Consider the following 70739-nt stretch of genomic DNA (forward strand, 5'->3'; position numbering starts at 1 on the left):
AGGATTTGTGTTGTAGTGAGAGGGATATCAGTTATTGTAGCTCAAGATTGTGCGCGTCATGGTTGCTCGCAGCTCGGCGACCTGCCGACGCGCACAGCCAAAACGCTGTTGATGCGTGGAGATTTCGTCTTTTCCAAAACTTTGAATTCGCCTGTGGATCATCTCTTTTACAGTGAAAGTTCAAAGTGTTCGTGGTGTCACATCTGTGTGTTTATTCCCCCACTGATTGCGAGCACATCCATCATTAGAGGAGGGTTATTTTTCAGTGGGTTGTAAGTAGGCTGCTGGCCAGGTGACGTGGGTGAAGGCAGGATGAATTGACAGTGCAACCCCTTGCTACAAGAAAAACCCCAAGAGGGATGCATGTTGCATGCAGTAAGAAGATCCTGCTCACACACACACACACACACACACACACACACACACACACACACACACACATTGTCGGACACATTCAGGCAGACAGACGCACAAACAGACACACACTTGCACACATGCACAGTGTCGTGAGAGGAGGTGGGGGATTTTAGGGCGTTTACCGGCAGGGCTGGTGTGAGGCTTTCAGAACCATGGACAGCTCACATGAAGATCATCCAGTGTGGTCTACTCTATCTGTCTGCACCGGCTGTTACATCTTTATTTACCAATAGCATTTCATTAAACAGTCTAGATGACTCTGTCTTCCAGTGTCAAAATCTTATTTTCCAGAACCATCATGCCGATATTTTACCTTATGATCAATGATAGGCCCTACACATGGCATATTTTACCTTTCCCTACAGCCATCAAGTTTTTACTCTGTGGAACCTGTGTGAAATTATATCCGCTGTCCACTTTTTGGGTGTATTGGAAAAAAATATTGGTATAATATTCAGTTAGATAAATAATCTTGTCATGCACCATCTCGCCTTTACACCAACATGTGGATCCACATTTAACATGTGACCACCAGAAACCCACATTTTCCTGGCTTTGTTGCGAATTATAATATCATACACCGTTCCACATTAAATCTTCTCATACGCTCAACTTTTACATGTTTTTCTCCTCTTTTCTTCTTCAGAAACACTACGTCATTCTATTGCAAACTCACAAAGTGCTCCAGCATGCTCTGGGTCATTTCAGTGTTATTCACACATGCTCCAGTTTCATTGAATTCCCCTTGTTCCTAGTGGAGTAAAATATGTCAATCTCAAATGCTTTTTTTTTTTTTTTTTTTTTTTTACTTTATATCGTGCCAATTGACATTACACCCCACTGTCAGTTACTGGCTTTGTTAGGTGTAAGGTGTGATGAAGGCAAATTACAAAGTGGAATTCAGAAAGCTGCGTAGAAACCAGTATTTTCTAAATTTTGCATTCATTCATTCATTGACCATCAATACTGATAGAATATACACTGATTAGTAACTGATTCATGAATGTTACCACTATGATCGTACATCACATCATCTTCTCTACTTAAACCCAAAATCAAGCTGAAATCAGACTATTAAATTTTTTGTGTCATTTCAAATGTGGAATTCAGTTTTCATTTGTTAATTCCATCAATTTTAGCCCAATAAAATCTATTTCTAAACAAATATAGTTATGACTATAATAGCAGGAAGGAACAAAACAAACATTAGTTGAACAAACGTTTACATGACGTCAGAATATATACGTATAAGCTGGTGCTGGCCACTTGTTAAAAAGGCGATTTATAGTGTTATTAGTGCAATCACTTTCAAATTGACTTTAAAATATTCACAGAAAAACCTCTGTATGTTATCACCCTTTTTACACTTTTATTATGATCCTTTAGGGACATGTACAACTGATGTTACAGACATTGACTTTTACGAGATTGAGGCCTACTGGACTAGGTCAAAATGAAAATATCTACACTATGTACACATGTATGTAGTTATTTTTCTGCTTAAGTAATTTTTTTAATATATATTTTTAGTCAATTTTATGCTTATAAGCTAAACTGGCCGTTGATGAACGCCATTGCGATCCTTTTTCCAAGCTGGATGTATGGGTCAAAGATACACTCTATCTGAGACGTTTTAGTCCAACAAGAGTCATAGAAAAAATACATGGAATGAGCATTGTGACTCAGTTTATTCACAGTTTACATTTAGTCTCATGGATCTGTAACTGTGTGTTTCAGATGCTGGACGTTGGCCATGATGTCAGCTGAGCAGTCTTGTTCTTTTCAGGTCTTTTTGCGGTCTGGGCTTGCTGTCAAATGACTATCCAGGAAGCCCTTACCCCAAAAAGCATCTGCAAGGAACGCTTGCATCAAGGAAGATTTGCATAGAATTCCCTTGTGACACTTGAGCTTGGTTTATACATTATAAAGCCCTGTCTTCTTTATTTGTGCATCAATTAAGTGTGTGTGTGCCAAATTGGGAAATAGTGTATTTGACCTTCTAATTTGATACAAAAAAACTGTTAGCAGTTTTTAAAAAATCCCACCTGCCATTAAGTGGTTAGAACTTTTATCTGAGATGCAAATAATTCCCTGAATTAGTTGGTTTCAATGAAAATCAGCAGGTTTATGTTTCTTAAGGACAAGAATTGAAACCCATTACTCCGATTCTAAATGTATCTTAAGCACCACATAAGTCCTCCAGAGGGTGGCAGCATTGCTCAGGTTGTGTTTGATTATAAGGAAATCTGACTTAAATTCACACTTAACAACTCCACGGACACACAAACAGTGAAGATGATGGTAGCATATACAGTATAATGCTATATATAAGTAATTCTCTATATCTATTTGTGATGATGATATTTAAATGTAACACAGTTGTAACATTTGTTAACTTACATTGGTTTGGCTGTACGGATGTGAAATCCATTCATTGGAAATCTTGAGGCATAAATGTATTCATAATGTTAATGAGAAGGTGCTGTGTCTGCTAGTACACAGCAGCAGCCTACACAGCATTGCATTAGAAAAGGAAGTGAATTATGAGCTTCCACGAACAAGTCTCAACTCAATAAACCGTATCTGCAAAACATTTGTCATATCCTATTTGTCACTCATTTCTGCAACAACCAACATTTCCTGTGCCAAGAAGTTTTTTGGTTAACAGGATAGACGTACAATCAGGTGCGAGCCAATTGATTCACCGTTTCTGCAGAGCAGTGATGTAATTTTGCTTCCAGTTAAAACCATGCAGACATATTATGAAACTATTCATCATCAATAGACTTTAAAGTAAGAAAGAAAGACATCTAATTTTCCAGTGTGGAAACACGTATTACCTTTGAAGAGAAAACATCTGGTTTCCTTATCGTAATGACCTGCTTCTGCCAGTGAAAGTAGTTTCTCTGAGCTCACCAAGTGTGTCCAGACAACAAAGGCCTCATCAACTAAAGCAAAATCGCACAGCAAAATCTGAAAAAGTCAGAAATAATCTTTTGTTATTCATTTATTGGTGAAGTCTTTTGAACTTTATTTTTTTTTAATACTTTATTGCAAGGCTTCTTACTTTCACAAATATAATCAGTCATTTAGTTTTCTTTACAATATTGTACTTTGCATTTTTTCCCCCTTTTTTTTCAAGGTATATATTCACAAAGTAAATAACAAAACATAGGGTAAACAGACAAACATATATACAAGGCAAACTGGTATTCCCCAAATGAGGATCTCCAAGAAAAGGAATAAATAAACTAAGGACACAAAAAAAAATTGAAATTGAAATTAAAAAATACTAAGATATACTAAAATAGACTAATGAGAAAATAAGGGGTGGTGCATGTATGCGTGTTCATGAATCTGTGTGTGTGTGTGTGTGTGTGTGTGTGTGTGTGTGTGTATGCATGTGAGTGTTAGTGTTGGGGTCGGGACCATTTAGTTCATCTCCTTAATTTGATTAAATATTTCCACTGTTTTTACCAGCCTTTCTTTACAGTATAACTTATTCCAAATATGTATTTGTTCCCTATTTCTAAAAGTTAGTCTTTCCATCTCTAAACTTTGTTCTGCTGTCTTTTGAACTTTAAAGTTTCCTCTGCAGTCAGTAAAAAAAAGTGTTTTTGTGTTGTTTGCGTCATAAGTTGTGCTTAATTATTCATTCTATGAAGGTTGACGCTCAGCAGCTGTGTCTTCGATAATTTCACTTGTACCCCTTTTTCCACCAAATGAGCTCTGGTTCTTGAACCGGTTCTGTCCGGATTCTTGGAACCCAATCTTGTTAACCAGGGCATGTTTTCACAGGTTTTGAGGAGAAACAATATAATCAAGGACCCTGTTTGGACTTGGTTTTAAAATGCATCTTGGGTGATTGGATCAAAAGTGGACAGATAAGACTCATCACCGTTTAAACCTGTGTGAGTCATGAGTCTCCAAGGGTGTCCAACTGACCACTTGTGTTCAGATTTCATTACTACTTACACAACTTCTTTTGGGTCAAATTGCCCCGTGCACATTTATTATGTCAGTAAACAGCAACTCGAGTCTCTCGATTTAGACAGTGTTAAACTGTGCAATTGCAATTGATTACATTAAAGGGAGAAAATAGTTTGAGACTAGCAAATCATTGTGTTGACTGTTCGCACTCTGTCATCTAAAAAACAAAACACAACCTGCATTGATTACGTATTTACCTGTTACGGACGCATTAGCGTTTACGCTACAAAGAATATGTGGTCAAATGCATTTTAGACCACCTTGGCAAGTGGTTAGAGTGATCCGATCACAATGCGTCTTGGATCATGTTTACACTTGTATTTAACGCTTGTGATCTGATCGCCCAAGACGCATTTTCAACTAAGTGTAAATGGGGTCAAGGATGTGTAAGCAATGGAGGGCGTTGCACAATGTAAACATGTAGTAGCAAGATGACGGAGCACATTGGTTATCTGCAATCATTTGGGGGGGTAATATGTATACAAACATGGACCAAGCATTAATGAAGAAGATTTCGAAGACTATTACGTCCAAGACTCCATCCTCTCTTTCCAGAGGATGGAAATACTTATTTTTAGTCTAAATGCTCTCAAAATTAGGTGCACGAACCAAAACAGAATCAGTTCCATGTTGGTGGAAAAGAGGTTTCTAAGGAATGAACCCCAGAAACCTGTTCAAAGAGATTAAATGTGGGTTTCTTTTTAAACCTGTTGTAGTGTGACCATCTCAGTGGCAGTTATCTGTAGCTCACCTTTCCCCTTGACCACATAAAACTGCACCCACATCTTTGTTACCTTGATACTGGAACTGAACAGAAATGAGGCTGTATCTTTTCTATATCTGACAGAAGCTATTGGTTTCACAAGGCCACTGAAAAAACTTGTTGCTTTTATGACATCATTTTCTTTAATACTAAATCTTTGCTGGGTTTTACACTGCTTTTTCAGCCACAGCAACTTGTTCATTTAAAAAGTGTAAGAGGACGTTCACTTCATGGTCCATGTTAAAATTAACATATCATTCAGGGAACAAATGAGAGTGAAGACAGCCCTCTGGAAGCTGTGCTCCTTCATTGTGAAGGAAGGCGAGACTTTTGTCCTGAAAACACAGATGAAGACATACTCACAATTAAATTCTGTCCCTGTTTTATCTTAAGTTGCTGGCAAAGTTATTGCTTTCTTTATCTGTTGTTCAAACATTTTTCCATTGAAGGATTCATCAGCCAGTCAAAGATGCCCAGAAAACCAAATTAAAACTGCTCTTATTTCTTAGGAAGACATAAAAAAGTGATCGATTACGTGAAAATGGAGAAAGTCACATAGCAATAGCAGATCAGAGATAGAAAACTATGTAAACAAAGCCTCAAGCCAGTTCCCATCTGTTTTTAGCGGACCGTGAAGCAAGAAAGGAATGTTTTTTCCTGAATACATTCCAATCACACAAACTCCAGCGTGAGTCCATGCGGGAAAAGCACAATTGCACTCATTCAAGTCCATGACACGGATAGCTGTCCAAAGTCATTGCAGAGGATCCATTGTTTAGGTCAGATCCTTTTTCCATGGACTCTACCAGGGCTCATTTGTAGTAGCTCATTCATAAGATATGGTCTTGGATGAATAAAATATCTGGCATTTTACCAACCAAAACTGTGCCCACTGTACCCAACAATATGTATATTTATAATGTAAATACTTATGACTTGTATTGTTAGTGATATAACTCAAAAAATGAATGTACCAGATCTCATTTAAGTCCTCTAGACCGATGAACTTAACTCACTCGTTAACAAGTAAGCAAACAAGTTAGGACAACTAATTTGTCTGCTGACCTTCAAGTTTGAAATCAAAAACATATAATGAAGATATCAGAGAAGTTTATTGATCTTCAATTTACTTTGTCATCATTTGTACTGTTTAATGACCATGTTGGTCAACCTGTGAAGTTAAAAATGAACTCATCAACTATTAGACTCTCTGTACTGTTTTAAGATAATATTTTATCAACTAAATTAATTTTGTATTGTTTTTAGAATCAGGTTGGCCAGTTTATGTGAAGTTTTAAAATATCTTGTATGCATTTGAAGGGCTTTGTATACAGAATTTACAAATAAAAATACATTACAGTAAGCTGTCAGGAAACAATTTACAATAACAGGCTGACATCCATGCTGCCAGCACTTTATTGTAAATGTTTCTTTTTTTTTCTCCTTACAGTATAGCAAAGTCCTTATTGCACTTTACTTCTACACTTCTGGACCAGGTCTGATGATTTTAGCTAACAACTACTTCATACTCTAATAATATTTCCTCTGAAATGAACATCTCTCTCATTAAAATCACATCATACTTCCGACATGTTTTATTTCATTTCATGACACACTATAAAACACAAGTGTGACATAAAATAAGTCTATAATATAGTGTGGTGTGCTCTGACTACATGCAGAAGAGCCCATATCTATTACATAGGGTTTGATTCCGTTCTTACCCGGAATCATGAACAAAATATCTGGTAAAATATACATATATACATATTTATATCAGGCCATGCCACTTGCAGCCTTTTTTCTCTTTATAAAAATGATAAATTGTCTATAGAAATACAAATACATCAACAACAATATGATAGAAACCAGACGAGAGACAGATACCAGCTCTCTGCCACAAGTACTGCAAGTCCAAGTCTATGTTTTATTACACATGTTCCAGGTATAAGTAAACAACAGATAATAAAAAAACTGATATATATATTTACAGGAAAGCCATTAAACGAGCTGGCTGCATGGATTGAGCATGTTGCATAATAACTAAACACTAGATTTTAAAGTACTGCCAGATGAAAAATGCTGTTTGCCAAGTATGGGATAACCCCAAATATTAGTATGTTTTATATAACTAGAGGTCTTGGTCCAGTATACACAGAGGCAAAGTGTCGCAGAACTATTTACATCACATCGAACTCCGTTGGTTCGCCGTTACAAAAGTACCTGTATTGGAACAGAGGCCGAGAGGAACTAACTAGTGGGCGTAGCCAAAACACTCAGCTGCTTTCCAAAAAGTACTCGGTGGAAACACGCCTTTACGTGATTATCAAGCGACTATTTATATATATTCATATATATCATTTATATACCGCTGACAACAGACCAACGCAGCAAGTCCAAATAGTCGAGACATCACCATGGAAGGAGAGGAGACAGTTTCTGTGTTACTGTTTGTTTTGTTTGTATGGCTGGTCTTGGAGACCGTGCACCAGACAAGGATACAAGCCATTGATGTTGTGGTTGTGTCGAGTTCTACTCACATCATTTCCCGCCTCAACCGTATCCAATCAGCGTCGACTGGTCTGGAGCGGCTCAGTCCTGAGCCGCTAACCAGTGAAGTTGGGCGGATCTTGGGGTGGATCCTCTCTCCCAAGCCACAACCATAGCGGCCCACTAGAGGGAAATGTACCTAATGGAAACATGCCAAGACTGGTAAAAAAAAAAGTGATAATACACTTCCTGATTCGAATAATATTTTCCAAACTGAAAAACCTGATTTTAGAAACAGTAGACAGCATTCTCTTTAATCAAATAAATACATTAAAAATTATGTGAAAATAAAGTTTGGTGAAGTGTGAAAAACAACAAAACACATGACTTACATATGTTTCTTATTCATCTTCCTACAAAGCTCAGACTACAGTTCAGCACTGAATACTGAAAGATTTTTAAAATGACCAAAGTCAAAGCTGCTGCACATCACAAATCAACTACTCATCAGTACCACAACAGCTTAAGTGTTCAGGCAGATCTTAATGTGACTTCCATAACATCAACCACCTAACAGCGAGGGGTTAAATTCAGGTGAGCGTCACACTGTGAGTCCTAAATATTTATCAGAAGAATCAGCAGTCAGGACCAATATTATGTTGCATAATGCACGATTTAAAGGTGACGGTGCCTAAAGCTGAGACTGTAGACCAGGGGTGGGCAATTAATTTGGGGCCGGACCAAAACTCTGAACTAAATTCTGCTCAATATTAATTTAATCGCTTTATAAAATACAGTAAATTATCTGGTTTTGGGCTGCTACTGATAAGAATACATGTTATGATAAGACTGTTTATAATGTGGAGTAAATGACCTTTAGCAAGGTTCCTATTGGTGTTTTTGTGTTTGTATATTTTATAGGTGTTTTACAATGTTGTGATGTTTTTATTTTGAAAAGGTGCCGTCAAGTGAGTGGAAGGTAGTAACGAGTCATTCATATAAAGTTGATATAAAGTATCAAAAATGCTTCTATAGTGGCTGGCTGACAGGACACAAGGTTTGGTAAAGTTTATTTTCTTCTGTCATATATATTAGTGGCTATATTAGTTGTCTTAACTATAGTAAAAGTGCTTGTTTGCTCAATTGCTAATGCTAATGGTTGTTATTGCTCTTACGGTGGATAAGGTGACCAAGGAATGTCTTATTTTTATTTTCATGGAGCTACAATTTAAAATAAATAAATTAATGCTACTAAGCATACATTCAAACCACAAAAACAATATAGAGCATGTATGTTATGCAGTAAACCAGTAATTTATTAACTTTATGCAAAAAGCAATACGTGTTTTTGACAAGGTACCGAGGTAACTCGGGTAACTCAGATACGTAAATCGCCTTCAAAATAAAAGCACTGCGGTTGTATTGATTTCTAATTTCTGGGTAACCATGTGGGCCGGACCAGAACAGCCAACGGGCCGGATGTGGCCCGCGGGCCGCCCAATGCCCAGGTCTGCTGTAGACAAAACGTAGTAATCAATCACAAAAAACTCACCATCTTCCCACTGTGTGTCTGCAGCGTCCTGCGTCACAGCCATATGGTCACTGCTGCACGTAAGCATAATGGAGGTCACAAGATGACCTTTCACCTGCTACAAGTCATCATGTGACGCAGACGCAGCCCGGTCATTTTATTAATATCTGTAATGTTAATTTGTCTACAATGTTAATTTGTCTGCTATTATATATATTATATATATAATTATTAATAGCTGAATAAATAAACTTTTGTCTTGTCAATAGGCCAATGACAAATAACCTCTCTGACATTTTCTGGAAAATTCGCAATCAGTGCTTGAAGGAGTACCTGCACAGAGCTACTACAGCACGACCAAAATGAAAGTTTAATGTATTCTGAAAAAGGAGAGAATATCACTTAGGTAATTTTTATGAATTCGTGAATTGTAATTTTATATGCGCATTCAGCATACAGCCGTGGAGTCACAGCCATGGCGGGACACAGAGCTTCAGAGGGTTGGGGATGAGAGCAGACACACCAACAGCACAAGATTCACTCTCAGTGGTTTCCGTCACACAAGAAACACTTAAAAATAGAAATGTTTGAATTACAAATATATACAGAGCAACATATAAGACCGTAGCCCCACCTATTGGAAAAGTTGTGGCGTGCCACTGTTGTAGGAGATATCAATAGTCTTGCTGAAGTTGGCAAAATAAATCATACCTCATGAATGAGCATATGTTACACTAGAACATAATTGACTTGTGGTGTATTTTACCCTTTCAGTCTTGCAAAAGTTGTAGATATTGCGTCCAAGTGAAAATAAACAAGTGTCAGCTGGTTTGCCTCTTCCTGTCAAGGACTTAGTGTTTGAATTGTTTTTTTACATCTCCACAGATGGTACAGAATGATTAATCAACTCCTTCTGTAGAATAAAAATCTGGACAAATTTACTGTAACTCTATTTCCAAGACTTGGCTCAAACTTTAACACAGCAGGGACCTGACTGGCTGGAACAGGGATTACTGTAAGCAAGTTCCAAATATATTATTCAACATCCAGAGAAATGGTGGGAAGGTCCATCAGCCAGATGAACCTTGAACATCATGGACATTGCATAACATGTCACAAGTTATATTCTTTGTGAATTCACTCAGGTGTTTTAACACTTTTACTTGATTTATCCTTTGAAACAGGTCACTTGCTGTTGTCTTTAAAGAATAAAAACAGGCAGTGTTGCTTTAAATGTTAAATGTTAAATGAGTTAAATGTTTTTTTAAAGATATTGCTTGCTGTGTCTAGACTTTTACAGAGTTCTGACTCGTTGTGAACCCCCCCCAATGAAAAGCTGATTCAGGTCTTTTCAGTTCAGTTTTATGGTGTTAACGTCACTCAAATGTCTGGGGATGAAAACAACACATCGTCCTGAATGGCAGCACATGCAGGAGCACTAAATCTGAATTCCCGTCATTCCTGTGACTCATCCAAGCAGGTTTTGCTGAGTGGAATTCCTGGTTTCCATGCTGCATCTGGACAAGTAATCTGATACTGTGTAAGGCCCTTTACCATGGCTAAGCCAGTGCTAATAAAGGAGCCGGTCCCTTACACTTTGTTAACCTTTTGTCCCTTATATTACTCTACGTCATTAAAGTAATTACTGCTCTTAGCCTTAAAGGGGTTTATGGACACTGTACATGCAGTATCACTGCGTGTCCAAGTATGTATAGTTTGATAAAAGAGGGGCACACACTTCTTCTGAGGGTGTGACTCATAAGCTCCCATAAGTCATGTGACACAAAGTCCTCATGAATTATTAATGAAGCCTTCCAGTGTCCTTCTGTCAAACTCCAGGAGGTGGCTTTCTGTCCTGCAGGGACGCAGTCTGATTGATCCTCCATGATCTCAGGGACAAGGGACATCCACATAAAATTTTCTGGACCCACAAAGCTGTTTGTTGCAGTTGTGGTTTGTAATGTAGCCACCAAAGTACAAATGTGTATCTTTGCTGTTTGGAAGTAATTAAAGCAAGCTGAGAAATGTGGGCTAAGTAAACCGATTCATGAAGGAACAACTCTGTCTGGGAAAGAGTAAGTACCTTTGACTCACCTTTTTATGAGCAGTTTTTTTCTGAATCAACGGATTAAAAAGGGCATTAACATTTTTGATTAACCTTTGAGGTCAAATCAGTAACAACACAGATCCGTCTTAAAGGTCACCAATATGTGATTAATGTGTATTCCACTGTGGGGTAAAATGAATAACATCACAAAATGGTAGTCATAATCGAGTCAAGAATGACATCTACATTATGTTAAATGTTTCCTGTAAACTGACACATATCAGCGTGCAAAATCCTGGTTAAAAATAGTTTTAGTGACAGGCAGCTTTTATTCATTCCAGATGTCAGGGAAATGTTTTTTACGTGTGACAAAACCTGTTCTGTTGCTGGCATCAGTGCTCCTTAAACTACCAGAGGACAGCTACAAAGAAACTTTTTTCAAAGAAATTGGAAACTGTCCATCCAATTATATCATTCTCCTCATTCCTTTGTGTTTTTCTTTCATGAATAATACATTATTCCTGTTGAAAACACAAGGGATACTGTCACCCATTTACTTTCCTTCCCAGAAATATGTCCTTTTGTGTGTCTTTTTCCCAAAAATTTTCAGATCCTATCACAGTTCTGTTTATTCAGCTCAAAGTGTAGTAATGACCATGTGTTAATAGTTTTATGAGACCTCTGTGTGTGTGATTATGCACTACATGAGGTATTTAACAGTTTGCAGGATTTACTGTAAGTTACCTTGAGAGAAAACTGAGATTACCATTATGGCTTTGTACCCAGTGGATGCAGGCCTCTTTCTTTCTTTGGCCTCGCTGACCTCTTTTCTGTTTCAGAGAAACAGAAACTTGCTCAGCACAGCCACTCCCATCTTCTCCACAGAGCAACAAAAGACATCTGCTTCCAAAAATATCCACTCTGTTTGAAAAATACATAGATTTCGTAACAAGACGAGCATTGCATATGAGCAAATTTAGCAGAAAGGAATCAAATAGGAGCGAAACGTGTGCTTTACATGTGGCTGAGACATCTGGAAAAGTCAGGGAACCTACATTAGAAACATCTGGCATCAATATCGATTAGACAACAATGCTATTGATGTTCTCTGGAAGACTTTCTCAATTCAACAGAACTTCATTCAGTACATTTGAATAACATTTTGATATGCTATTTGCTGTAGCCCAAATAAAAGACAAACATTAAAGTCAGATCATTCTTTCGTGAACACCAAGACTGGCCTTGTGTTGGATAAATGACCACTGAAATTAAGTGGATTAACAGTTTTTTATTGTAAGAAACCTTGGTAGAGTGCATACATACTGCATATGTGCAACTACTACTATGTGTGTCTCGGTAAAAGGATAAACCAATCATTGGTAGGGTATTGCCACCCACATGAGGTCACATTATCAAAATTTATTTAACTATCGATCATAATGATTTTGTGAAAATATATCACTTTCAGTGCAAAGTACTGTTTACATTTGTATATTTTACTATTTTGCTATTTCTGCTTAAAACATCACACTTCTAATGTGTCAAACTGAACTGGAAAACATCATAAATTGGGTTAAATATGCAAATGCACAAACAAATATAAATGTATGTCTATCCTGTATGTACAATGAAGCGTTAGACTGCATGCACATTTTTCAAAATTCTAATTTGTTTTGTAAATACCCAGTGATATAATCATATTGAATTCTGTGTTTACATGAAGTAAGAGATTGAACAAAAAATGTTGTTTTTTTCCTGTATAATGATTTTTAAAAATCTGGGTTAGTGAAAATACAATGATAAGAAGAAGGCATGAATGAAATGCTTGTACAGTGTATATTCAGTAACAAATAAAAAGACCTGATTTGGCAAGAAATCTCCAGGTATGACATGCACCAAATTTATATATTCCAACAATAAACACAAGATCAGTCATTAGAAGAGAGAGTGAGTTTTTATAGTTTCGTTTTTTTATTTACCGCTACTGTACATGGATGCTTGGACACACTGTGTGATGGCACATCGTAAGTAAATACTGATGTAACTGGCAGAATTGGGCAATGTTTAGAGAGCAGTGAGGATGAGTGGGTGTTAGTTCAGGATATTACATATATGGCATATTGATCAGTCCAGCTGCAAATGTTTTCCTTGCAGTTAGCAACATTAAAAATGTTGTAATAATTATCTGTAAACTGTGAGATATCAATAAAATACAGTTTAATAAAGTTTATATGAGGGGGTGTTTGTTGCGCATTTCTTAATGATGAAATAGCTTGTGTGCGTTTTTGCACAGTGACTCAAATATGTCACAGGGTAGTCACAAAAATCATACTTACATATTCAAACTTGCCTCCCGTCTCCTGCAGTACCACCAGGGGAGGACAGGGTATGAGATGGGAAGAGGTGTAAGTGAGGGGGTGGATGAGGGGGGAACAGGAGGTCGGAGAGAGGTGAGTAAGAGATGAGTCAACAGTCCTCCAATATAAGATGTCCTGATGGAGCCTAACAGTGGCATATGCACAGACATCCAGCCAAGGTAAGGTCAACTCTTCTCTCCATCTCGTTCACCATTTTTAACTCTTTCACTTTTGTTTCGATCTGTGTTCAGTCACACATGGTTATTTACCAGCACATCTGTTTGTTTAACAGCTTTTTTTTAAAAGCATGTTTGAATGCTGGATTTATTCATAAAAGATGCCTACTTGCATTAGTGCGACAGCTGAGGTGTTTTTATAGGTTGTGTCTCATTGCTGAAGTTTTTATGAGCTTATCCCCTTCCATCTATTCTTATCAGAGCATGTAGTGGAGATTTGGGAAATAGGTATTTTAGAATAATAGTGTCAGCCAAAGTCTGTGATCTTTGTACCTGTTACACATTCAGGAATTCACAGGTGTCCCGATGACAAATATTTGCTGCCATTATCAAACATATTGAGTGCATTTCTGGGAGGAAGTATGTGTTCATGTATAAATGGTGATATGCTGTCTTAGTTAGATAACAAAATGATAAAAAAGGAAAGATGGATTAACGTTAAAAGACTAACTTGTATAATCCTTCTTCTTACAGGAATACTAGTGCTATTCTGAAGAGAAAGACTACAAATATGGACTACACTTTGGCCCTCCTGTTTTCTCTGCTGCACATTTTTAGTGTGGGTACAGCTGCTCCTCTTCCAGTGGAAGTAGTGAAGATGAAATCAAAAGTGAAATGGATGGCCGAACAGCTTGTGGCCAGGCTGAACAAGGACTTTGAGGTAATAATTACAGTTCTCTTTGTGGTGACAGCGAATCTGAGATGTTTACAAAAGTTAGTGTATATTTATGACCGCATTGTTCTCTCTTGCTGCAGGTCCCTGATGGTCTGGCACTCAGTGCATCTGCTGATGAACTGAATGGACCTTCCTCAATAGTGGTGGTCTTGGAGGGTTATAACAGCCTGATCTCTGACACCCTCAGTGGGGTCTCCCAGGTCAAATTTGACATCTCTTCACTGACGGGTTACATCAATCAGTGGAGGCAAAGCCACTGCAGTGAGCAGCGGCCAAAGCCTTCAGTGTCTGGGCCGCTGCAAGAGCTACAGAGCCGAAAGGAGTTCATTCACACCGTGAGCATCGAGGCTCTCATGAGACTGAAGGAGTTCCTCAATCTGCTGCTGAAAAATCTGGATCATCTTGAGACTTGCTAAAAGACAGACATTGGGACTAATATTTGTGAGTGGCTTGCCTTCGTTTTGAAAAATCCCATCCCAAAAAAACAGTAAGTCTGCATCAGTGATGTTGACTTCCCAACTTGCCATGTCAAAATTTTGTTTTGAAGGAAATGTATTCTTGAACATGCACTTATTTATATACATATGTATTTATATACTTTGTAAAAATATTTTGTAACATTGTCTCCTTATCCGGCTACACGGTGGTGTAGTGGTTAGCACTCTCGCCTCACAGTAAGAGGCTCCTTATCAGGATAATTGCAGAAAAAGTGTAGTTTCTGCAGGATTGTTTTTATGCAAACCGATCTTGGCACACAAGAGATAAATCATAGGTAGGTTTGAGCTATGACACCACTGTTGTATCAACAAAGAGCTTGAAGTTAAAAATATGGATTATATATTAATTCAGTCATGAAGCTGAATCAGCTGTGTAAGGGCTGGCTGCAGACAGAGAAAATGTCATGATGAGTAGTGATATCATCATTGGAAATTCCTGAAAACAGGATGAAAGTTTCCAAGAATAACAAGTGTGTTTGTATAATGTCAAGGGCAGGAAGGGCAAAGGACAACTCTCAAAATTCTTATTTATATCTGTGGCGATAATTTGTATGTTTTTCTACATTATTTTTTAACTATTGCATTAAAAGTGAATAAATATTTTTTAAATATATTTATTGTGTTATGAAAGTCTGTCAGTGTTGCGCAATAAATGAACAGAACGTCATGAAGTGAAAACAGCACGTAGACCAGGTTAATCTAAAATGTCATTTGTGGTGGTTCATCTCTTGCTACACTTCAAGGTTCATGTGTGGGAAGTGTTTATCCAGAGCTATCGGCTTATGATTAACTTTAAAAAGTGTTTAAAAAAACTGATATTTAAATCAGAGCATGTTACAAAACCTTTTATATCAGTGAATCGAACTAAACAGACTTAAAATTAACGAGAAAACACAAATTCAAAGGTTTTAATGTTTTCATAAAAACATTCAGTTTGTTTTAGTAGTAAAAAAGAACATGAATATGGATTATATAAATGCAGAAAAGTAGATGAATTAGTTAAGTGTAAAGTTTCATACATCATGGGCATCACATACTGTACAATTTGACACAAAACTAATTTATGAGACCCATTGAACTTATTTTATAACTTTATATGTCAAATGTAGAGGACCACTGTTCCACTGGTCAGATTCCAACTCTTTTTCTCTCTCTCTCTCTCTCTCACACACACAAAACAGATACAAACATACACAAATTTTATTTTATTTTTAAAATTAACTATTAAACCACTTGTTTCTTCTGACATTAATGTTCTTGTCAGTGTTACCCATCAGTTTCTTCTTGTACTGCTCCACCAGACTGTCAAAACGGTCCCCGTCCCTTCTCTTGAAATTTTTCTTTGCCGTTTGAACCTTTTGGAAACAACAAATTAAAAACAGTCATTAATTACACAATGCCGTTAGTGCCAACAAACTCGCTAAGTTTCTTCTATCCATTGTTTAAAAAAAACAAGTGACTTCAATAGTACTGCTGGCAAAAGGTTACTGTCCAAAGTAAGATGTATGATTGTGATGTCAACGCTTATTTTTTTATCCGATTCACCTCATGACTTCAAAGCACAGAATGCTACATTCCAACATGTGTTGTTTCATTTAAGACCAGAAACTTGCATTCTTTATTGCCTTTTACTTAACTGGGACACATTTCAATGATTTGTGGGGATTGCTCTTTGAATAGGATCAATCAGAGATTCATTGAAAAAAAATCACTGTTCTTCGGCAAAGCACTTATTTGATCTATTCCCTCACTTTCAAGTGATAATATTTTCAACTACTACTTCACTTCATAGATTGAAGCTTTATTGCAGATGAAATTCTTCTTGAGGTTGCTCAAATGCCAAAGCTTTAGGAGTTTAAAAATAAATAAATGAGGTGTTATCAGTAGCAACTACTCTTCATCAGAGGCTGATCCAAGATTCCAAATAAGCAAATACAACAGAATATGTACGAACCTGGTTTCTGGGCTGTGTGGGTTTTTCCATGTTTTGTCTTTGACGGTCTTGCCTTCTGGATCCAGGCCTTGCTTTCTTGGGGGGCGGGGCCTGTTGCTTTCCCTTGTCACGCATTCTGCAAAGGATAACAGTTCACAAATTCTAAACACTGCTAAAAATAGATTCAATGTTTTTGTATCTTGTTTTTTGATGAAAGTTTTTTGTTTTTGCTCTTAAAAACATGCTCAAAATGTTAAGCGTTACACATTTTTCTAACAACATTATCTTAGGCACTGAGTGACACACAGCTCAATGTAAACAGGAGACTGGTAAAGGTAATAAGAACTGTACCTGATCTTGGGCCCCCGATGGGAAGGAAAGGGAAGAACCTTCCTTCGTTTTTTCCCGTTCTCTAAATCTACATGCTCGACCTCAGGCTTGGTCTGGAAGCCCAAAAAGCGGTTGCCTTGCTTCTGGCTTTGAGGAGGAGCTGATTAACACAGAATAGTAGACGGAGAGAATAAAAAAAAAAAAAAAAAAAAAACTTAGTATGTAATCTCAACTGGGAAGAAGATGAAAAGACCTACAGAAATCATATTTTCATACCTTTCTCCTTTCCTGTGCGCTCTGATGAGGACTGTGCTTTATTTCCACCTTTCCATGATCCTTTTACATCTCCGCCTGCCTGGGACTGAGGTTTCGCTCCTCCTTTAAAAGGCCTATTTTGGACAAATTCCTGCAAAGATACCCAGAGATAGTCATCTTCAATTTTGGGGGGAAAAATCTTGTCAGTTTGAAAGAAAATTCTAAGGTGTAACTATCACCCGAACCGATACAAACGCACCTTGTTTTTCTGTTTTCGCATTTCTTTTATTTTCAGTTTCTTTGAATCCTCCAAAGAGAACTCAATGATAGGTCTCTGCAGGATGACATGAAAATATAATACACCATGCCACATAAAATCAAATCACCACAATAGAGCTTTAAATCACACTGATAATGATTTCAGCACTTCAGTACCTTGTGTGAGCCAAAGATGTCTGGGTTGTTGTTAAGGTAACGAAGTGTGCTGAGAGCATGTTCGTGGTCGTGGAACTGGACAAATCCGTAACCTAATGACTGTCCCATCACCTGACCCTTCTCTGGCTTTTTGTCATACATTATCCGGCACTAAAAAGAGATAGACACGCAGCATGAATAAAAAAAAGACAACAACACCCCCTACTGGGCACACAGATACATTGTTTTTAATTCAATGACAGCCAACATTGATAAAAACCACTTGCGAAACTCTTCCCAGGACCGTTTTTGAATGATAACTGCTATAATAATACTTTTATATTTCATGAAACGTCTACCTGTATGCCATGTTGCTTCTTACCTCGGTGATGCGGACTCCCTTGCTGCCTTTTACTGCTTGGAGGCAGAGCGATTTAAGCTTTTTATTGTCCACCGACTTGGGAAGGTTATGGACACAGAGACGAGTCTTTGACACAAACACATTTATGTCCCGCAGCTTGGCCTTCTTTATTTCTTCAAACTAAGGGAAATAGACAACGCCAAATAAAGCATTAACTTATGAGTTATCTGAGAGATGATAGGCGTAAGACAAACTGCATTACAATCACTCTGCAAGTAGAAATGACTTGGATGTTTAATGAAAAATGAACTCACTCTGGTTCGTTTCATCATATCTGCTTCAGGCACACCCTCTGCAGCCTTGGTTCCAGCACGGATCACTGTGTGTGACAGTCACAAGACAATGCCATGCGGTATAAAGACTGATTTATAAACAATTCAGTAAAGAAAAATCACAACTAAATCTATATTTCAATAAAGACCTCACAAGACAAAGTTGTTGTTAATCTTGGTTCCATCTCCATGTGTAACATTAGAAGTCCCTCTCCAGACAATTTTAAAGTATGTAAAAAACATATTGTTTTACATGGTTTTCCCGCATTAAAAGTAAAAAGAAGGCGGCTATACGGTGGTGTGGTTAGCACTTTCATCTCACAGGAAGAGGTCCCTGGGTCCCTGTGTCTATGTGTCTGTCCTGTCACCCAATATCAGGTGGGATCGACTGCAGCCCTCCCTGCGACCCGAGTTTCGAGTAAGTGGTTATGGAATAAATTCTCAATACCGTCTGCGGAGCACAGAAATAGTGGTCCATTTTCTCCGTAAGAGGAAACATCAAAGAGTGTCGGCCATACATTAGAACTCTAGACTCCAACGAGGAGTCTGTTGGACAAAACGGGCAGTGGCTGACACGGCACTTAGGGTTGTGAAATACACTATAATGCCTTAGCAGATATTATTGTATGTTTTTATTCTCTGTACAGAGCTGGATGTTTCAAGTTTCTCTCACAGCTTGTGATTGGCTTTCGAAGTTACCTAACCTAGCTTGCCCATAAGTGGATGTTAAAACACAACTATAGTGACAAAGCTTTCACCGATAAAAATCAGCATAGTCAAGGTCAAACATTTACGGGGACAAAAAAAAAGAGAAAACAACACATTTTTGAGTGAAGGGGAACTTTAAGTGCAATCTGGAAATACTTGAAATATTGACGGTGAAGCTGTAGCAGAGTTTCCATCAACGAATTTCGATGTGCATTTTGAACTTTTGCATGAGAAATGCTTGATGAAAACCCCTTTCGAAAATGCAGATAACAGTTTTTGGGCTTGCTTGAGGTTTTTGAGGCTTTTTGTCTTTTTTTGAAAAATAGTTAAAGTGCTAAGCAGGAGATGGAAATTATTTTTGTGAATAAGTTCTGACTTTTCTTTCAGTTGTCCAATTAACAACCTCTTTTCTCTCTTGTTCAATCTCTTCTTCTGCCGTTTACTGATGGATTAGCCTACAGCAAAACATCACACTGCCATCTACTGATGAAAGTACGTTTATGCAGTTGTTTATTCGCTCTTAACCCTTTTTCAGGCAAAGAACCATATTTGGTAACTTGAGCCTCAGTAAATCATACAAGATTCAAGCTTTCCTTTATTGTCATTGTATTAAAAAAGTATACAACTAAATTTACATGTGCTTCTCATATTTAAGGTGCTTTAAAAAAAGACATTCAGATAAAAAGATAATAAATCAGTTTAAAGGTAAAAGATAAAGTGATGGATGCAAATTATGTGTTATTGTCTATTTAGGGTTGCTGTGGGAAAGAGACTATAATAAATATGATTATAATAATGACTCAATTGACCTCAATTTGCAATATAAAAATGAAACATTTTGCAAAAAGTCTTGTAATATCCTCCAAAAACACTTCAGGGTTGACATTTTCAATTTCCAGGAGTGCCCTATAAAGGGTTAAACAGTTGATGGAGATGTCACTAAATCACATTTTCTTTAATGTGACATTTAAAAAAAAAAAGCTAAAAAATCGACTCAACTTTGATGGAAACACGGCTTGTGTAAGGTGAAAGCAAATGACAGGTGGCAAAGAAGGAAAAGGAAGAGCATGAAATGGGTTGACTCACCTCCCTCTCTGGCCAGGTACAGGTTCCTGGTCCCTGATTCTACTTTCACTTTGTCCACTTTCAGCTTGGAAGCATCCTCTCTGCTTACCGCAGCCACAATCAGCAGCTTTCTGCCATCGACACGGATACCACCGTTCTGCATCAATAACCCAATGTTACAGCGAGTCAGAAATATCAAGGCATTGTACAAAACAGGACAACAGATGCAATGTCACAAAAAGGCAAATACAGGGATGGTTTAATTTAATTGTCCAGCATGTATCACCTCTGCCTCGTCCTGTGCTGCAGCCATGCAATTGTCTGCAGCCTCTTTAGTCTTAAACTGAGCAAACGCACAACCTGGTAAAACAACAAACACAAAATAAGTCAAGCAACCTGTTTTCTTAATCAACAACGACAAGAGGCTTTCATTCAAGCACTGCTTACTGACCTTTTGAATGTCCTGTGTCTGGGTGGAGAACAACCTTTATGTAGTTCATCTCTCCATACTTTAAGAGAACTTCCTCAAGACCCTCTTCCTCCGTGTCAAAGGACAGGTTCCTAAATCCGCCAGGAGTAAGACAGACAAAGATGGTTATAAGATGGTCAGCTGATGATAAAAGTTTGAGTAAGATAAACAAAAGCAGGTTAAAGACAAAGTAGAGAGAAGAAAGGAAAACCTGATAAAAACTGTTCTGCCTTCTTTCACGTCTGAAGGGAGGAGTCTCTTTCTTTCTTTCTTCTTTGCTAGAGAAAAAAAGTAGCAGACAGTGTCAAAAAGTATTTACGGCCCTTTTTACGGCATTTTTTTTTCTTCATCTAGCTATGTAATCTAAGTAAAGTTATTTATAGGTTTAAGAGGGAGGGTCGCTTATCAGCTCATTTTTTTACTGTTTTCTTGTACTGTTCTTTCTTTATGATTGTATGTTTGTAAGTGCAAACAACAATAAATAAGTAAATAAATACATTTACATTACATGAAAAACATAAGCAGTGTGAATTGTGAATTGTTACCCAATTTATCTTCATCATCATCATCATCATCATCCTCACTCTCATCTTCATCATTGTTTGAATCAAGGCTACTTTGATCGTCATCATCATCATCATCATCTCCCTCCTGGGACACATCATCATCCTCTTTCTCTTCATCATCATCATCATCATCATCATCCTCCCCCTCCTCCTCTTCTTCTTCTTCTTCTTCCTCCTCCTCCTCCTCTTCGCTGTCTTGTTCCTCGCTATCATCATCTGACTGGGATTCTTCCACCTGCTGCACAGCTTGTTTTGAAGTGGCTCTGGAAAAATTAAAAACGAAATTAACGGGTCAAGTTAAACTTTATTCTAATACCTAGTGGCAATTTAACACAAGTACATATATATATATTTGAGATTCACACTTTTTCCTCTCAGGTGCTGCTTGTGGCTTTTCTTCTTCATCCTCATCTTCAGTATCACTCTCTGTGTCTGGCTGTTTTGCAGTTGCCTTCTCTGCATTCTTATTTCCTATTTGTTTTGTAGTTTCCTTCTCTGCATTCTTATTTCCTATTAGGTAAACAGAACAGTGTAACAGTGTAATGCAACATGTCTTTTCATCTTTAATGTGTAGTGGATACTAAAATACTGTTGCAGATGAAAAATACAGCTTATTACCTGCACTTGAGGACTGCTGTGTGGCAATAAACTTGTCCTTAGGCACAGCCCAGTCGATTGCTACCTGCCGACCTGCAAGCAAAACAATAACATTTTACACATCACAGTCACATGATACAAAATAAAAGTATGGTCATTATAATTTGACTCACTAACTGTCTCACTCACTAACCTTTTATCTCCTTCAGGTTCATCGCATTAAGCGCTCTCCCTGCTTCCGCCACATTTTTAAAAAGGACAAAGGCAAAGCCTCGCATCTTCCCATCTATAGACAGAGCAAAAACAAGAAAAATGTAAGAAAATAACCAATCAATGGAATCAAGAGTCACACATTAAGAATTAAAGTAGGAACCAAAACCATTTTTACCAGGTTTCAGGGGAATATTGGCCTCAAGAACTGTTCCAAATGTGGAAAAAACTTGCTTCAGATCATCTTGTGAGCACTGCAACACAACACATGAAGTGTAACAGGTTAGGTAAGAACTTTAACACGTCAACTGCAGAGGTGTAGCTGTAGGTCAGATAACAGATCAAAGTGTGCTCTTCAGTTGCTGCATTTTATAGCCACTGTACCTTAAAACTAAGGTTCCTTATGATGAGTCTGGATTTCAGATTTTTTTTCCTTAAGCCTTGGAATTTCTGCTCATTTCCCTTTGGTGCTGCAGCTGGTTCTTTAAGGGCCGTGGCTGGCTCTTTTGGTGCCACAGGTGGTCCTTTTGGTTCTGCAGCTGGCTCTTTAGGGGCTAATATAAAAAAAACATGAACAGGGTTTTCCTATAGTCATGTCAAGATAGCTTTCCTAGTTGTTCATTTCTGGACATGCCTTAATACACACCTCTTTTCCTTTTGTCTTTTATTTTCTTCTTCGCCACAGATATGGAAAGCCTTTGTCCGTCATATTCTTTTATTTCTTTCAAGGCTCGCTGGGCATCTTCCTCCATGGAATATGTGACATAGCCAAATCCCCGACATTTGTCTGTGCCTGGTACACAAATAGAATAAAAAATAATAATCTTTACATTAAAGTTTTAGTTGTAATGTCTACTACAGTCTCTTTACACATTATCGAGGGTCAATATTTCCAGGGTCCTATGATCCCAGGTTAATATCCTCTTAATATGACACATTGAAAAGACATTTCCAGAGGTTTTATGTTCTCAGCAATGTATATTAACCTGGGTCAACATGCTGAAACCACTCACAAATACAGTCATTGAAAAAATGATCAGACCCCCCTTGTTTTCTCCTTGCTTTCTTGTTAATTTAATGCCTGGTACAACTAAATGTACATTTGATTGGATAAATATATTGATAACAACAAAAATAGCTCATAAAACTTTAAATTAAGAGCTGATATCTAGACATTTCCTTGGTTTTCTTGATAATTATTTTGGTTATTATCAAGAAAACCATGGGAAATGGCTAGATATCAGCTCTTAAATTAAAGTCTTATGAACTATTTGTTGTTATCATTATATTTATCCAAACAAATGTACTTTTAGTTGTATCAGGCATTAAAATGAACAAGAAATTGAATAAATGGAAAGGAAAGAACTGTTTCCATGACTGGAGCTGTGCATTTCAGACGATAAATTATGTAAAAGCCCCTGAATAAAAGACAGTGACAACATCACCTCTTTCTCTGACCACGAAGCATTGCTTCACTGGACCAATTTCGGAGAATATTTCCTCCAGACGTTGGTTTGAAGCTGAAGCTGGTAGAGGACGGACGAATATGGTCTGCGCTGGCATGGCTCTCCGCTGCCGAGCTAACTAACGTTAGCTGTTAGCACGCTAATGTTAGCTTTTCTGACTCGGTAATGACTCACAAACGTATTTATAATGTATTAACAATCTCGCCTTGGGTGTTGATGTCAAGCAATTTAATATCACACGACTCGGCTGGATGAATACATCCTGCAGAAGTGTTAAACTAGAACACGACAAGCTTCCAGATCACATCGCATGTTTACAAATGTGGGCTGCCATCTTGGAAATTTAAGGGAAATGAAAATCGAGCCCCGACTTCTCACATTTACTGCAGATAGACGGTCAGTGCTGCCACCTGCCGCCCGGAGGTTTACATGGTGCGATTACGAAATATTGTATTTTCGTGTTTAAAAAAGTTTTTTAAAAATGTAGTTTTGATAACAGGCTGTGTTAGAATAAATTGATTATTCTCTATTTTGTTAAATGATTCGATTGCTTGATTTCTGCTTCTCTGTTGTGTGAGTCCCTGGTGTCTGTCTCTGTGCCTGACGCAGGTCACTATCAAAGGTCAGCCTTGGAACTATCACTCTCTATGCATTTATATTAATCAGGCAATATGATTTTAATACAATGATTATGTTTGTGTGTTAATGTTAATTTAGAAAACTGTGATTACTTTGATTACATATATTTAATTTGCTTAAACTGATTAAGATTCTTTAATCACAAAGAATATATTGCGTTTCATATTTTTTAGACTTTAGAATACATTTAGACATTGAAAACTGAAGGGCTCCAAATTATATCTGTAAGTCATAACAAGGCAGAATGTTTGTCCTAACAGGTTTTGATAGCAGGTCAGAACACTGTGAAGGGCAGAAATGATTATTGCCCGGTGACATGATGTGTCCCTGTATTGATTAAAACTGACGAATCAACAGATGAAGAAGGCGGAACTTCCTGGAAGACATATACTTTCATGATTAGTAAACATTGTTAGTATTTAATGGGTCCAGGGAAATTAGACGGGGTTCAGACTTCACGAACTGAACCCGTCTGTGTGTATCAGGGACATGTATATTTGGACCCAGAGCTCTGTAACTGCACGTTTTTTAACGTATTGTAATAAAATTATGTTAAACTGAGATCTTTGGACGTCCTCCTGCTCATCATTTAGCCCATCGACGACTGCACAGAGAAAAAAGGTGAAGATTTTCTGCTGGTGTCAGAGTATTCAATTTTCAAGGTTTCCTCATGCAATTTTTCTAACAGCTGCCATGTTCATATCTTTTTTGATATGTGTAGCCTACATCATGAATTGTTATCTGGTTTCCAAATGTATGTCAAATGTTTTAAAATCAGAAGTACATAATGAATGCACAGCTGACATGATAAGGAATCAGGCACTATTATTTAACTATATATTTTGACACATTTTTTTTCCAGACTATGGTTGTGCTTGCAGATCTGCATATCAGGACTGGTCCCAAATCCGGGGTCCAAAGCTTCACAAGGAAAATAACAAAAAAAAAGAGAATACAATTGTATTTTTCGAACACTATAAGTACGAATCTATAAATGAGCATTCTAAGAAAAAGAAAAGAAAAATATAGTAGCCCTATATATCCACATTTCATTCATTTCTGTGAGGAAAACTAGAAGGATTTTTTTATTTGACTTTATTTTTTGTATATTTTACATAGTATTACTGTAAAACATAAATTTACTGCAGGATAAGGGCGCAGTGAGGACTTGCACATGAACAAGAGCCTGTCTTGGTGCTAAACAGCCTCATCCTGCATTAGAAAAACACCATTAAACAGCCAAAGAGCTAACACAACAGTGGTCAGGCTTCAGGGAGAATAATTTATTTTAATCCCAATCCCAAAGATTGCCATGTGACAGCAGATTCTTCACATCAGCGACCCAAAAAGTACAAAAGGAGAGATTATATACAATAACTGAAATATAATTAAAGAAATGGTGACAAAAAATGTTATTTTATTTCACAAATTCAGAAATATATAAAGATTTCAAGTTATGACACACACAATTTTACAATATTAGAGGCACTTCAATAATGACCTTCAACAGACACTTTTCATTTTAGAAGGTTAAAAACAATTCACACTCGGATTTGCTGCTTTGGTGGTTTGTGGATGCACCGTAACTCATACAGGTAAAGAACCAACATGGCATTGTTTTTATGAAAGAATAAATGTCCCTTAAGCAGACCTTTAAGTTTTTTGTGTAAACATATGTTGTTTGTGTTTTGGCTTAGAGAGAGCACAAAAAACAGTACAAGCACAAACAATTTTTCCCTCAGGCCCTAGATGCTGGTTATCAACAAAAAAAAGTTAACAAAGCCGCACAGCTATACAAAGGAGTGGAACAGAAGAGCATGTTAAAGAGAACTAAAGAACAAACTAGAAGAACTACATTAAATATATGGAAGTTTAATCTACTGTGCAGACTATTATTTCCATTTTATATCACCATCCCATCTAGGGCTTTTCAAGAGATTTGATTGGTCAGTAAAACATGCTTTTGTCTGCATCGATGTCTTATTTGGAACATAAGCTGCTCTGGAGCAGAATAGGTGTTTAAGAAGAAAGCGAAACAGAGTTTTCCCTGAAAAAAACACACCCACACAAACAGCAAATTTAAATCGTCTATACAAAAAATACATAATTGCCGTAGAGTGCTTGTTTTTTTCTCTCCTCGTTTTATATTTATACTATTTATTTATAATAGCACTTATTTTAATGTCACACTGCCAGTAAGGCACTCAATTCCAATGTATTGCGACAATGACAATAAAGATCTGATTCTGAGGTAAGAGTCTGTGTTTCTGAGCTCAGCCAGACTGATTATCAAGATTACCAGGACCTCCAGTTTGAATTGTTTCTGTACATCCATGGAGTCATACAACTCAGAAAAAAAATTGTCACTCAACATAATATTTCCCAAAAGCTACATGTTCGTATGTAAATAGCATTACCTTCTCTTGCCTTAGTTTATGATACTTAGAATAATTGTGCCTATCTCTTTTCATATCCTTCCATTGACTTTGGTTGCATTCATTTCACCATCTTTGAATTGGAAAATGTAAATTAATAACAGCATTCAACATATTTGCTTTGGAAATTTGAGTCTGGGACCAACTAAGTTGCTTACGAGTCTGCCTAGTTCAGACATAATGTTCTTTTTCTCTATAAGGGCATTCTTATGCAGCAGTTTTTATCATTTAGTTTGGTGTTATGAAAGTAAGTTAACAGAGTCTACATTATTTACACGTACAAAGCACTTGTCATTTAAGAGAAAATTGCGTTCTTAAACGTGAAGGTTACATTTTTTTTGGTGATACATGATGGATCACGAAATATCTTTTGATTGTTCTGGAGATGTGAGAAAACTGACATTTTTTTCACTATTTCCTGGCATTTTATGGCAGGAACGTAATGCATTCATTAATTGCACAATATGTACTGCATTTCTTCATACACATGAGCTTCACAAAACTTAATTTGAACTTCATCAACAAACTATATTAAATGTATCCTAAGTATGCTGCACTGTAATGGCAACACAGAAGGCTCATAGACCAACATATATTTTAGGTTAAACACAGAAAACAAGGAAAGTCAAACTAATATAGTTGTGTTGTTTGTGGTCAAATTAAATCATCTTACATCTTGGCTGTTAATGGGGTGTAGCCGAGTGAGTGGAGGAACATGTTTAGGGTGGTCAGGTACCCTTGTGGGTGCCTCTTTAGGTGACCTGCATGTGTTGAATCTTCCCACTTTTTTGCTGTGACGTCTACCCCGCGTTTTCGCCAGAATTCAATCAACTCCTCCGTGGCTTGGCAGTTGCTTAACGGATCATTCTCGCAAAAGAAGAACAGTGCAGGAGCGGTGATTGGAGAGTTCCAAAAAACATCAATACTTCTGTTAAAATAATCCACTGTCTGGCGTTGGAAAAGGCCAAAGTATAACAGGCTTAGTTGTTTTACCAGAGTCTCCCAACGTGGAAAAACAGTCTTACCTAGACCTGGGCAAAGAGCAGAAAAACACACTGTATTAATTCACACAAAAAAACATTGACCTTGGACCTATCCAATGTGACTGTGAAAAATGGATACTAATTAAAAAATAAAAATTCATTAACATGTTGAATCCTGTCACCATTGAACTGACCTACGGCCATCTGGTCCACAGATCCCACCACCAGGCTATCATAGACTTGGCCTTTGATCCTCTGCGTGAGCGCTTGATATTTCTGTGTGTCCTCAGACACATGTATCAGTAGCTGACAAAATGTGTAGCCACCAATGGAGAAGGCATGGACAAGCAGTGGGCGGGACACAAAGCGCTCACTGTGAAGCAACTCCAGCAACCTTTTCCCATGATCCAAACCCCAGCGAGGCCACAGGAACTCTTGTACCTTGTGCAAAAAAAGAAGAAAAACAGGAAGAAAAAAAGAAATCATCAGTTGGATTATGAAAGCAGGCTTTTGCAAGCTGTTCATAGGGTTGAATGCCCTTTCTTCTCAATAAAACATTGGCAGGAACTCTTGTACCTTGTGCAAAAAAAAGAAGAAAACAGGAAGAAAAAAGAAATCATCAGTTGGATTATGAAAGCAGGTTTTTGCAATCTGTTCATAGGGTTGAATGCCTTTTCTTTTCAATAAAACATTGGCAAAGACATTTCTTCTTTAAAATATTGCTATGTATTTTGCTACGTTATGCACCTGTACATGCATACAGTCCTGAATGCACTGCACCCACTGCACTGCATGGCCCCATCAATGACACTACAATCTCTCCAACCCAGAATCAATAAAATAAACCTCTAGTTGTGGTTGTAAATGTGTTCTTGCACATGGGGACTTTTCAGGTCAGAAGTCTGTTTGCACTGAGTGTGAACAGTCACAACAGATAAGTCAGATCCAAGAAGAAAAAAAACAAACATCTGTGCTGAGTATGTGCATGTAGCTTTTGAGGTTCAAGGTGCATTCTATATACAATGACCTAACTTGACCTATTATGTCTGAAGTTAACATTTAAGTCTTTATCTTGTGTAAACACAGGCTTTTGCCTGACAATTGGAAAGGCAAAAGTCAATCCTCCAAATGCATGGATGATGAATATTGCTATTCTAATATATTCTATATTACTCCTTATTGTGTAAATATTTTATAAAAGCACCAAGTCAACCCTACAATATTGTGGCACAATTGATAAAGAGGTATTAATATTGTGATATTTGATTTTTTTCCCTCCATATCAGCAAGCCCTATAGCAAAAATATGTACTCATAAAATGGACTTTCAAAACAACAGTGCCCTAGATCTTAGAATAAAGCTTACTTAGTGAAAGAGCATCCACATGTTTAGTGTTAACATTTCATTATCAATCATAATAATATAACTAAGTCAGTCATCATGAAGTTACCTTAATTTGGATTATGTGGTTGTTATACAGAGGACTACATATGTTCAATATTAACTTAACTGTAGTGTTAAACTCTATTTAGTGTTAATTAGATCTATATTGTCCCATAACTTACCTCACTTTCAACTACAAGCACGTCAAAGCCAGTGCGGAAGTAGATTTCGCAATATTTGTCAACAGCTTGAGGACGGGACCCCAACCAAGGCAAGATCAGCATGAGGGGTTTATGGTCTACAGGGTTTTTTTCCTGACACCCTGTATCTGGAGCCGCTAATTCATTCATGTAGAAAGTTACATTTTTACTGAGGCGTTGGGCAGTGATGCCTCTACTCAGGACCATCCTACCAATCATAGCAGTAGCTGCAGATAGGTTTGCCATTGCTTTAAATCTGAGTAGTGTCTGCAAATATAAAAAGAGGAAACAGGAAGACAATAAGACATGAACATTACAATAAGAAATATATTACATTGTGTGTCAGAACCCCCAAAATCCCAATAAACATTGTTTATATTTCATTATTAATTCCATTACTAACATTTCAATCAATGTTTGGTGCAATGGGGTTCTTTAACTCTCACAGATCACTGCGTTCACGCCATCTGCACTTTAAATTTTAATGAGCATTTTTTACGGTATAGTGGGGTGGATTAGCTGAACAATCGTTCACTTTGTGATAAAAGCATGAAATTTGGTAGATGTGTTGGTGAATATGTTTCAAACAAATCTGGATATTGGGCCACCTCAAAAGCGCCCCCTAGTGGCCGTGGCAGGCATTTGTTATACAAATAAATCAATGATGAATAAAAACTGCCCTTTTAATAATACCAACTGGTGATGAATTGTATATTGTTGGAAAGCCTGATTAGTCACCTTTACAACGAGGTACAGCTTGCAAGGATCGTGCATTCATGGAATGAGCAACGGGGCTAAACGTGTGGGTAGCACCCCCCAAAAATGTGCATCCCCTGTGTAGTGGGGCGGATTAGCTCAATAAATCACAAGAATTGTTTATTTTGTGATAGAAGCACACAATTTGGTGGATGTGTTGGTGGATATGTTTCAAACAAATCTGCATATTAGGCCATCGCAAATTCGCCCCCTAGTGGCCATAGCAGTTATTTTCTTCGTTGAAATTACAAAAAATATTTAAATGATTTCTTAAAATATTTAAAAAATTTAAACTAAATATACAAACGTAAATTAAAAAATGTAAATACACATATTAAATTAACAAAACTCCAGTTAAGACACTCTTTCAGTTATTTTTCCTGCCCCACCACAATCGGGCTAGCCATCGAGCTAGCTAGCAAATGAGCTAGCTAGCATTTGCTTCCTGGGACAAGCAGTGCAGTGGACTGTCCATCAAGGTATGTCTAAATATTTTATTTCACCTGTTATAATTATGAATAAAATATGCTATGAACATCATAAAGGCTAAAGAGAAAAACAATCATCATGGGCCTTGGCGGAAAAGTAAATTAGCAAGATAGCAAAAATAGGTACTTAAGCTAGCTAGTTAGCTTGGAACATGTATCAGTGGCTGTTGGGTGTGAAAGCTTAATAAGACACTGTTAAATTATGTCCTGTGGAATGTGGACATGCCTCTCTGCGCACACACACACACACACACACACACACACACACACACACACACAGGCACACACACACTATATGTAATGTCTCCTTTGCCCATGTGGTTCTTTTTTTCTTTTTTTAAATGTATTTTATAACTCCATCACAGTTAGTCAGGTGGCTTAGGACCAGATTTGAGAAGAAAGGGACACGCCGGACAAAAGCACCAAAATTTTTCCACATGCTCTCTATCACAATAAGTTTCAATTTTTGGTAGGAGCCACTTCATCAAGATTGCAGATAGGAGACGGCAGCCATATAAGCCATAAGTCTATGAGAACCAATATATCTTCCAAGCCACTTAGAAGGTCAATCTTGGTGTCAAAATATACATTTTCTGGGTCAAAGAATCATTTAAAGCTATTGAGAATATCACTGGATGACTCACTGTAAATAATTTGTTGATCAAGATCTGACATGAGATGAAAGCGTACCCTTGATTTTTTTGAGCAGTGTACATGGCAGCTAATCCACACTCTCCCGTGAACATTGATTCCAAACAGTTTCAACTCAGGATTCCCTGCTGCAGCACTTGAAGTGAGTTGCCCAGTCTGGGTGAAAATGAACATATCTATTTGATCAAATAATAATCTAGTGATATTCTCAATAGCTTTAAATGATTCCTGGACCCAGAAAATGTATATTTTGACACCAAGATTGACCTTCTAAGTGTCTTGGAAGATATAGCATTTCTCATAGACTTTATATGGCTGCCATCACCGCAATCTTGATGAAGTGGCTCCTACTAAAAATGGAAACCTATAATGATAGAGAGTATGTGGAAAAAATGTGGTGCTCTTGTCCGGCGTGTCCCCTTTATTTGGCTAAGCCGCCTGACTAAGTCACACACCTCAGTACAAGGATTTTGCCAGAAAGAGTAACCTGCTACAAGTAACCCTAGTAGAATTTTAAAATGTATGATTTTTTTCTCTGTCTAAATGTGTTTTGTTTTTATTGTTGCAGGTCATACAATATTGAAATTTTTTTTTTCTTTTTAAGGAGCAACAGAAGAATACAAGCCAAAGAGGAGGCCGTAGCCTGTGAATGGGAATATCAAGACCTAATAAAATGTTATACAAAGTTAATGTTCTTTTCTATTAGACTGTAATAAAGCTTTTGTCACTTTAACATGTCTCTAAATTATATTTGTGGTGCTGAAACGTGAAACAGCAGCTGTAAGGTAGGCAAAGCATTCCTCGCCAGTAACCACCGGCGGCCATTTTTAAAAATGGCCGCTTTTAAATGACCATTTTTAAAAATGGCCGCCACAGCCATCAGAATTTTTTTTGCGATGGCCCAATATCCAGATTCATTAAACATGTATTCAGCAATGAGTGTACCAAATTTGATGCTTTTATCACAAAATGAACGATTGTTCAGCTAATCCACCCCACTACACAGGGGATGCACATTTTTGGGGGTTGCTACCCACACGTTTAGCCCCGTTGCTCATTCCATGAATGCACGATCCTTACAAGCTGTACCTCGTTGTAAAGGTGACTAATCAGGCTTTCCAACAATATACAATTCATCACCAGTTGGTATTATTAAAAGGGCAGTTTTTATTCATCATTGATTTATTCGTATAACAAATGCCTGCCACGGCCACTAGGGGGCGCTTTTGAGGTGGCCCAATATCCAGATTTGTTTGAAACATATTCACCAACACATCTACCAAATTTCATGCTTTTATCACAAAGTGAACGATTGTTGTACAATATTGAGCTAATCCGCCCCACTAGTAGCCCGTTTGTCAAGCAGCTGCTTGACTCCAAAATAGCCATTCAATTGTAACCATGCTGCTTTTTAAATGCCAATAAAATAAGTAAGTCACATTGTTATCAGCAAACTCCACTACTGACTTGAATACCAAGTCCACGTGTTCATGACATGAAATTCAGGTTTTTTTGTTCCTGTATCAATTTGGAATTATGGGATACTAAAGTCTTCCAAAATGCCAATTCGATTTTATTCACGCTGTTTTTTTTGAAAGCTGATCATTTTTAAAGTTATAGCTAGTTAGCGTAATCTTAGCTTCTGTGTTCATAAATGCAATGGTATCTTTCAAATTCTCCCGAAGCTTAATACACTTTATAACTTTAAACAAACGTCGAAACGTTCACTAAAGTAACGCCAACATTATTGACATGCGAGCAAAAGCAAGAAGAACTTCATTCGACTTTAAGTTAACCTCAAAAGCAAAACAATATGTAACGCTAATAAACCCTCTGGCTGGCTGAGTTACTTACCTGCATTGAGGGGATGCTCTAGTTAATGAATAGGTAGAGCGCTTCCACAGCACATCACTGATAAGGCAGTATAATAATACAGATCCTCATATAACAAGCAGTTATGGATTTTTCATCAACCACTCCTGTTTACGTCTATGGTTCCCATCCTCTGCCTTGATTTCCGGTAGCAGCTCAGGAGAACTGCTGCCCCCTAACGGGCAAATAAGGGATCTGCAAAACAAAGTGTACTAGAAGAAGACCAGTCTGACTAGTTTAACCAGTATTTCGGCTATACTGTCTATCAGGAAGATTTGTTCTCGAGAATTACACTTTAATAATAGACAAATCATGACATTGTGTCTGAACTTTTCACAGCCATTTCACAGACAACATGTAATAGTAATTAAAGCAGATTTAAATGAGATGGCCCTGTTCCATTAAGTGTCCCAGTAAGGTTGGTCCTATTCCAGTGAGCCAGTATGCACCATAGGAGGACGTCCCATAAGTGGAATGCAGCTATTGTTAATGTGCTTTGTTTTCATGTTATAACATGTCCTAGTTTCTCAAGACTAAGTGCTCCTAAAATAACTATATTGACATATTTATATTTTTTTTATGTGTATAACAACTTCTTTGAATTTGTAATTTTGTGGGAAAATGGATCATAGTACAACGTACAGTAGTATATGTTAGATTCCTACATTTAAGAGGTTCCTCCCTCCACATTTTAGCTTTTATTATTAAGACATTCAAGTATTTTTGTGTCTGAGGCTGTGATTTCTTAATCCTTGTGTAAATCTGGAAATAACCTTTTTACAACAGTGAGGGTTATATGGAAAGAGGAAGTGTCATTTGTCAGACCTAAAACATAAACAGAGTTTGAATACATCTGGAAAATCATAAACAACATTTCATTTTTCCTGATAACTCTAATTAGGGAATAAAGTCATTGTTGAAGGCTTGTATGGATATGCTCAGTAGAAATCAATAAACACTATATAACTTTATCTTATCCACACCTTTTTATCCTAACAAGACCATGGCTTTTACCCTCCTCTTTGCTTGTGCAGATTTGTTTGTTGTTCTTGTCCTGTCCACATTCCCAGCTGGACCCCAATCTCTGCTGACTTTGTCTTGTTGGAGGATGACTTGTCTAAACACAAACCAGTTGCCCATGAATTAGGATAGCAAGTGTGAGGCGGCAATAATTTGGCCGTGTCCCTCACTGAGCTCATATGTTTGGCCTGTCATTGTTCCTTTCCAGTCCCTTTAGTTACGGCTGGGTTGGTGCTTTCCTGTGTCCTCATCATACAGCGGGTTAATCACACCCCTCGGGAAGTTCCTATCTTCACTGACTGTCTAAATGATCTGAAATAGTTTTCACTGTCTTTCAATCAGTGTTTATGCAAATCTGAAATTGTTATGAGCAAATGCGTTTTTTTTATCCTGCAAACAGAAGCTTGTGCAGAGGAAAGATAAAACTTAGGAGACAGTTGGTAAACAGCTCTTTATTATTGGCTGTGGTATTTACCGTCACAGCCAACATTATTCATGTATGCAGATTATGTCTTTGTGTTAAATACGTGCTAAATATATGTTTGTCAGATTGGTTTGGTATGTAGTTTGATCCGTATTTATCTTGATTGTTTTTGGATGGAAGAATAATCAATGTGCATTTGGCAGAATGCCAATGCAACAATAACCCTGACTTGAAAAATCATGTGTACTGTGAATTCAGCAGTGGTCAATGGAAAGTATAAAATATAACTTTATTCTACCTCAGCTGCACAGAGTGTGACTGTTAATGCATCCAAAGGTATGTGGATCAGTATCTATTTTAGAACCGTCCTTGGGAATTGAATTAGGCCATGAGGCTACTGGATTTCCCCTATTGGGTAAAAAACAGCACATGTGAACAAGGAAAATTAAGAAAGCAAGTAACACCAACAGAGGGAGATTCATTCATGTCAAAGTCAAAATGTCTTCACAATAATAGCATGGGAAGGTCATGAGTGGTAATTAAAGACTTAAGGTTAGCAATTCTTTATTTAAAAATGCATCCGCTTGGTCAGGAGTAACTGCAAGTACAGTATGTGCACACAAGTAACCACTATGATGCATTATGCATGTATGCAAAGAGAATTTCCTGCTTCATCTCCTGTTCGTGACATGTTTAAAAGTAAGCCATTCATTTGGTGGCTACATTAAGAGGAAGGGCACAGCATCAGTTGTAAATTACATTCGATATCATGTATTGATCTGTAGCATTGGTTAGTTCAATGTAGGGCACTACCTGCCTAATGGATAACGAGATTCTTGTGGCCCCTGTGACATATTTATGCCTTTTCCCCCCTCTTCTCTTCTCTTCTCTTCTCTTCTCTTCTCTTCTCTTCTCTTCTCTTCTCTTCTCTTCTCTTCTCTTCTCATACTGAACATCACATCATACACATTAGAGGGATTTGTGTATGTGCATCAGAAAAAGCAGCGAGAGAGTGTGGTGTGGATGACGCCTCGGATTTAGGAGGATGGGATTGTGCAAACAGTCAACTGACTGTCAGATCAGCGCAGTGGCAGAGAATGGGACAGCGGGGGTAGTCTCCAGGAGGTGGGGACTGTCCCATGTGTCGACTGTCTGATGGAGAGAAGAGGGGCACCGCACAGTGAGTATGAAAGGACAGAGAGTGTGATGCAGAGAGAGACTGCAGGCATGCAGCCGCGCAGAGGAGCATATATGTTTAAAGAGGCTGCAGCAGAGTGGGCTACAGATGAGGTAAGAAAGCTAAACTGAGACCAGCCACAAGAAAGCTTTTATTGTCTCCTTGTGTGCCGTTATTATGAATGAATCTTTACACTCGTGTATACTGTGTGTATATGACAGGAGTTTAAAGGAGAAAGGATATAGTGTCATGAAATGCTTTTCATTTACAGTTTTGCATTTAAGTACTCACTTGATCATGCTATTTGTTGGCAATATCCTTGTAATATATAATGTTTGATGAGTGGTTGCGCTGGTTGTGTCTTGAATGTGATTCCTTCTTCCCCAGGTGTGTTAAGCATGACATCCCCAGACACCTGAGGTTAAAGATTGGTCAAGCATGTGATTGGACAACAGCCCTCAAAACCTGCAGCATGTGACTTTGCGGTGGAGCTTGTAGACCCTCGCCATGCTCTCTATGTGGAATCTTTATCTTCTTCTCCCCCTCTCCTTGCCATTCTCACTTCATGTTATAGCCTTCCCTGAAGGAAATGTCAAGGAAACACAGGAGTCAGACGCTGACAAAGCAGTGCAGCGTCTCATTCAGCCCCCACAGAGACCTCATGGATCTGGTTTAGCATTGGGGAACCCCATGCTTGGGACAGAGAATGGTGACTTCCTGGCTCTACCTGTGAGTTGGCCCTTATCGTCATCAGAGGAATCAGATAGACAAGGTGTGATTGGTGAATACATCGATTTACTGGAAAGCACAGAGATGTCTCTTTTGGCTCAACCAATAAGCTCATCATCAGGAAGAGTACAAACATTAAAGTATCAGCCAACAAAGAAAAATACTGGATCTATATTCTATTCTACACAGGCCGGAGAGAATCAGCCACCTTTCCCAGTCTCACAGAATGAGACGACTGATAGCAAGTTACCTTTTCTTTTGTCTGGCTCACCTTCATCAGACCAGGATTCCACTTCACTGCTGTCTGCTGGACCTGGACCCAACCCTGACCACCCAACTCCACCAGTAGTCCATTTGGGATGGACTGCAGCCCCACCTGTTATCACGCAGGGAGAGACAGGGGAAGGGATTAATATTACTGGTCATATTTTACACAATGGAGCTGACAGCATCGGGGCAGTTAAAGGTAAGCTGCCTTCTGAGCATGCATCATTTAAATACAAGATAGTAAACACATTGAATGGTAACACTGATTGTGTTGCCCACACTGAATACCTCAAATAAAATCTACAACACTCCAAGTCTATGTGTGACTGCAATGTGTCTGCTATGTATTCTGCTGGCAGACACAATTGTTTTACATTCAGAGGATGGTTTGCATCACTTCATTCCCCCAAGCTTTCACTCCCAAACATCTTTTCCCCAACTCTCTCTCCCTTGTCTTTCTCTCTCCATCCTTTTATCACCGATCCTCCCACCCACTGTCTTGTTCATGTAGAAACATTTCATTCCCATTAAAGTCAGCATCCATTCGCAACACCCAAAGGTTACTGGATAATGTGGTGCACATACAGTATTTACTGGACACACACACACATGATGGCACTCACTTGTCAAAAGCAAATGATGTGTTGTGTCCACAAGCAAAGGGGGAGGAGTTTTTTGACAGAACTGTGTGAGTAATTACCCATACTCAAGCTGCCTATGCGTTTAGTACACAATATCAGCCAGTCTGTTGAGTAAATGCAGCAAGTGAAAATCATTTGCTTGAAAGATATCTCACTGCTTTTTTTCTATCTCTGCATTGACAAAATCAGTCCACTACAGATGGAGAATCAGGAATACGACACATTGCAGTTTAATCAGTAGGTTCTCTGATTCTGGTGGCTCTGTACAGCTTACTCTGAGATCACAAGAGAATGAGATGCTTACATTATTTATTGGTTACACAATCATACTCAGATATGAAAGTTAAATACCCCTGCGTGTTCTGGTAGAAAGGATGCAACAATCATGGCAGCATAACACCACTTGATCGGGCTTAATAATAGCCACACAGAATGGGAGCAGCAATGAGGTCAATACTGGCTAATCAACACACATCTCTCTTTCTTACACACACACACACACACACACACACACACTACTGCCTCATGCTCCTGTGGTTGTCACACTCCCACTCTCTCTGTGACCCAGTTAGAGATTCCCTGTTACACGCCTGCTCTGTTTTATTATGGACTACTTCATACAGGGAAGATTAAGCCTTTCTCTTTTTTTGAAAAAAAAAAAGTGTGGAAAGACTTTGACTTGTATTCATTAGTTAGATTGCTGTCGTAGTTTCATCTGTAAAGTAATGTCACCATTTTTTTTAAGTTTACAATTTATAACTGAAGACCAAAAACATAATAACATGAGTACACAGCCATATGCAAAGCTAGGCTGTATTTTAGGCCCACTGGTGTTTTGAGCTACAAGCTATCATGAACATGATGATGTTGCCAGATCCCAACCACATTAGTTCTGAAGACCTGCCTTACTCTGCCTCTGATTGGTTTACCTTGATATGCCTACCCTAACCTCAACCAATGTAACTCCTCATGCCATCTTTCAGCGGTTTGGATCTAGCATTTCACTGAAATTTAGCTGGCAATCTTCAGCATGTTCACAGTCTCATTTTAGTGTTTTAGCATGCTCTTTTCATATGCCAGCTAAAAATGTTCAGTATTGTCAGCATCTAAAATGTCTGCCTTTTGATTTTGTTGTTGACACAACAAATAAGGAGATAATGTTTCCTTTGTACTTGCTTTACAGGTGACTCCAAGGATGATGACCTGCTTCCCTCAAAGACAAGTGGCACACTCTTGATTGATGGTAACACAGCCACTTCTGCCACACCCTGCAAAACATCAAACCAGTCTTGGACTCCCACCTACCCAGATGATTTTACCCCAAACGAGTCCCTGCGCCCCGCTCTGGCTCTCAGCCCTGCCCTTTTTGTCCCTCTGTACACAGACTGGAACTCTGCCCTGGCCACATGGGGATTTGCATGGGAAGCACACATCTATGGCCTGGGGTCTGTCTTTACTGTATTTGGCCTAATCTCTGTGGTCTGCCTGCTAGGCATGCCCCTGCGCTGTCCACCAGGAAGCCCCTACTTCACCCTGTTGCACCTGTTCCTCCTAGCATTTGCAGGGATCCAAGCTTTCTGTTTACTCTATGATGCTTACAATCACCAAGATCGTCTTCCCCCTCTGGGCTCTCTGCTGCTCTCTGAGCTGCCGTTCCCCTGTTTGATCTCAGCCTTCTCCCTGGCCTTCCTTCTTCTTTCCTTGCGCTCACGCATGCATCTTTCACTCCCACTTGCTAATTCAACCTTGTTCTCAGCCTTGCCTAAACCTTGCCTATTACTGTGTATGTCCTTGTTGTATTCTGGGCTCTCTCTAGGGTGTGTTGGCATGCTCCAGCTCTTCCACAATCTCCCCTCCGTGATCCTGCTATTCCCTCAGGGTGTGTTTGTATGTCTTACTGTCTTTCTCTCATGCTCCTACCTCATCTTCTACTGCTTAATGCAATTCAACACGAAACACATCTACAGGTTGAATGACAATGGGGAGAGTGGAGGATCTCCTCAAGTGATGCAACCTGTAAGTTGCCCCTTTGCCAAAGTGGAGGACTGGGACAGGGCAGCAGGAGCTGGAGTAGGGGCTTCATTGTGTTTGTTAGGCTGTGGAGGCCTCCAGCTTTATGGGATCCTGCATGCCCTTGGTTTAGGTGGGGTTAATGTCTATGGGTTCCAGCCCTGGCCATGGTGGGGTTACCAGGTAGGCTGCAGGCTCTGTGAGATTGGTGTGTGTCTAGGTTTGTCTCTCATTGGTTCACACCCTCTATTCTGTCACAACAACTCCTCCATCAAGACCATAACGCATCCCCGGCCAGGATCTTGGTCCCGACTCTCCTGCAGCTCCCCTTCACGGGGACTCACCCTTCCCTCTCAGGGAGGGGCAGATTCTCCTGTCCTCTCCTCTCATGATTCTTGGTCCCAGGGTAAGCAGGAAAAGCTGGTGGTCTGTGATGTCATCACTAAGGGACAGTCAGAGGCTCTTCCTCTTTTCTCAATGGTGGATCCGCCTGGAAATGGTCTAGACTGTGTCCCCAAGTCCAGCCAAACTTGGAACCTTTTACTACCTCTCCCTACACCCCCAAGCCCCCCACACAAGCCTGAAGATGCAGTTGAGTCTCAGCTTTCATCACTGGATAGCCTAGGACTGGAGACTGACTCTACTGTGGACCTACGGCCCCCATCTCCCATAGACTTGTCCCGCAGCATTGACCAGGCTCTGTTCAGTGAATCCCTATTCTCTCACAGTATCTTTGGTTTGCCAAGACTCTGCCATACTTCTTCCACCCTCTCTTTGAGCTCTCCTAGCCAAAGCACATCAAAGCAAGGGCAGAGCTCTGTGGAAAATGCCCTATACCGAACCTCTTCCTGTGGTGACGTGGATCAAGAGAACACCATGTCCAGTTCAAGACCTTCCCAGCCACATGGCACTATGACATCTCACAGCAAGCCAGCAATTTCACCAGAGCAATGGGATTGGAAAGGGAGCGTCTCTGGCTCAACCCAGGGTCTGTGCAACAATCCCAAGGAGACAGGAAAGCTTCGCTCACATTCCTGGGCCAATCGAGGTCAAAACTTTGCTCAGAGCAGCCTTCCAAGAGCGATCCCCCACCTGTCTTACCACAGGCGATACCGAACCCTGAGTTTAGCCTCCCAGGACAGTCATGGATCTTGCCGGCTGGCAGGGACGAAACACCTCAGTGAAAGCAAACAGCTGGAATGGGATCTGGCTGTGCAGGCTGAATTTGTCAACGTCTGCAGACAAATAGACACTCTGAGTGTTTGCAGTGACACCATTGAGTTGTAGAAAGTTATTGTGATTGAAATGCACATTGTAAAGAAATAGCAGAGGGATTGAAAATAATAAAGAAAGAGGGGTAGGCCATTATTGACACAATATATTGACCCAGTTTTCTATAAATACTGTCTTGTAGATATTAATTATATTCAAAACTTGATTTTAAAGACTATCTCCAACACACTGATTTCAGCAGCTTCAGGAAGCCCTTCTCATTGCAGTGATGCTTTTTTTTCATTGTGGCAGTATTTTTTTTTTTAAATGTTCATTCCAATTACACATTCATGGATGTCAAAGATCAATATAATGATAAAGAGGGCAAATCCTGTCAAGAACTTCAGCAGGATTTTTAATATTTGTATAACTGACATGTTGACCTTTTTTATATTTGAAGACATTCCTGCAGAGAGAAATTGAAAGGTATATACAGATAAAGGAGAGTCGTCTTTAATAGTGTGTGGACAAAATATGGGCTTAAACAAAGTTTCATTCTACAGCATTGATGTACTGTTGTGTTTTCAGTAATAGAAAAAAGTTAGACTTGCTCAATGAGACTGAATAGGCCTCTCTGACCCATTGGGATTGTATGGACACAGTCTACAGTGATAAACAATAACAATGCAAATTAAAATGTAATTCATGAGAGGGAGCTATTTGTGATTGTGAAACATAATATTATGCAAATGCATGATAAGAACTTTGTTGGCCATTTAATTGTGTATAGAGTTCAAATTAAAAATACTTCATCAAGGGAACAGACATTTTGGGATGTCATGCTTCCCTTACAGGATTATCATATTATTTCAGTGTGGTGTAATAAACTTGGGAAATCAAGGAAAATTAATATACAGGATGTGTTTATCTTCTATGTTTTTGTATTGCTTAGCCAGCCAATTTTAGTTTCATGTATAGTCAAAGTTGTAACAATCTGAGCTTTTTTAACAGTGGACAGCTAACTGTGGCAATATGTTTTTTCACGGTTGGAGAATGTACTGCTCTCTAGTGGCGATAAGCAGAAAAACATTATTTTTCTCTCTCTATATATGCTCTTTTTCTGTAGAGATTACAAGAATGTAAAAACAATATAGAAAAAATGTCAAAACTATCTTTATTCATGCAGCACTATTTACAGTAAATACAATTTTGAAGCCTTAGGGTGGGGAATAGAAGACAATATTTATATTTTCTGTAATCTTTACAAAATTATTATGAAACTGTCAATTATAATGTTATCAATCACCACAATAGGTCAGTAAATTGGTTACATGTTATTGCAAAATTAAGACCCACTGTATATCATAGAGAGATATATGTATGTAACACCAAAAGTATTGAGTATCCCCCCAAAAAATAAATAAATCACATTTAAAACTGATAAATCAATCAAAAAAGTACATTTAACCTGGACCATTCGTTTGTTTCTATCCTATTCACTGGCGTATAGCCCTATTTTACTGACATGTCATTTCATTTTGAATTCTGAGCCTGAAAAAAGACAAATAACATCTTAAATAATGTAATATATACAGGTAATAGCCATGTCATTAATTTTGTGTTTTTGCAAAATGAAATTATGGAAGATCACAACAAGTCAAGCCAATGTGACTCAGACTAATTTGTGTTTGTAAAATAAAAGTGTGAATTATGTATGGAAATATAATCAGAAAACTGAAATGTAAAGTGTGGATAGTTTTCTGTTTTTTCATTAAAACATGGTTGTCTAGTATTTCCTGGACCAAATAAGATGGACAGAGAAAAATCCAGAGTGAGATTACACATGACCACTCCTTGTTAAAAGTATGTACATATATATGTGAATTAAGGCTAATGCTATTCTTTGGTCCCTTCTGCATGAGCAGCAGCACATTTAAGACCTCCCTGGCTGGAGGTCACATTACATGAAGGGAGCAGAGGATACATTATATACCAACGACATTTTCACCTGTCAGAGAAATTACAGAATGTGTTTAAACAAAAATAACAGGTGTAGTAAAGATAATGTGAACACAATATATTCTGGCTCAATAAGCCTAATACACAAGTTCTAGAGCTGGTAATCAAGCTATTCAACGCTTGTGTTACTTTCTCTTTTAATGAAATAAAATTTTGAACATTTAAAACATTATGCCAAAGATGTGCTCTTTTTTTCTTATGTTTATTCTGCCAATAAAATATCTGACTGCATGATTTCCTACAAAATACATGGTCGCCCACAAAGTGAGAATAATTTTATTTTCAGACACAATCCTCATGTTCATTATGGTTTCTTTTTCATTGTGATATGTTTGGAAGAGATTGGTTAATAAAGTTTTGAGAAGATATACACTTTATCTGTCAATAATTAATCACATTGTCACAATGATTTTATACAAAGAGGTAAAAAATATTTTATTCAAACTTAATGGGCGGCCGTGTAAATTAATTATCTTGGGTCATATATTGGACGAGCATGGAAATATAGAGCTGCACTTGTGCAAGGTTTGTTATATAAAGTTTGAACTTTAGATTAAAGTTTTGTGTATCGTGAAGGGGTCAGAGATGGGACTGACCAGAAAAAGAGGGATGGACACAGAACAGCAGTGTCAGATTTTAGATTGTGTATGTTGTACAGCAACAGGATCTTTTTGTTTGTAGTTTCATCATATGCACCCAGTTCATCTGCTCATAGCTGCTGGTGCTGGGACATTTGGTCCTGATCGAGTGTTTCCTCTTCCTCCTGCCTCAGTAAAGCCGCTTCTCGTAACTAAGGGCGAAAAAGGAAAAAAGATTGTAATCATTTCCTGCGTTGTGATAACATTTCACAGCTATAAAAGCAATCTTGGATGGAGATGAATGAATGAAAGAAGAAAATGGAGGTGCGATACCCACATGGATGTACTTACATGGCACAAAAGAATATCTAATGTGATAGCATGGGTAAGAAAGAGGAAGAGAGAAGACAATTTTTGATGCAAAGGTAAATTCCATCAAACAGTATAAGCTTTTTGAATACGACTTAAGCTTCGACGCATATTGTTGGTGCCTTTTCTGTTGTAAAGTCACAACAGATGATGGCAGACTTCACTACACTGATACCAAATATATTGATATAGTAGAGAGAGGGCAGAAAAGAGACACAGTAAGAAGTAGCTGCAGAGGAGGGGGAAAACTCAAAAGATGGGCGTCAGGGGTCAAAGGTCAAACTTACGAGTGGAGGCCGTGGACTCCTCCCTCCATCTGAGCAGACATGGTTCTCTTCTCAAACTTCAGCTCTCCGGTGTACATCATTGACCTGGTGCAAACACACATGCCTGATAGGAAGAAGCCCAAAACCTGCACACACACACACACGCACGCACGCACATACACACACATGCACACACACACACAATTTCACACTTACCGCAAAATGGATAAACTCTTTGCTCCTATGTCCTGACAGCCGTGTTGGATACCAGCAATGAGATAAGGAACAAACTTGTGGATGGAGCCTTTATCTTGTACTGATCCTGAGACACCTTGAGCCACCTTCACCTTATCTCCCTCGCTGGATACACAGACACAAATCACACAAAATAAGAGATTAATATGCCACAATGACATCCCACAGCTATACATTTTTCAAACCTTACTCCTCACCTGAAGTAGCGTTTCTGACTGTTATTTTTCTCCATGGCATCCAAGGAGCCCATACCTCTGTACTTTTTCAGACGGACACCATCTGAAAAGAAATACTCCCCTGGAGCTTCAGTGGTTGCTGCAAGCAGTGACCCCATCATCACTGAAGGCAGAAATATGAGAGGACAAAACATGCAATGAAGAACAGGGAAGGACGAAAAGAGTGCATTGCTTTTATTTTGAAAAAGCAGTTTGTGAGAGCATAAGATTTGCCAATCAAGAGCCATGCGTCCTCCTGACTCCTGTCCAATATGCCATTGCATATAAGTGTCTGCTGATTGATTCAAATGTAAATTAAGGGGAATGTTCTTCTACCTGTAGAGGCTCCCAGGGCCAAAGCTTTCACCACATGTCCAACAGTCTGAATGCCTCCATCAGCAATTACTGGTACTCCAAAACGTCTGGCATACTCTGCAACCTTGTACACTGACGTACCTTGGGGCCGTCCACATGCCATCACTGAGGAATAAGAACATCATTTTTTATAGAACAAATCTGCTTTAGGTTTATCACATGAAACTATTTTGCAGGTTTTCTAACTGCAAATGAGTTTGGCTGACTTTGTTGGTTTTATCTTAAATCAGCTGCCGTTCACAGTGCACCTGTACATGCACATTTTATCATACCTTCCTGGGTGATACAGATAGAGCCACACCCCATGCCCACCCTCAGGGCATCCACACCAGCGTCTATGAGGTTTTTGGCCTGAGCAGCTGTCACCACTAGAGGGAGACAGAGGCATAGAAAAGAGCTCAGTGTGAGAGACATTAAACAGCACAAATGCAAAGTGAAACACTGAGACAGGAAGAGAGCTTACCATTGCCTCCAACTACCTGAAGTTCAGGATATTTCTGTTTGATGTAGTTTATCATGTTGATTTGATATACTGAGTTTCCTTGGGAGGAATCCTGTAATCCAAAAAGTGAAATGGTTGCAATCAGAGCTGAACACTTTCTGTATCTCTAATTTTAAACAGTAAATGTGTACATTAGAATGTTTAGAATCATGAAGAAACCCCAAAGCCACTACATTCATCCTATCCATTGGCGGCCTTAGCTATGTTTCACCTGTTTCAACGGAAAGCTGCCCCCATCCCAAACTAACATGCAAGAATTAAATAATTCACCCCAAGTTTTTCACCTTTCTGTGTGCATGTCATTCAAGAAAGCGTGCTGTGTATGTCTGTGTTCCAGTAATGGACTTACTGGCCAATCACATTAGTTAAACTTGTGTTTAAGTCCTAGGCTCTGCTGTAGCCTACTCCTCTGCTTCCATCCAGTCTATGGTGGCTACTGTTGCTACTATAAAACTGTGGATAAATTGTTATGAGCGTTTTATCATCATAATTTAAATTTGGTCTGATAACATTTGGAAAGTCTAGAAATACTACTAAAACAGGCCCCCAGATGCTTGAAGCCACTACTAATGCTAATTTGTGAGATTTTCTGTTATTTGCTTTAAAATCAGAGGCAAACAGAGAGAAACTATCCAAAAGACCACAGTGAAAACCTACCAGCACTACCACATCCACCCCAGCCTGCATGAGAAGGTCCAGTCTGTACTTGTCGTCCTCCCTCGTACCAATAGCAGCTCCACACAGCAGTTGTTTGCGGGAGTCCTTGGAAGCCAGAGGATAATCTCTGTTCTTCTTCAAATCAGTCCGAGCAATGATGGCAACCAGCTCATCGCTGTCATTCACTATGGGGAGCTTACCTAGGAGAGTCACAGTGTAAAATGGGTGACGGAAGAAAGAGAAAAGTCCAAGTGCTGGTTCCTTTTGCTCCACTGTAGCGTGACCTACTTCACAGATTTACCTTTCTTGCTACGTTGCAGTATATCATTAGCCTCTTTAAGTGTGACTCCAGCCGGCGCAACAACCAAATCTTCCCTTTTCGTCATTGCCTGAATCAGTGAATAGAGCATGTGCATGTATATTAATATACCACACAACCACTTATTTAGCATGATATAAGTGCTGTATACACATATGCACATCAGCTTCACACCCACCTCCTCCAGGGGTCTGTCATGGTCCTTCTCAGACAGGAAGTCTATGTCTCTGGAGGTGACAATGCCCACCAGCTTGCTGCCCATTTTGCCAGTCTCTGTAACAGGGATCCCAGAGAAACCATGGCGCGTCTTTGCCTCAAACACGTCCCCTACTGTGTGTCGGGGACTCATCACCACTGGGTCTGTAATAAAGCCTTGCTCAAATTTCTGGCAAGGACAGAAAGCAAGAATTAAGCGATAAGACGCCATTCAATGTCAGGCTGTGCATTGGCAAGAATCTGGCGATACAACAATACAATACAGGGGTTAAGATTCAATACTGCAATACTGAAAACAAGGCGATATAACATGGTTTAATTCAATTTTAGGAAAGCTGGGTATAGAATCTGAGTGAAAAAAGTTTTTAAGCAAATCAGAACAATGGATACTACATTTACAACAGTACCTTTAACATTCAGCATCATAGCACTACCTGCAATCTGTCTGCTAGACAGCTTTTACATGTAAACTATTATTATAAAAATAAATTGGGTTTTTGAGAATTGTTTCAACAACCTGTGGACTTTTGGCTTAGGTTTGTTCAGCACTAAATCCTTATCTTCTCTTTATTTTTCTTGTTGCTGTTTCTGTCCTCCCAGAGTCTCAAATATTTTAAGGTATATCCTGTGTTTTTATTCTATTTTTTATTATTATTTACTTTGCCTAATCTTTTTTTTTTTGTAGAGCCCTTATAATGTACAACATTGATATTTATCCCACAATATATTGGTGCTTGTTATGTTTGATGTAAAAAGAAAAGTCAATAACATGTTAATCTTAAGAAAGAGAATTGACACATAATATATCAAGAATAATATATTGTTTTATCATATTGTGAAGGAGAGCTGTTGTGGTTGCTATGTGTCACAGATTACTATCTCTGTCAGCTGTAAGTTGTTATTTTTGTCAACTTTGTCCATCTTACCTTGACTTTGCGCACCTCGTTGGCCTGGAACTCAGCAGTACAGTTATGATGAATTATTCCAATCCCACCCATCAACTGAAACAAGCCAATCAGAGACATGAGTAAAAATGATTAATAAATGAAATAACACTATCAAAAGTATCCAAGGCTTTACTGTCTGTGCTCAAGTCTATGTATGGATGATGATGATGATGATGCTAAGCTCAGAAACAAGCAGGTGAGATGGTGGAGTGCTTGAACTCACTGCCATGGCGATGGCCATAGATGACTCTGTGACTGTATCCATGGGAGATGAAATGAGAGGTGTCTTCAGGGTTATCTTCCTTGTCAATGCTGATGTTAGATCCTAAAAAATGGGGGCATTTGGAAACAGAAACAACTTCTTATATTCTTAAAAATACTGATAAACACAGAGCAAAGTAAATCCAATATGACATGACATAATACAACTTTGTCCCTACAGCATTGCTGCTGCAGCACAATGCAACACATTAGTTGGCTTAATATGACGTTTTTTGTTTTGTTTGTTGTTGTTGTTATTGTTGTGTTATGAGCCTAAATGTGAGTTTAGGCACATTATAGGCTGACTTGTTGAATTCACCTGCTGAGTGTTGGATGACGCAGGTGTGTGTCTGTTTTGAACACCTGCTATCCAGCAATAGCCCATGTGACCTAGGCATGAAATTAATTTAATGTCCCAGCAGAGCTTGCAAAGACAAAAACAAAGCAAGCCAAATAAGCAGCCCTGTGCTTTTAAATAAGAAGAGTTAAGGATTCATTCCAAGGATTAAAACAAAACCTGTCTGTGCTTGTGAATTATTGTCAGGAATATAATATCAGCACACATTATGTTTTATTGAGATCAAGGACAGGAAAGTGGTGTTGCCCCAAAGGCATTTCATAAAATAACAATGAATGTAGCCGTTCATGTTTGGTTTGTCCAAAGAAATTGGTCTTTGTGCATCATCTACACACATAAAAAAATAAAAAATAAAAATTATATATATATATATATATATATATATATATATATATTATGGCATGCCGTTCAGGAAATTAATCTTTGAATATATATAATGAATTCTTGAATATATGGAATGAAACTTTGAATATATTGAATGAATTCTTGAATATATGGAATGAACCTTGAATATATGGAATGAAACTTTGAATATATTGAATGAATTCTCGAAAATATGGAATGAACCTTGAATATATATAATGAAACTTGACTGACGTCATCAAGGCACTGCCATCTTGTATTTTGCTGCCGCAATAAGTGAGCATGAGTCAGTCTGGGAACCTTGTGACAGCAACACTGACCAATGAGGACATTATCAACTTATTGTCAAGTGCTTGTATGGGCCACAATCCTCCCGATAGTACCCGTGCCCAATACAGTTCTCCTGACGAAGAAGTTCGCTCCCTTTTTAATCTTTTTAATTAGTTAATCACTCATTAATATGACGGCGGACAGACGGGAAAATAAAAGTCCCGTCAAAATAAAAGTAGTGTGCTAACTTATTATCAAGCACAATAAAGAAAAGAAAAAAACACTTAGGCCTATCATCATGCACTAGTATAGGCTACTGTTCTCTTTCTACACCCAGGCATGGTTCACATTTATTTTAGTCAGTCAGTTTAGTCATACATAATTATTATTGATTATTAATTATAATCATAACTAATGCCATGGAAGCTATCGCTATGAAAGAGTTTGTTTACTTAACTTTTTTTTTTTCAATATAAATGAAGTAGGACATCAAAAGATAGGCTAAAGCACACTCAGAACATTGTCATATCATTTAATTACAGCAATAGGCGGCGGGTGAGCCTGACGTCTGGGAAAGCTATCTGACCACGTTAAACAGAGCAACGGGTCGCCGGTGCTGCTGAACGCTTCTGAAGTACTTTTATGTTGTTTATCTCATCACCGTGGCAACGCAGCAGCTGCATCATAATAAATCCCTGGAATATGGGGGAAGCTTGCTCGCGATCGCAGCTCCTTTGATGAGAAGGTGCACAGAGCACAAAGCTCAGAGCCGGACAATAACCGGACAATAAGACCAGTTAACTCCGACCGGGGCAAAAGGTTTTGTTGAGCCGGAACATGAACACAGAGCCTGGTTGAGTCTCCTCCGATCAACTTTTTATGTAATAACTGCGCCAGCCTGTGGCTAAACATCAGCACTGAAGCGATAACTTCACAAGTTCTCATTTTCAATTAATATTTACAGTAACACTATTATTATGATTTGAAGCCTTGTCAGTTGACTGTGCGTGATGGGGACTTCTGCTTGTGTCTGCTTGTTATTGATTATAATCATAGCCATGGAAGCTATCGCTATGAAAGAGTTTGTTTATAAAATTTTTTTTTCAATATAAATGAAGTAGGACATCAAAAGATTCCCTTTGATTAGATAGGCTATAGCACACTCAGAACATTGTCATATCATTTAATTACAGCAATAGGCGGCGGGTGAGCCTGACGTTTGGGAAAGCTATCTGACCACATATTATACAGAGCAATGGGTCGCCGGTGCTGCTGATCGCTTCTGAAGTACTTTTACGTTGTATATCTCATCACCGTGGCAACGCGTTGTCACTAGCACAATGTGCATTCACACACTAAAATAATAATAGCCTAATTATGTATCACGTTCTCCCAAAGAACCAGCTCTTATAGTTTCACTTGATTAAAATAAACTTCCACTTGAATTACGTTCCCTGCCTAAATAAAGAGCATCTATAAAGTCACAAGCAGAGGTCCCCATCACGCACAGTCAAAACTGACACGGCTTCAAATCATAATAATAGTGTTACTGTTAATATTAATTGAAAATGAGAACTTGTGAAGTTATCGCTTCAGTGCTGATGTTTATCCACAGGCTGGCGCAGTTATTACATAAAAAGTTGATCGGAGGAGACTCAACCAGGCTCTGTGTTCATGTTCCGGCTCAACAAAACCTTTTGCCCCGGTCGGAGTTAACTGGTCTTATTGTCCGGTTATTGTCCGGCTCTGAGCTTTGTGCTCTGTGTACCTTCTCATCAAAGGAGCTGCGATCGCGAGCAAGCTTCCCCCATATTCCAGGGATTTATTATGATGCAGCTGCTGCGTTGCCATGGTGATTAGATAAGCAACGTAAAAGTACTTCAGAAGTGTTCAGCAGCACCGGCGACCCGTTGCTCTGTTTAACGTGGTCAGATAGCTTTCCCAAACGTCAGGCTCACCCGCCGCCTATTGCTGTAATTAAATGATATGACAATGTTCTGAGTGTGCTTTAGCCTATCTAATCAAAGGGAATCTTTTGATGTCCTACTTCATTTATATTGAAAAAAAGTTAAGTAAACAAACTCTTTCATAGCGATAGCTTCCATGGCATTAGTTATGATTATAATTAATAATCAATAACAATTATGTATTACTAAACTGACTGACTAAAATAAATGTGAACCATGCCTGGGTGTAGAAAGAGAATAGCCTATACTAGTGCATGATGATAAGTGTTTTTTCTTTTCTTTTCTTTATTGTGCTTGATAATAAGTTAGCACACTACTTTTATTTTGACGGGACTTTTATTTTCCCGTCTGTCCGCCGTCATATTAATGAGTGATTAACTAATTAAAAAGATTAAAAAGGGAGCGAACTTCTTCGTCAGGAGACCTGTATTGGGCACGGGTACTATCGGGAGGATTGTGGCCCATACAAGCACTTGACAATAAGTTGATAATGTCCTCATTGGTCAGTGTTGCTGCCACAAGGTTCCCAGACTGACTCATGCTCACTTATTGCAGCAGCAAAATACAAGATGGCAGTGCCTTGATGACGTCAGTCAAGTTTCATTATATATATTCAAGGTTCATTCCATATATTCGAGAATTCATTCAATATATTCAAAGTTTCATTCCATATATTCAAGGTTCATTCAATATATTCAAAGTTTCATTCCATATATTCAAGGTTCATTCAAAATATTCAAAGTTTCATTCCATATATTCAAGGTTCATTCAATATATTCAAAGTTTCATTCCATATATTCAAGGTTCATTCAATATATTCAAAGTTTCATTCCATATATTCAAGGTTCATTCCATATATTCAAGGTTCATTCCATATATTCAAGAATTCATTCAATATATTCAAAGTTTCATTCCATATATTCAAGAATTCATTCAATATATTCAAAGTTTCATTCCATATATTCAGGAATTCATTCAATATATTCAAAGATTAATTTCCTGAACGGCATGCCATAATATATATATATATATATATATATATAAAGCTGTGCACCAGGGAACATAATACTACAGTATGTGGCCTGTGATATCCTGGACGATGTTATAATACTTACCACCTCATCAGAAGTGAAATCTATGAAACCAGGGAGGATCAAGAAGTCACTGAAAGAAGTAACAAAACAGTCACATGTACAGATCTAACCTTGGAACTGCAAAAAAAAAACAAAAAAAACAACAAGGATCATGTAGCTTTAATTGTGTACATGAACTGCAGAGTTAATATCCTTTATTCCTCCAAAGCAGCAATTTTTAAATTTAACTGACAGTGAGCAGACATAATCTGTCAGCCTAGTAACTCACTGATATGTCCTGCATTTACCCTCTGCACACCGGTAAACCCTGTATATAGCCCCCATTAAGGAAACTACACCGACACCCATTAACAGACTATGTGCACAAACACATGCACACACACACACACTGCTTTTAATGTCTGTGACACCACTTAAAGTCATCCTTGGAAGTAGTATTAATCATCATAATCCTCCATATAAAACCCAAACAGATGTGTCATCACTGGTATTACTAAACATTTAATGGAAGACGTTGCATAACACTAATGTGCTTTCTGTATGTGCACATGCATGTGTATCAACCTGTTTCAGTGTGTTATGTGCACAATGCCATAAAATGAGACAGGACGATGTATCTGTGTTGTTTTTTCATTAGCATTTCTCACTTGTATGTAAGTCCATCGCCGATAGAGAAGAGTTGTTGTGCTGTCAGTCCATCTTCAGGAACATAACCTGTGCCACCACTGATCAAATAGTCTGCCATGCTGAAATATGAAAACACACACATGCAACCATGATGAAACTGAAAATATGAAGTGCTAGGGCTGAATGTGCAATGTGTATAAAAGTATTAAAATGAATGAATGACACAAATTCATATTATGTACTTCAAAGCACCATAGAGTTAATTGTGCATAAATCTGCCAGATTAAAATGAAAATTTGCTTGTTTAGCTTGTGTGTGTTTATAGCCTGTGAAAAACATGCATGTTGTTTTGGTCGTCCCTCTCTTCACCTTTGTTATTTACACACACCCTGTAGTCAGATCCTATTACAAAGTTGGAGTTGAGACAGGAAACGCTAAAAGAAATCCGTCCTTCTCAACCGAGCCTCTTTCGATACACCTGTGACGGCAGTGCAGTAGGTAAGAGGATTTGCTTGGCTGCCCAGGACGCTGATAAATGGGCTTGTAAAGGTGCACAACCAATGGTGGTAGAAAGTGTAAACATCTCAATTGTGCCTGGAGAGACAAGTTAAGAGGCTTCACACATCAGAGAAGGACACGACCTTGTGTGGTGCCAGACACTAACACAGACACAAAATTATGAGACTGACCTTTCTGGTTCATATCCAGCTTGGATGCGTGTAGCGCTGTATCGCTGGGCTGCGGTCTCATGCCCATGTCCATGTAGTGTTGGGTGGGCATAGGCCCCATATGGATGAGGTTGTTCCCCATCTCGGTTCAAGATTCGAGGCCGTGCTGGTTCCATGTCCCCTACAATCCTTCGGTAGTCGATTTGGTAAGTGTCCCTCTCCCCATCTCCAAAGCGGTCATAACCATGACCCTCCATCTCTAAGAAATCCAGGGCTACAGCCTCCACAGGGCCCCACCACCACCACCACCACCACCACCTCTCTCTCTCTCTCTCTCACACACACACACACACACACACACTCCCTTCAAGCACTTCTGACTTTTTTCATATACACAAACACCTTCTCACTCCAAGTACAGTGTTTCCAGTAACTCCCACACACCAACACACTCAAATTGCTGCTCAGTTATCAGCACTCATAAACACCCAATGCTTTGAGTGCATGTTCACACAAATACCTTTCACACACACCTGACATGGGAAGAAGCTGCCTTGCCATCTGTTTTTATGGCCCCTGTAGCAGTTCAATCGTACCAACAGCCAGAAAAAAAATATTTTGAGTTTTCAAAAGTCTGAAAACTGCAGAAGCAGCAACAAAAGATCCTTAGACCAATGTTGTTTTCCAAGAGAGGAGTTTGTATTCCAGTGTATCAGCTTTGAAGCAAGTAAGTCCGTCAGGCTGGGGAACAGAGTTTTAGCTAACCTGTGGATGAAGTCGACTATCTTGGCACAACAAATTTACAAATCCATGAATGTCCCCCAGCTGGAGGCGTGAGCAGCAGCTGTGGAGGAGAGACAGGTCTTGCTCAGGTGGAAGAGATTTGTCCCCCTGGAGGCCCAGAGCGTAGTGCTGCTTGGTTATCTGTGGCACTTCTCTCCACTCCGTTCTCCCGGTGCCTGCTGAGCTTAACTCTGTTTCTGACAGTAGCAGACGTCACTCTCCCACAAAGAGGATTGGGAGCATTAATACAGGATGGGGTGGGGTGAGATGGGTGTGTAGGGTGGAGTGAGGCAGTAGGACTGAGAAAGAGAAGGATGGGTCAAGATCACACTTGAACACACTTTCCCCCTCGGAGGATTACCATGGTGTAGAGGTGTTTTGTTTTTTTGCAGAGCTCAAGGAGATGGAGCTGTGAATGTGACAAAGTTCAAAGCCCGAAGGCTAATACGGTGCAAGCTTTGCTCCTTTTAGGCAGAGAGGAGAGAGGCAGACAGACAGGAAGAGAAACACATACAAGTGTCTGTGTGCATGAAGAAAGGGCAGAACTTTTAAAAGGCATCATGTTGTATTTGATACTTAAAAGTGACTTGAATCATAAGGCCAATTATTTACTGTCACAGTGGTGTAGGAAAACACAGAAACTCGTGTTAAGAATATCTATTAGAAATCAATCTTAATGAATACAAGGAGTGGTTTGTAAGGTCTTAACACAAGTCTGTCTGTAGTTTTTAATTTGTCACTGTTTTGACCAGTGAAGAACAGACCTGTACATTAAACTGAGACAAGAGAGTAACTTTGTTGCCTGGGATGCCCTCGACACCATCATCTGCAGGTGACTGACTGACTGCTTGTGACAGTTACTGAGGGATTGAACCAGAAAAGCCTCTTACCCAGTCTCTCTCTCTCTCTCTCTCTCCCCCCACCCATTGGAGCAAACAAGCAATCCCCCTTCATAATATGAACAATGGCAGATAATTAAGCCATTAACCTCTTCCCAACAGAACATATTATTTTCTTAACTAAAAAAAAGAGGGCAAGGACACTGAATTTTCTTTCTTTCTGAAAACATATTTATTAAGAACATTTCAGAATTACTATTTTATAGACAGTTTATATGTTACATCCATGACTGTAAACCAAGTGTAGTAGTAGTAGTAAAATATCAAACAAATCAGATAGATAAAAATTATACATTTATGAAAATATATCAATAAAAAATGACAGTGTCGGAGGAGAGCGAAGGAAAGTCTTTAACATCTTTGACACTCCATTTTTACCATTATATCAGGATGAAATCCACTACAGGCTCTAGACCAGTGTGGGATGATTTCTTTTGAGGGCGTCGTAGAAGGCTGCTTTGACCACTACCCCTCCTGAATGAAGTGGAGAGTCATAAAGCTCTCTCATTTTATCATAGCTTGTCACTTTACATTTAATCCTTGAGTAGGCTTCAGGGTGGACCATGTCCCGTTCTTTAAGTTCATCTGTTATCGCCATTGCCTCGGAAACACCTCTTATCAGCTTTGTTCTGTTTTTATCAACAAAGTTTGCTGTTTTAAAATATAGAAGAGGGAAAGCATATATGTTAAAAGCATAACAACATTATTCGTGATGTGTACCGTGAGAAATACTTACCTTTATCTTCATCACTCATTCCTTCATCAGAGCCACTGACAGGGTCCTGCGGGCAAAAATAAAAAGCTCTTTAGGTCTATATTGTGTAATGTATTTTGTGTGTTCCAGTGTATGAATGAAATTTGGGAACTGTACCTGTTTTGTTGAGACTTGAGAGACTGCCTCGTGAACTTGCTTCTTGTGCTTTGAAAGCACATCCTTAGTGGCTTTAGGGACCTCTGAAACAAAAGCAAAGTTTTATTATAAATACATAGGGCCATATTTAAACAACCTACAGGCAATGGTCAAAAGTGCGTGATGCAAGAGTATTTAGGGCATGTCAAACTCCAGTTTTGCTAGTTAAACTGCAAATAATCTGGACACAAAGTAAGGGATTGTATTAAGAGTCTCAATTAATCGTTTTGAGTGTAAAATTAATTAAACTGATCAGAGGGTCATCTCCCATTCATTTTAAAACCAAGTGGGCATTCACCTTGCACATTGTAATTTATGTGGTGGATTCTGTTTATAGAAATACACCTTATGAATTTCAGTGAATAAAACAAAAACAAACAAAAAGGGCACTCAGGGAGCCTGGACCTCCGCTAGTGACAGAAATACTCACGTTGATCTTTATTACTCATTCCTTCATCAGAGCCACTGACAGAATCCTGCAGGCAAAAATAAAAAGCTCTTTAGGTCTATATTGTGTAGTTTAGTTTAGATCAAACCATATTTCCATGGCACATCTTTTGGTCATACATTAGCTGTGAATGTAGACTACATGATAAAAAAAAAAAAAAAAAATTGTCAAAGTGGATTTGATGTACCTGTCTTGAAGACTTTTCAGGTTTGTCCAATTTGCCAAAATCCACAATGTCATTTGACTTTTCCTGTTCTGAAAAAAAAGAAACAACTTGTTTCATTGTGTAAAGTTTGGAATCATTTATCAGATTAAACTCACATGACCGACAAACAGTATTGAACAACCTACCTGTTGTCTGAAGAGGAACACTGTGTGCCACACTCATTTCTGAATCTTGAAGACTGTTTTTTGAATCCTAAAATAAAACACGGAGAAATGGTAAATCACAGAAAGAAAGAAAAACCGTGTTCCTTGTAAATTATATTTCAGCACCATATTTCATTTAACTCAATTTAACTTGTGTATTGTACCAGTTTTTTCACGACTTGAGCGACCACCTCATGTACTTGTTCCTCGTACTTGTACTTGTACTTGTACAGTTTCTCAGTGTTTTCACGGCACTCTGAAACAGAAGCAAAGTTTCATTATGAACATATAGGGCCATATTTAAAAGGTCTAAAGCTCATGGTCTAAAGTGCACGATGCAAGACGTTTAGGGCGTGCCAAACTCCACTTTTGCTAGTTGAACGGTGAATAAACTGGACACAATAAGGCGAAAAAGATTGTATTAAGACAAATGAATCAAACAAATCTGAGTGTCACATCTCATTTGTTTTAAATGCCAGACGGGGCCTGAGTCCGGGCATGGGTCGGTTAACTGCATGAGAAACTATAAGTGCATCTCCAAAAGAGACACATTTAAACATGAGACACAGCAGCGTACCTCAATTGATAATTTACATCTCAGGATCCAACATTAATTATTCTGTGTCCTTTTACATGTCCAAAAAGTCACAGATACACAGTCCAGGTTCATACAGTGACCATGTTGTGTTTTTGTATGTATCAAAATGTGCATCGGAGAGACTGATGTCTGTTTATCTGTGTAATGCTCCTTTTAAACAGCAGGAAAAAACGTTTTGCATGAGGTGTAAGATAGGGCCCTTTGAGTTCATATTTGACAAGCAAGTTCACAAAAGGCTACTTAGCTCAGTGATTTTAGTATATAGTTAAGAGTAGAAAATGTTGCACTATGGTGACAAGTAAAACAAATATTCACCTTCAGACTTAGGCCTCTCGTCGATAGAGCGTTTCCAGCACCTCTTCATGAGTTTAATCAGTTCTTCCAACCCGTCTACATTCATCTCAATTTCCTTACAGGGAGGTCTTTCGTTCTCCTCACAGACCAGCAGTTTGACACGTTGTCTTGAAGCTTCTACATAACATGTATTAAAATAAGGACATTTATACAAACACAAATGAAAATATTAACACAATAAAAAATGATACCTACCTCCATAGGGCTTTTTACCAGTAACAATGGACCAGAGCAGGATTCCATAACTGATCAAGAGAAAGAGTTTGTTTTATTAATAACAGGTTAATAATGTTTACTATATAAAGTGTTCTTTGTTAAAGTTACATCTAACCTGTATATGTCAAAAGCACGAACAGGTTCGTAATTTTCTTCAAAAGCCTCAGGAGGTTTGTACTGGTATGTGCCTACACTCCATTCCATTGTGTCTGTGTTGCTTTTCGCAACACTGGCAGAAACTCTTGTCAGACCAAAGTCTGCAAGCTACTAAGAAAAAAGAAACGTATATATTAAATGAAAATCTGTTTCATATCAAATGCAAACAACAGATAGAATTAGGTTGATGGCACTCTACCTTGGCGTTAAAGTCACCATCAAGCAGTACATTACTTGGCTTAAGGTCCTGGTGGATAAGCTCGTTGAAATGGAGGAACTCCAGGCCCTGAGCCACTTGATAGGCCCAGCGAAAGACCAGGGGCCATGGTGGACGGCCAGAGAGGTCCAGCAGGTTCTCAACAGATCCTCTTTTCATGAACTCCAACACTATTCCGTCTTGCATGACATTTTTTCCAGGAGGACATCCATGATACATTCCATAACACGGCACCACATGTGTAGAGAAAGCCTTACTCATAAGTCTAGCCTCTTCTTGAGGGGAAAAGGGGCTGGAATGAGGTGGGGATTGTTGTAGGGAGTTAAAAGAAAGCAAGAGACAGAACTTCTTAAATTACTTTTTTAAATGTGCATGAATTAATCATTTAAACTAAGTACTCCAAGTTACAGAAAAATTATATTATATATTGCAGATATTTATACATTTACCTTACACCACCACGAAATATCTTAATGGCCACATCACCCATGCCTTTTCGTCTGGCCTTGTAGACAATGCTGAATCCCCCAGAGCCAAGTGGCTTCCATTCGTCTGTTTTATTAAAGCCAGCGTCAAGAATTGGATCCATCATCTCCTGCTGAACTCAGCTAGAATACCTGCAAACCTAAATTGAAAAAATTGAAAGAAAAAAAGCTGCTAAAGATATTTAAAGTGGTTCCATGGCTCCTTGAATATGTGTTAATGAAAACTACATTACAACTACTGCTTCTACTGTACCCTGGCTTTCACACACTGGCAGTAGAACAAGAGCTGCTTTCAGTTGTAGAGACACGGAGAAACTTGCTAACTGCTTAGATATTTGTTCTTGTCGTACTGACTGCTTCTACTGTACACACTGCTGACTTACAGCTGAGCAAGAGCTCCTTCCGGTAGTAAAGACACTGATAAACATTTCCATGATGTTTTCTTCTTGTTGAGCTCTACTTTATTAATAAAAAGAGGCTTCTACTTACCACATATGGCCACATGTGTTGTCCACAAAGTCAAGAGCTAAAACTGAGGCAAAAGCAGAGGCCTGCAGTTCCAGTTTCCTGCACCCCGCCCATGAGGGCAGATACAAGTTATAGCTCTGGGGGAAGGGAGGAGTTTACACACAAAGAAATCTGCTCAAGACATGCACAGACTAATGTCAATGATTTAAGGTGGAAAAATAATGACTCAGATGATACACAACATTATAATTGTGTTAGTATTTCTATAGTAGCTTGAAAAAAATGTTGTGACACACTTTGAACTTACTTTATAATGCATAGGTGGAACTGTGAAACTGTGAAAGGAAGTTACAAAGGGCACATAGTTTGGTTTCACTTTGTGTGTTATCTGAAGGAGTGCCACTGTCATTAGGAATGCAGCTGTAGGTCACCAGGAAGCATGCAGAAACCAATCAGAGGAGACAGGAACTGGAGAAGAGGCTGATTATCAACAAGTGGGACTATCAGAGCTGTAGCTAATTAGTTTCATAAAAGCAGGGGAGCATAATTTATCATGGAAATATGATCTGTGATTTTTTATTTTTTATTTTACAGTACAGTACAATAACAGTTATTTATAAATAACAATAACGGATAATAGCGGACTTTCAGTCCCTGTAAACACAATAAAGAAATGTATAACTTTTTGAATGGCATAGTTGCACATAGTACATCATCATCTGACGCATATAAATTAATTAACAATAACTTTAGCATTTGTTTATGTATATGTTTTTGCTTGACTTTGAACACACATTTTGTAAGTTATGTGACAACATTCAGTGTAAACTGAAAATACTTATTTAAATGCATATTGCGCCGCCGGCGTCGCTGTTTCTACGCTGGCCATTTTTAAATCTCCCGGTAGACCGGCGTGCGCAATGCTTTATGGGTAGTGTCCTTCAAATCCAGCCGTTTGAGCATCCTTCCTTGACTTTGGGACACAGCCACTACTTTCTGGAAATCCTTTGTTTGCACACGTGGCTGTGACTGGTGACTCTCTGTTCTGTGGTAAGGTGGACTTTTGGGGGTTTTAGCATTGTTTTAGAATCAGGATAGCATTTTAATTGTTAGGGTAATGTAGGGGTGCATGCACCCTGAGGTATTTGTATTTTAATGATTTTAATTGTGGGTCTGTCATTTGTTTGTAGGACTGAAACACTGACTGTCTTAAAGTACAGAGGTTTGCAAAATATCAGCAATTAAACCTCATACCATATGTCCTACAAACTAACAGTGCTTTGTTTGTTTTTAGGCATTGCACTGACTGCCGTTTATTTTAGTTTAGTATTTTATATTTTAGCCATATTGATTTTATTGTTTTTATTATTTTACATTTGAGTTGCTTAGTTTTAGGATTTTAACATTCTGTCTTCTTCTGTTTCTAGTATTGTGGCTGGTGGGGACCTCCATTCACCGGTGTGGCTGAAATGCTGGGAGTTCACTTTAGATGGATAGGTGATATGATTTGTGGTTGCACATTGAATTAGTGTGGTGTGTTTATTTGAAGTGTGTTGGGTTTATATTTCTTTTGAATATTTAGTATACTCCCAGTGCAGTGGATGGTTGGTTTCCCAGCCGTGATATGACTGTCTGTCCTCGTCTTTTCTTGACTGAGTTTTAGTTATTGTAAAATAAATGGCATGTGTTTGACCCGCATTGACTGTTGTGGCCTCCTTAATTGAAGCCCCTGTGTGTGTTAGATGATCCGTAAGGTTACTGGAAGATTGCATGTATTTAAATCTGACAATCTCTTATGTATAATGTTTATTTTTCAGGGTGATTTATGGGAAGGAAGACTAGGACTGCATGGTTTATGTTAGTCACTTCCAAGTGAGCCTTAATGTAAATGAAGAATAAACATGACTTATTTATTTTTTACATAAGCCGGAAATGGCAGTATTTTCCAAGATTTTGTGAGTAAATGCAAAGGTTTTTTTCTCCATTCTGAGACAGTGAGATATAAAATGAAATATAAAAGAACACTCACATGTAGTAGAATCAAACAGGACAAAAATACATGCAGTGGAACTAGTTTCAACGAGTTCTTAACATGCAGGTTGTTTTGAGAAAAATAAGTAATAAGACTTATTTGAGCAAAATGCTGATATTGAGTACCCAACTGTTCACACACCCACAGAAACACTCATGCAAATACATTACTCAGAATGACGATCTTTTTTTTCTCACAATAAATGCGGACTTGCTGTTTTACAGTACTTGATTGCACTCAGCTTTGAGCATTCTTTATTTATCAGCACTCCTTATTTTTCTAACATGATTCCTGAACTTCTCTTTTATTACTTCTCTATATCTCTCTATGCTCTCATGCGCAAACAAGACAAAAGCCACACTGAGACTGTTTTCACTCTAAATTATTAATGTCAAACACTGTTATGAAAAAAATCACAGTCTGGAGCACAGGTGTCTGTGAACATGACAGCTACCACGGATCTAAATCATGTGTAATCACAACACACATGCACCCTGTTCATGAGGTGCGCTGAAGTGTATTTACTCACATCCCATGCTGCCTTGCTGTTTTAGCCGGCATCGATAGGCGCGGTCTGCTCTCACTCTCTGCATTTCCATCACTCTCTCCCCTCCCTCTTCTCCACCCATCCTCATTTACGCTCAGCACAGTGTGGACCTCTCTCACCAGTAGCTGCTCTCTCCAACTCCATCTCCCGCCTCCTGGCTGCTTTTTACCTCATTCTCTGTCCAATTTCAAACTCTGTATTATACTCTCCTTTATTTGCTGCCCTTGTTCCATGCTGATGATTTATGGGACAGGGGATCAGCCTTGAGGGAATCTCTTTGCGCTGGATCTCTGAGTGGAGAGGTGAGGTGAGCGTCCGTCTTTCCCACCACAGTGGATGAGTGCTTTAGACTGGCGAGCATCCCTGATGCAGGTTACATCCTGTGGAGCGGCGGCAGGACAGCCTCAGGAGAAAGAGAATATAACCCACGTGCACGCCTGGATGTGCTTTGTGTTGTGAGGGGAGTAGACTGAAAAAGGGAGGCAGAAGGCAGCAATAGAGGGAGGGGAGCATTTAGCAAGAGGCGCCCGAGTCACAGGGGTTTGGGGGAGGTGGGCGTAGGGTCTGCGGGGAGTGTTTTAAAAGTGAAAGGAGGGGTGGGGGGGTCTGCTCTGCTCTCAGATCAAAGAACTGGAAGAAGGAGGATTGCCTTTTGCTCAGTCTGAAGAGTCGCAGAGAGACTGGGGAGTCACAGGCTCTCCAGGGACTGTGGCATTACAATTAGAGACCAGAGGCTGTCTGCAGCACTGACTGAGAGACACAAGGAGGTGGTTAAGGACACAGAGTGGGAGGGCCAGTCTTCATCTGGACAGCGGTGAGCTTGCTTCCTGAGTGAAGACACAGAATAAGAGAAGAAGAGGATAACGAAGAGCGTGCCTCCAGGAAATTGGCAAAGCTCCCTTTTCACTAGAATCTATAGGAGGATCCCATCATGGCTGTCCAACTCATGCCTGAATCAGCCGTGTGTTTGCTCATGGTGAGTCTCGGAGGGGTATAGTATTGCCGGCGCTGTCTACTGTCTGTCTTTGTTTGTGTCTTTCTCTGCTGTGGCTTTTTCTCATCATTCTCTCCTTATGGAAAACACTCATGCCACTAATGCAGGAGGTGAGCTGTCATCTCATTAAAAGGGATGCTTTCTTGTTTTCTCCTCCCCTTTACTACCATCTATAAGCCTGAAATCCTCTAATAACTTCCCAGCGAGGCTCTAAAGCCGCTTTTTGTACCAAAGAAACGGCTGTCTTTTGCATCCAACTCAGAAAACTCTGGCTTTTGTCTAACTCCTCCACGTGTTCGGTCACTGCAGTGGTGAAGTGTGGGAAAAATCCCTCACAGACTGCTGCAGGCATTGAGATGCGGAGCTGAACAGGGTGTCTTTGCATGTCAGAGACAGGTGTCATTTAATAAATCTTATCATATGGGTGTGGAAATAGCATTTGTGCGTGTCTGCAGTGCATATACATAAGTTGCTAAAGGGGGTGTGCTTTGTGTGTGTGTGTGTGTGTGATTAGCATCTTCAACCTCAATCAATTAAATTACACACTATGGAGAAAATAGCTTTTCTGCAGCCCATGGCAGAGGATTTGAAGGGTCTTGTTAGTGTAGAATCCAGTCTCTCACTGACATGAAACAGATTGGCTTGGCTTGGCCTGGTTCAGATCTGGCCATAGAGAACGATGAAATAGAAACACAACATGCGTAAATCCATTGAACTCCTCTCTCCCCTCTGTCCGGTCGCATAGTGGAACAATGGCAGTGTGACTATGCTGCATGTGTAGAATACAGATAAGCATGGACCCCTCTTATGATAAGCTTCAACGAATTGAAAGTACACCCTGTATGCAGGCTGACTTTGTATAAGAGCGCTTGTTCTGCTTATTCTCATTCTATAGTGTTGGCATTCTGCAGTCCCAGGGGGAGTCATGCATCGCCGCACTACCTGCTATCTCCACCTGTCATGGCTGTCTGTTACTATGGCGATAGGCCATGCACCTCACTCGGGGGAGAGGCAGCAGTGAAATGAGCAGGGTGGGATGAGATGATGGACAGGGCAAAGGGAGGGAGGTGAAAAAGGAAGTGTGAGTGATGAGGGCTGGAATACAAGGAGATGAAGGAAGAAGTGGGATTTTATTTCCACAGAAAGTGGTACAGTATGAAAAATATTATCATATTATCACCTTTACAATTGTCCCTCCAAAATAGCAGCCAAGACTGGGTTCATCTGTCAGCAGACAATTGGTGTCCCTTGACTCCATTTTACACTACCTCTGCATATGTAAGCATTAGCATAGAGGGCGTTCCCTTACAAGTGCTCTTACTGTCACAGCTGACAGACAGTGCTGCCACCCCAGATATTCTGTCTGTCACCCCGGCTCACACAGGAAAACTAGCTTACTGTCACAACTTTTCACCATCACTTCTTCCATGTCAGATTATAGCCAAACATATGCATTTTTTTTTTTACCATCAGAGCCACCAGTTCACCAGTTGGCACACTTTAATACGGACATCATTTTTTATGTTTTCTTTGACAGAGATTTATTCATGGCTCTTGAGCTCACCAAGGTTAAGAATTAACATTGCTGAAATCTGGTCTACATTTAATTTTCCTTTAAATACAGGCTGAACAAGATTGACATTGGATAACTAATTTCATAGCTCAATGGTTTGTTCACAAAATCCATGGCATTTGTATTCAGGCTGACAAGTTTAGAGCTTGAACCTATCTTAATTATTAATGGGAGTTTATGCAGTGCATGTGTGTGCGTGTATGTTTTGTGTGTGTGCCAAGATTAATATTGATCATGCTTCCTGCCTCTGTGTGTATTAATATTTCAGGTGAATAAGTGATTATCTCCTGCAGTAATTACGGGAGCTGCTTCAATAAACATAATTTGCACTGACAGCACAACAAATAATCTACATCAAACATTCACACAAATCGTTTTCATAGATAGCTAGATAGACAGATAGATGTCAGAAAAAAAGATTTAGTATGTAACAATACATGGTATGTCAAATACAGTATAGCAAAAGTAATAGAATGTCCCACTCCAGTCACAATTTGCAGAATATAAGCCAGCATGCTTTTCTAGCTATTCTTACCCATAATCCTCTGCACAGCATATATATGAGCCAGTGGTTCAAAGTTCAGGGCACCATGTTTTGATGAAGTAGTATGTCCCAATTAAATGTATGCTGCATGCAACAGTAAATACTTTATGAGGGCAGTTGGAGACCATACTAAAAGTAAAAATAATAGTATGTCATGTAGAATGCCGCTTATGCACTGGGACATACTAAATCTTTTTCTGGCATACTAAATAGTATGGTAGTATGGTTAGTGGGACACACATGCTGTATCCCAATGTCAAGGAAGGATCCTTAAACGGCTGAAATTTGAAGGATACTACGGCATCGACATCCGCCGAAGGACCGTCCAAATGTCCAGGATCCTCCGGAGGACAGAGTCCTTCCTTTTGCCCAAATTCCAAGGATGCATGTGTGTATCCTCTGTGCGCCCCGAGTACCCAAAAAGCCTTGCGCACACCGGTCTACAGGGAGATTTAAAAGCTGCGAGCTAAGAAACAGCGACGCCGGCAGTGCAATATGAATTAAAAATTTTAAGTATTTTCAGTTTACACTGAATATTTGTTATCACATAACTTACAAAACTTGTGTTCAAAGTCAATCAAAACATATGCACAAACAAATGTCAGAATATGTAGCTCAAAGATAATAAACATTATCTTGATATATTGCCAGTTGAGTTAATTGATGCGTCTCAGTCGGCTAAAGTTAATAATTGTTCATTCATATGAATATATATGTGTCAGATGATGATGTACTATGTGCAAAGTATACGTAGCTATGCCATTCAGAAAGTTATACATTTGTTTATTGCGTTAACAGACCGACAGTCCGCTATTATCCGTTATTGTTATTTTTCAATAACTGTTATTTGTAAAAATCAGTGAAATATTTAGGATTAATCCACTTTGTGGCTTTTTTTTTTTTTTGCTAAATCGTGGAGATTCAACCTTAAAGGTTCTTCTTCCATTTCCACAAATATGTGTCAGAGTGCTGATGCCAAAGCCACATCCATGTCGTGCACTGGTTTAGAAATTACGGCGCTGAATTTAAACAGGACGACCAATTACGCAATGATGCACACCTGCACACTTGGAAGGCTGTTCCACTTATGTGTTATGACAGTGAAAGGAAGGACTCTGGCCTCGTCTCTGAAGGACCCGACTTCGAAGGAAGGATCCCACCAAGGAAGGATCCTTGACTTTGGGATACAGACACAGTCACTCACCAAGCTCACAGTTTAGCAGGAAGCAACCTCATTCAGCAGAAAAAAAGGCAATTTCTTGTTTTGTTCTGTGTATCCGTTATGACTTATACAAATAAAATAAATACATTCTGTAAATTGTGTTTTAGGTTTCTATAGGCTTTATTGGTCTGGAACTAATGTGATTGGCCCAGATTTACAGTACCATGGCTATAAAACCGAGTGATCTCATGTCTGTCATAGAGACAAGAGGTGGACACTATTGTATGAGGATTGTGGCTAGTATCCTAATTTTGAGAATTTTAAGAGAATTTGATAAATGAGTCTTGTTATTATTGCACTTCATTTTCACAGATTAATTAAAATAGGGAATGTTTTGTATAGAGTATATCCAGCAAAGGGGGTGTTTTCAAGCTGGTTGTATCAAAATGAACAGACAAAGCATCTCTCTCTGTCTGACTGCTCTGGTGGGTTTCTGTTTTAGTGGATGAAGTGATCAATAGCAAGTCTGTCTCCAGCTAAGACCCACAGAGACATGCTGTCATCTGATATTGGAAGGGATCACAAACTAGATGCTATCATTTGACCTCAATGGGATGTGCTTTAGTTTTACTCCTGAGATCTCTATCAAGAGAATTTTACATGTCTACTATGGCTTTATCTCTGACCTAAACTGAAATATGTGACTTCTGCACAAGGCTGACGCCTATTATAAATCATGGACATGTGTGATTACATACAAGTGGTTCAAGTTACTAATGTGTGTGCTCTTGATTGCAGGATTCCTTTTGTACTTAAAATCAGAACTGGAGCAGCTACAGTCTTTGCCACCATGCTCATCACTGAGCCGATTAGCTCCGCTCTTCATGGCCCAGAGAAGAGAAAAATATGGGTTTTATAAAGAGGTACTTTAAACCTGTAGTTTGATGAGAATAGGGGGTAAATAACAGCAATGCTTACAGACTAAATCCAACTTCAGGCTTCAGTCAATGGGCTTTTACTGATGCAGCTAATCCAGAATTTACCATAAATTAAACACATGCTGATAAAGTGTCACATGGACTCATAATTGGTGACGGAGATGAGGCTGTCAAAAATAAATAAATAAATAAAAAATTAGAACACAACAGTTTACCTTAATGTTCTGCTCTGGCTCATCTTGTTTTAATTTTGTGGATCTCTTGTTCTGTCTTTTTCCGTAAGCAGGGGCACTTGATCAATATGCATCTTGCTATCTGTTACACTGGGCCCAGCAAATACAGCTGAGAGAAAGCAGGGCAAGTTGGTATCTTGACACACACAGACGCTAAGTGGATTATCTTTATACTGCTGGAGGGTTCTGCTCTGCATGGAGCGAGGGTACAGTAGCTCTCAACTTCACTTTTCCTCAGTGATACAGCAGTGTAGCATGTTAGAGCTCTACTGTCTGTAACTGAAAGTGAAACTGCTCTGGTGTGGTATATGATGTCAACTGCCAAAGTACATATTACACCATATGTGCGGCTTGAACCTTGCCCATTGTAAAGTCGTGTTGATAACCTGATGATGGTGGTGTTATTTACACTTGGGCAAGCATGCAGGAACAAACCACTCAGAAAGGGAAGTAACCCAGAAGCAAAGGCTGAATCTCAATATCCATATTCCATATGCAGGGACTCATGGACTTTAAGGTGTGTTCACTGTAAGTGTGAGAGGGCTTAACCCTTTATCGGGCGAAGAACTATATTTGGTAACTTCAGTGAATATGAAAATGGGGTCCCCGTGTCTCTCTGTGTGGTCGTGGAACCACATGGACTTGTACTTGACTATGATGGCATATTAAGGCCAAGTATGAATAAAAATACAAATACAAATCGGGGGGGGGGAGTTGCAAATTTACTAGATTAAAGTGCCAAACCTACAAGAAAAAAATGTGCAGATTTAAGAGATTTAAAGTGGCAAATCTGCTCGAAAAAATCGCAGATTTACGAGACAAAAATGGGAGAAAAAAAAAATTCTTGCAGATTCACCACTTTAAATCTCATAAATCTGCACATTTTTCCTTGTAGATTTGACACCTTAATCTCGTAAACTATTTTTCTCAAAATATTAACTCCCTCCCCCGTGTCCGTCTGTTTTTTTTTTTACACATTCTGGCTGTATGTAATATCCTCCAATATTCTCTAGGGTTGAAATTTGGAATTTGCAAGTATTTTAATGAGTGCCCTATTAAGGGTTAAGGCTGTCCCACTTATACATTTTTAGGTGCTTACGGGCTCTCTAATGGACATTTTGAGCCCTTTTCATCTGGGTCCGTTGCTTTCCTTGGACAAAGCCTCCTCAGCTCTCTGCCCAACTGATACTTGGTGATGTGGTGGGGGGCTGTGGGAGCTGGAGTATCAAACCTGTTAAAAACTGGTTGAGTTGGTCTGATCTCCCAGCATCCCCCTCTTCTGTGCTGCTGCCCTTATTTCCATCTTCATCATAACACACTGTAATAAATAATTCTGTAGTCATTTCATTTTACTTAATATATTTCATAAAAATGTATTAAATATAAATGCGTCCTTAATTTTGAGGCAGTTGTTTAAGTTACTTTAATATAAAAATGTTTGAGATAGAATCTACTTATTTTGATCACATTAAATAGAATCTTTATATGAATGTAATTCTAAATCAAGAGAATTTTGATTGAATCCAACACAATAGAATTAGTCCATTTTTAAATGACAGGCACTTCCTGTTGAGTTGTTATTAACTCAACTTGTAACGTAGTTAGATTTAATAAATAAAATTGCATGCAATCTGTTGCCTCAATTTTATTGATAGCTATTGTTCATCTTTTTTTACAGTGCATGCTCCTGGTTTCACCATCTGTTGTTGATAAACAGCGCGACTCCCCGGACTTTGCTCTTGCCGCCATGTCACAGTCCCTGTCCTCTCTCACTGTAGTGAATACAGGTCCGTCTTGTTCGTCAGCAACTACTTGATTCAATATGCTGCTCTGAAAAAAACAAAAAAAACAGGTTAATTGATCATCACTAAATTCTAATTGTCAAATTCCTGTGTACCATGTATGTATATTTGGCAAATAAAGGTTTCTGAAAAAGTTTTGGCATTGCAAAGTAACATTTTCTGTTGCTAAAAAATGCTGTTATATTCTTATTTGTACTCTTTCACCCCGTCACTTCCAGGTGACGTCAGTTAGGTCCCTGAGGGTTCAGGGCTTAGGGCCTTAGGGGGGGCATTGAGACTCAGCCAAAGACCTATCGCTGCCCTTCATGTTGGCGTCCATGTCTCTTTATTACTGTACCTCATTCAATTATCCTGTCACTGATGATGGAGACCAGATGACTCAGTGTGATCAACTCAGAGGATTCATTCAGAGCTAATCAAATCACTGCTCTATGACGTTATGCACTGACTGTGTGTGTATACATGTGACTTAATTGCAATGTACAATAGTTTATGTTGTCAAGAGCTTATCACTAGACATATAAAGATATACATTATAGTCCAGAGACATGAGTTATACTTAGTGTTTGGAGATTTTTTTTTAATGTGAGATTATCATCATCGTTTCCATTCTTGATCTGATGCACTCTACGATAGAGCAGCCAGTGTGCAAACAGAGGAGGGCTGAACAGTATGGGGGAGGGTTAGCAGAATGACATCATACTGAGATAATTGATTACTGCCCTGTAACAATGGCAGAGGGGGGAAGGCAAATAACATTTTGTTTGAGTGTGTATTTCTGCATGTACCTGGGGAAAAGTGTTTGGTACTTTTGATGTATCTGATTGGATCAAGCAAATATATACAGTACAGTAGATTGCAATTCATTATCTCTCAGCTGCACCATCAAATGCTATGGAGTTACATTTAAAACTAACCACAATTCACACCTACTTATGAAAACAAAACATACACTTCTATGTCACTGCCAAAAGTGAAACTAAACTTAAGATTCTCCTGCTGAACCAGTTTGTATCCTAAATAGACTTCTACCTCTTATGAGCGATTACAATGAATGAGAGAGAGAGGCACAGATGGCATATCATTATCTATTTTTTGTTATATCGATGTTGTCTCACTATCTGCCACTTTATGTCTTTGTACAAAGTCCAGTGTTTCTTCCTTCTCCTAACTACCCTTTTTGCTTATCTGGACATGATAATAAATAAATAAATTGAATAATTTTCCAGTTAATCAATTCCCTAAAGCTGCAGTCTGACTGCAGAACAGTCATGGTTGAGTGATGTTAGGAGCTGGTTCTGCTGATGTCAGCGAACAAAAGCTCTGTAGTTGCTGCAGGGGGAAAGAAACACTTCAACTTTACAAGAGGAAAAAAATGCCACACCTCATCATGCTGGTTGTGTTCAATCTGCAGTTTCTCCTAAGACAATGAAATGAACAGTGCTATTTAAATAAATAGGCCACACTTGACTGTTTTGCTGTGTGATAAACATGAATATTGATGTACTGGTGTGTTTTCAGATGGGCTATGAATACGGTACAAATCTGTTGTGGGATGTAATATTATTTAAATCCTAAAAAGCTTAACTTTAAGCTTAATTTTGGTGTGTAGAAAATTGGCAGGAATTAAGCCTTGAAGCTCAACAAATCCATCAAATTGGTGTTGTATGTTCATGTTTTTGTATTATTTTAATTGCTCGGTGCAATGTGTGTGACTGAGTGCATGTCACCAACTATCTTTGATGCTCCAAAAAATATTTGTAGTGTCTGCAACTTGTCTGCACCTAGTGACGCCCCTCCGTAATAAAAAATGAACGAGGCCGAACTTCAGCGTTTTTCAGTGCCTAAACCTAAACGAAAGTGAAAGTAAAATGTAAGAAAACAGCGATAAATATAGGCAGGTAAAAACGTAGCCTGCTGTACCCACTAGAAAGTGGAGCAGTCCTTTGAATGGGCTGATAATAACTTAAAATCCAACTAAAAACCACCGTAGGACCCTTCTTTGCACACTCAGCCTAAGGGATGATACGTAAATGCCAATTTAGTTTGATATGGATGACTGGGCTGTTGACAGCTTATTAAGTCGCA

At 38.8% G+C, this 70739-nt stretch overlaps 7 protein-coding genes across 9 annotated transcripts in view; 3 read left to right on the forward strand and 4 right to left on the reverse strand.

Moving 5' to 3' along the window:
- The first annotated feature begins 14342 nt into the window (after positions 1-14342).
- On the forward strand, positions 14343-15489 carry LOC131973687 (leptin-like). The gene is made up of 2 exons (XM_059335743.1): positions 14343-14492; positions 14588-15489. Exons 1-2 carry the CDS (start codon positions 14343-14345, stop codon positions 14921-14923), a joined length of 486 nt encoding a protein of 161 aa, XP_059191726.1. The 3' UTR covers positions 14924-15489.
- Positions 15490-15676: 187 nt separating this feature from the next.
- rbm28 (RNA binding motif protein 28) lies at positions 15677-24059 on the reverse strand. 2 transcript variants are annotated; one of them, XM_059336170.1, is made up of 20 exons: positions 23690-24059; positions 22891-23037; positions 22629-22798; positions 22423-22498; positions 22228-22320; positions 22056-22127; positions 21803-21908; positions 21417-21700; positions 21083-21149; positions 20854-20963; positions 20689-20762; positions 20424-20559; positions 18612-18676; positions 18319-18477; positions 17958-18107; positions 17782-17856; positions 17544-17673; positions 17289-17427; positions 16959-17073; positions 15677-16359 (listed from the first exon to the last, which is right to left on the reverse strand). In XM_059336170.1, exons 1-20 carry the CDS (start codon positions 23805-23807, stop codon positions 16222-16224), a joined length of 2424 nt encoding a protein of 807 aa, XP_059192153.1. In that variant the 5' UTR covers positions 23808-24059; the 3' UTR covers positions 15677-16221. The 2 variants fall into 2 exon arrangements, with proteins under 2 accessions (XP_059192153.1, XP_059192152.1); XM_059336169.1 differs by having other exon boundaries at positions 21803-21947.
- Positions 24060-25617: 1558 nt separating this feature from the next.
- Positions 25618-33285, reverse strand: si:dkey-5i3.5 (uncharacterized protein LOC565091 homolog). Its single transcript, XM_059336077.1, has 4 exons — positions 33100-33285; positions 29333-29617; positions 27962-28208; positions 25618-27815 (listed from the first exon to the last, which is right to left on the reverse strand). The coding sequence occupies exons 1-4, from the start codon at positions 33103-33105 to the stop codon at positions 27454-27456; spliced, it is 900 nt and encodes a 299-aa protein (XP_059192060.1). The 5' UTR covers positions 33106-33285; the 3' UTR covers positions 25618-27453.
- A 2292-nt stretch (positions 33286-35577) lies between these two features.
- Positions 35578-42482, forward strand: prrt4a (proline rich transmembrane protein 4a). Its single transcript, XM_059336063.1, has 3 exons — positions 35578-35851; positions 36126-36933; positions 38559-42482. Exons 2-3 carry the CDS (start codon positions 36246-36248, stop codon positions 40670-40672), a joined length of 2802 nt encoding a protein of 933 aa, XP_059192046.1. The 5' UTR covers positions 35578-35851; positions 36126-36245; the 3' UTR covers positions 40673-42482.
- Positions 42483-43384: 902 nt separating this feature from the next.
- Positions 43385-53159, reverse strand: impdh1a (IMP (inosine 5'-monophosphate) dehydrogenase 1a). Of its 2 annotated transcripts, XM_059336064.1 has the most exons (15): positions 52945-53159; positions 52276-52374; positions 51650-51698; positions 47539-47640; positions 47295-47369; positions 46331-46537; positions 46135-46222; positions 45834-46033; positions 45138-45228; positions 44947-45042; positions 44636-44779; positions 44282-44423; positions 44046-44189; positions 43851-43934; positions 43385-43406 (listed from the first exon to the last, which is right to left on the reverse strand). In XM_059336064.1, exons 1-15 carry the CDS (start codon positions 53097-53099, stop codon positions 43385-43387), a joined length of 1698 nt encoding a protein of 565 aa, XP_059192047.1. In that variant the 5' UTR covers positions 53100-53159. The 2 variants fall into 2 exon arrangements, with proteins under 2 accessions (XP_059192047.1, XP_059192048.1); XM_059336065.1 differs by lacking the exon at positions 52276-52374.
- Positions 53160-54771: 1612 nt separating this feature from the next.
- On the reverse strand, positions 54772-58582 carry LOC131973640 (receptor-interacting serine/threonine-protein kinase 3-like). The gene is made up of 12 exons (XM_059335688.1): positions 58323-58582; positions 57856-58165; positions 57616-57764; positions 57480-57529; positions 57246-57401; positions 56497-56588; positions 56315-56381; positions 56151-56218; positions 55946-55991; positions 55477-55559; positions 55342-55387; positions 54772-55256 (listed from the first exon to the last, which is right to left on the reverse strand). Exons 1-12 carry the CDS (start codon positions 58463-58465, stop codon positions 55015-55017), a joined length of 1452 nt encoding a protein of 483 aa, XP_059191671.1. The 5' UTR covers positions 58466-58582; the 3' UTR covers positions 54772-55014.
- Positions 58583-62062: 3480 nt separating this feature from the next.
- Positions 62063-70739, forward strand: part of frmd4a (FERM domain containing 4A) — a 113332-nt gene continuing 104655 nt past the window's right edge. Inside the window, exon 1 of the mRNA XM_059334557.1 lies at positions 62063-62381. Coding sequence (XP_059190540.1) covers positions 62337-62381 — 45 coding nt within the window. The 5' untranslated portion in view covers positions 62063-62336. The remainder of the gene's footprint in view (positions 62382-70739) is intronic.

Source organism: Centropristis striata, chromosome 6 (assembly GCF_030273125.1).
Source record: "Centropristis striata isolate RG_2023a ecotype Rhode Island chromosome 6, C.striata_1.0, whole genome shotgun sequence".
Taxonomy (NCBI): Eukaryota; Metazoa; Chordata; class Actinopteri; order Perciformes; family Serranidae; genus Centropristis; species Centropristis striata.

Coding starts and splice junctions, on each gene's coding strand:
- LOC131973687 (XM_059335743.1), top strand. CDS start 14,343: ATGGACTACACTTTGGCCCTCCTGTTTTCTCTGCTGCACATTTTTAGT. Junction 14,493..14,587: donor GGCTGAACAAGGACTTTGAG/GTAATAATTACA, acceptor CTCTTGCTGCAG/GTCCCTGATGGTCTGGCACT.
- rbm28 (XM_059336169.1), bottom strand. CDS start 23,807: ATGCCAGCGCAGACCATATTCGTCCGTCCTCTACCAGCTTCAGCTTCA. Junction 20,964..21,082: donor GGCAGAACAGTTTTTATCAG/GTTTTCCTTTCT, acceptor TGGCGGATTTAG/GAACCTGTCCTTTGACACGG. Junction 16,360..16,958: donor CCACACAGCCCAGAAACCAG/GTTCGTACATAT, acceptor TGTTTCCAAAAG/GTTCAAACGGCAAAGAAAAA.
- si:dkey-5i3.5 (XM_059336077.1), bottom strand. Junction 28,209..29,332: donor TGCTTGTAGTTGAAAGTGAG/GTAAGTTATGGG, acceptor TTTTTGCACAAG/GTACAAGAGTTCCTGTGGCC. Junction 27,816..27,961: donor TGTGGACCAGATGGCCGTAG/GTCAGTTCAATG, acceptor CTCTTTGCCCAG/GTCTAGGTAAGACTGTTTTT.
- prrt4a (XM_059336063.1), top strand. CDS start 36,246: ATGCTCTCTATGTGGAATCTTTATCTTCTTCTCCCCCTCTCCTTGCCA. Junction 36,934..38,558: donor CAGCATCGGGGCAGTTAAAG/GTAAGCTGCCTT, acceptor CTTGCTTTACAG/GTGACTCCAAGGATGATGAC.
- impdh1a (XM_059336064.1), bottom strand. CDS start 53,099: ATGGAACCAGCACGGCCTCGAATCTTGAACCGAGATGGGGAACAACCT. Junction 47,370..47,538: donor CTATGGCCATCGCCATGGCA/GTGAGTTCAAGC, acceptor GGCTTGTTTCAG/TTGATGGGTGGGATTGGAAT. Junction 45,043..45,137: donor TCAGGTAGTTGGAGGCAATG/GTAAGCTCTCTT, acceptor GTCTCCCTCTAG/TGGTGACAGCTGCTCAGGCC.
- LOC131973640 (XM_059335688.1), bottom strand. CDS start 58,465: ATGATGGATCCAATTCTTGACGCTGGCTTTAATAAAACAGACGAATGG. Junction 57,765..57,855: donor ATGGTGACTTTAACGCCAAG/GTAGAGTGCCAT, acceptor TTTTCTTAGTAG/CTTGCAGACTTTGGTCTGAC. Junction 56,589..57,245: donor CGAGAGGCCTAAGTCTGAAG/GTGAATATTTGT, acceptor CTTCTGTTTCAG/AGTGCCGTGAAAACACTGAG.